Below are 72,089 nucleotides of genomic sequence, written 5' to 3'. Positions count from 1 at the left end.
ACTTTAATTTGAGGAGATGAAGCTGTCCCTGAGAGAACAATGCAGAACTTAAAATTTTAGCAGCTACAGTGGAATGATGCAGAAAGTGGTTTGGCCCATTATATTTATACTGACTTTGTGAAAGAGCCACTCTATGATGTCCATTGCCCATAACTCTTCAAAGGAGAATTCAATTTCTTAAAGGGAAAATATTCTAGGATTAGGATTACATTTACTTCTATCGCCCTTTTCAGGTAGTACATTTTAGTTCATAAACTTGCATATGTTATTTTTAATTTTAAAAAAAACTAAGCTTCCTTCCATTCTTATGCTGGTTTCTTTCAGTTTCTCTCTCCCGTTTGATGACAAATGGATCCCACACAGGGTAATGAAGTAAACACAAGATGTAAATCTTTTGATGGTTCCTTTATTGACAGAAGCTGACATCACACATGTCTGTCTGCAATCCACGAGCCCAGTGCCACAGCTGGCTCGGTTTACGTACCAAGCTGTTCAGACATGCAACTGAAAATGTGTTGCTGGAAAAGCGCAGCAGGTCAGGCAGCATCCAGGGAACAGGAGAATCGACGTTTCGGGCATAATCCCTTCTTCAGGAATGAGGAAAGTGTGTCCAGCAGGCTAAGATAAAAGGTAGGGAGGAGGGACTTGGGGGAGGGGCTTTGGAAATGCGATAGGTGGAAAGAGGTTAAGGTGAGGGTGATAGGCCAGAGTGGGGTGGGGGCGGAGAGGTCGGAAAGAAGATTGCAGGTTAGGAAGGTGGTACTGAGTTTGAGGTTGGGACTGAGACAAGGTGGGGGGAGGGCAAATGAGAAAACTGGAGAAATCGGAGTTCATCCCTTGACCTGGAGACAGTGAGGACAGCAGATGTTGCAAGCCACAGTCAATAGATGTGGAACTGGAAAAGCACAGCAGGCCAGGCATCATCCGAGAAGCACTGGATTGAAACGTTGACTCTCCTGCTCCTTGGATGCTGTCTGACCTGCTGTGCTTTTCCAGTTCCACATCTATTGACTTATTCTTTTCCATTGCCATTTTGAAACTAATAGAATTATGATCACTAGATCCAAAGTGCTCCCCCAGTTTTATTTCAGTCACCTGCCCTGCTTTATTGCCCAAAAGAAGGCCTAGTTTTGCTCTTTCTCTCATCGGAGCAACCACATACTGATTAAGAATATTTTCTTGAGCACATTTGACAAATTCTTCACTATACAAACCTTTAACACTATGGTAGCCCCAGTCAATGTTTGGAAAATTTAAATTTCCACTACTGCAGCCTTATTATGATGACATATATCTGAGATTTCACAATGTATTTGTTTCTCAATTCCCCTCCTACTAATGGGTGGGGTACTGTAGTACAATCCCATCAAAGTGATCTTTCCTTTCTTATTTATAATTTATTGATTATTAGTCAAGATTGATTGAGATTAATTATTTACACTGTCTTCCCTTTAGAAACTCAAACTTATTCTGCTTCCTACACTCTGAGTTGGTGGGCATTTTGTATTCACTGTGACTGACCAACTCAATATTTAGTGCCCATCCCTGTTGCCCAGAGGGCAGTTCAGAGTCACCCATGTTGCTGTGGGTCTGGAGTCACATGTAGGCCAGACCAGGTAAGGATGGCAGATTTCCCTCCTGTAAAGTGAACCAGATGGGCCCAACAACCAGCAACAGTCTCATGGTCATCAATGGATTGTTAATCCAGGCCTTTGTTGAATCCAAACACCACCAGCTGCCCCGGAGGGACTTGGACTCAGTTATCCAAAACATTATCTCTGTCTCTGAATTAATAGTCCAGTGAGAATACCACAAGGGCATTGCTTATTCATATTTGACTGTGGAATCCTCCAGGGCCCTGATCAATTTGGTTAGTCTGAAAAATGTAGAAGAGTCTCACGGCAAGTCCAGAGTGATCTTTCCTCTGGGAAAAACTTACAGCATTGTTTAATTAATTCCCAGGCACGGAGGGGTGATCCAAGGACTGGCAGCCTGGTCTTCTCAAAAGGGACATCGCGTCTGACCAACTTGACTGAATTTTCGAAGAGAGGTGACCAGGTGTTGCAGATGGGAGCAATGTTTTTGATCAGGTCCAGTCAGATTCAGCAAGGCTTTTGACAAGGTCCCCCCCATGGGAGGTTGTTACTGTGATCCAAGGAACTTTACCAGATTGGATCCAGAGTTGGCTGAGTGTTGGCCGATAGAGGTTGGCTGTCACAGAACAGTGGGAGTCATTCAAAGGAGAATTCGTGGGAATTTTAGACCCAACATGTTCCCTTTTGGGGGAAATGTAGGAGAGAAAAGCCCAGTGAACCTTGGATGCCGGGAATATGGGAAGGATAAGTAGGAAGAGAGAAATGTGTAACAGATACAAAGGGAACAAATCAATGGAGGCCCTTGTGGATACAGAGAGTGTCAGGAGATACTTGAGAAACAATCAAGATGAGAAAGGGAATGTAAAAACACAGGGAGGCAGGATTAGGGAGAATCCCAGGATATTTTGTAAGTCTGTGAAGGGGAAGAGGATAACTTGGGAGATGGTACGATCCACAACAAACCCACTGACTCTCACCGTTACCCGGGCGGAACATCCTCACACCCAGCTTCCTGTAGGGACTCCGTCCGGTTCTCCCGGTGTCTCTATCCCGATCTCCCGGTGTCTCCGTCTCCATCCCGTTCTCCCGGTGTCTCCGTCCCGATCTCCCGGTGTCTCTATCCCAATCTCCCGGTGTCTCTGTCTCCGTCCTGTTCTCCCGGTGTCTCTATCCCGTTCTCCCGGTGTCTCTATCCCGATCTCCCGGTGTCTCTATCCCCATCCCGTTCTCCCGGTGTCTCTATCCCGATCTCCCGGTGTCTCCGTCTCCATCCCGTTCTCCCAGTGTCTCCGTCTCCATCCCGTTCTCTCGGTGTCTCTATCCCCATCCCGTTCTCCCGGTGTCTCCATCCCGTTCTCCCGGTGTCTCTATCCCCATCTCGTTCTCCCGGTGTCTCCATCCCGATCTCCCGGTGTCTCCATCCCGTTCTCCCGGTGTCTCCGTCTCCATCCTGTTTTCCCGGTGTCTCCATCCCGTTCTCCCGGTGTCTCCGTCTCCATCCCGTTCTCCCGGTGCCTCCATCCCGTTCTCCCGGTGTCTCCGTCTCCATCCCGTTCTCCCGGTGTCTCTATCCCCATCCCGTTCTCCCGGTGTCTCCATCCCATTCTCCTGGTGTCTCTATCCCCATCCCGTTCTACCGGTGTCTCTATCCCGATCTCCCGGTGTCTCCATCCCGTTCTCCCGGTGTCTCCGTCTCCATCCCGTTCTCCTGGTGTCTCCATCCGGTTCTCCCGGTGTCTCCATCCCGTTCTCCCGGTGTCTCCGTCTCCATCCCGTTCTCCCGGTGTCTCCATCCCTTTCTCCCAGTGTCTCCGTCTCCATCCCGATCTCCCGGTGTCTCTATCCCCATCCCGTTCTCCCGGTGTCTCTATCCCGATCTCCCGGTGTCTCCATCCCGTTCTCCCGGTGTCTCCGTCTCCATCCCGTTCTCCCAGTGTCTCCATCCCGTTCTCCCCGTGTCTCCGTCTCCAACCCGTTCTCCCGGTGTCTCCATCCCGTTCTCCTGGTGTCTCCGTCTCCATCCCGATCTCCCGGTGTCTCCATCCCGTTCTCCCGGTGTCTCCGTCTCCATCCCGTTCTCCCAGTGTCTCCGTCTCCATCCCGTTCTCTCGGTGTCTCTATCCCCATCCCGTTCTCCCGGTGTCTCCATCCCGTTCTCCCGGTGTCTCTATCCCCATCTCGTTCTCCCGGTGTCTCTATCCCGATCTCCCGGTGTCTCCATCCCGTTCTCCCGGTGTCTCCGTCTCCATCCTGTTCTCCCGGTGTCTCCATCCCGTTCTCCCGGTGTCTCCGTCTCCATCCCGTTCTCCCGGTGTCTCCATCCCGTTCTCCCAGTGTCTCCGTCTCCATCCCGTTCTCCCGGTGTCTCCATCCTGTTCTCCCGGTGTCTCTATCCCCATCCCGTTCTCCTGGTGTCTCCATCCCATTCTCCCGGTGTCTCTATCCCCATCCCGTTCTCCCGGTGTCTCTATCCCGATCTCCCGGTGTCTCCATCCCGTTCTCCCGGTGTCTCCGTCTCCATCCCGTTCTCCTGGTGTCTCCATCCGGTTCTCCCGGTGTCTCCATCCCGTTCTCCCGGTGTCTCCGTCTCCATCCCGTTCTCCCGGTGTCTCCATCCCTTTCTCCCAGTGTCTCCGTCTCCATCCCGTTCTCTCGGTGTCTCTATCCCCATCCCGTTCTCCCAGTGTCTCCATCCTGTTCGCCCGGTGTCTCTGTCCCCATCCCGTTCTCCCGGTGTCTCTATCCCGATCTCCCGGTGTCTCCATCCCGTTCTCCCGGTGTCTCCGTCTCCATCCCGTTCTCCCGGTGTCTCTATCCGGTTCTCCCGGTGTCTCCATCCGGTTCTCCCAGTGTCTCCATCCCGTTCTCCCCGTGTCTCCGTCTCCATCCCGTTCTCCCGGTGTCTCCATCCCGTTCTCCCGGTGTCTCCGTCTCCATCCCGTTCTCCCGGTGTCTCCATCCCGTTCTCCCGGTGTCTCCATCCCGTTCTCCCGGTGTCTCCGTCTCCATCCCGTTCTCCCGGTGTCTCCATCCCGTTCTCCCGGTGTCTCTATCCCCATCCCGATCTCCCGGTGTCTCCATCCCGTTCTCCCGGTGTCTCCGTCTCCATCCCGTTCTCCCGGTGTCTCCATCCGGTTCTCCCGGTGTCTCTGCCTTAATCGTGTCTGCTCTCGAGATGCTGCCTCCCACAGTCAGGAATATCGAAACACGGTCTCCCCACAAACATGATTGAGAGGTCTCTTAGCCGAGTCTGACCCACCTTCCACACTTCCACCCTCTTCCTGCCCCCCTTCCCTCCTGCACCAACGATAGGTTCCCCTTGCTCTCACCTCCCACTCCCCCCCTCAGTATCCACCTCCACAGGATCATCAGCTGCCATTTCTGCCACCTCCTACCGCGGGGACCATTCCCTCTGGGACACTTGGCCATCTCTTCCTTCCCTCCCAGCAACCCTCACAGCCTCACAGTACCTTTCCCTGCAACTGCCAAAGGAGTATGAGCTGCCCATTTCTGTCCTCCCTCCTCAGTGTGCCAGGCACAGTTTTCAGATTGGCAGAGTGTCACCCGTTGACTGGCAGGATTGAGGTATGTAGCAGTCTGGATTCCTGTTCTAGCACCAACTGGTTAATTCAGGGACAAGGGCAAAGATCTCCCCTGAATCCAGCCTCAATGTCAGATTCCAGTTGTTCCCTTTAGTGTCAGCTCAGATCAGAAGACAGATCAATGACACTGGTTTTTACAGTGATGTGCAGCACTTTCATACATTATGTGTTATAATATTCACATACAGTGTTATAATAATCACATACAGTGTTATAATAACCACATACAGTGTTATAATAATCACATACCAGTGTTATAATAACCACATACAGTGATATAATAATCACATATAGTGTTATAATAACCACATACAGTGATATAATAACCACATTCAGTGATATAATAATCACATACAGTGATATAATAACCACATAGTGTTATAATAATCACATACAGTGATATAATAACCACATAGTGTTATAATAACCACATACAGTGATATAATAATCACATAGTGATATAATAACCACATACAGTGATAAAATAATCACATACAGTGTTATAATAACCACATACAGTGTTATAATAATCACATACAGTGATATAATAACCACATACAGTGTTATAATAATCACATACAGTGATATAATAACCACATACAGTGATATAATAATCACATACAGTGTTATAATAATCACATACAGTGATATAATAACCACATAGTGTTATAATAATCACATACAGTGATATAATAATCACGTACAGTGTTATAATAATCACATACAGTGTTATAATAACCACATACAGTGATATAATAATCACATACAGTGATATAATAACCACATACAGTGACATAATAACCACATACAGTGTTATAATAACCACATACAATGATATAATAATCACATACATACAGTGATATAATAACCACATACAGTGTTATAATAACCACATACAGTGATATAATAACCACATACAGTGATATAATAATCACATACAGTGATATAATAACCACATACAGTGTTATAATAACCACATACAGTGATATAATAATCACATACAGTGATATAATAACCACATACAGTGATATAATAATCACATACAGTGTTATAATAACCACATACAGTGATATAATAATCACAAAGTGTTATAAAACCAAATACAGTGATATAATAATCACATACAGTGATATAATAACCACATACAGTGTTATAATAACCACATACAGTGATATAATAATCACATACAGTGATATAATAACCACATACAGTGATATAATAACCACATACAGTGATATAATAATCACATACAGTGTTATAATAACCACATACAGTGATATAATAATCACATACCAGTGTTATAATAACCACATACATACAGTGATATAATAACCGCATACAGTGATATAATAATCACATACAGTGATATAATAACCACATACAGTGACATAATAACCACATACAGTGTTATAATAACCACATACAGTGATATAATAACCACATACAGTGTTATAATAATCACATACAGTGTTATAATAACCACATACAGTGATATAATAACCACATAGTGTTATAAAACCACATACAGTGATATAATAATCACATACAGTGTTATAATAATCACATACAGTGATATAATAACCACATACAGTGTTATAATAACCACATACAGTGATATAATAACCACATACAGTGATATAATAATCACATACAGTGTTATAATAACCACATACAGTGATATAATAATCACATACCAGTGTTATAATAACGACATACAGTGATATAATAACCACATACATACAGTGATATAATAACCACATACAGTGATATAATAATCACATACAGTGATATAATAACCACATACAGTGTTATAATAACCACATACAGTGATATAATAACCACATACAGTGTTATAATAATCACATACAGTGATATAATAACCACATACAGTGATATAATAATCACATACAGTGATATAATAACCACATACAGTGACATAATAACCACATACAGTGTTATAATAAGCACATACAGTGATATAATAACCACATATAGTGATATAATAATCACATACAGTGTTATAATATCCACATACAGTGATATAATAATCACATACAGTGTTATAATAATCACATACAGTGATATAATAACCACATACAGTGATATAATAATCACATACAGTGATATAATAACCACATATAGTGATATAATAATCACATACAGTGTTATAATATCCACATACAGTGATATAATAATCACATACAGTTTTATAATAATCACATACAGTGATATAATAACCACATATAGTGATATAATAATCACATACAGTGTTATAATATCCACATACAGTGGTATAATAACCACATACAGTGTTATAATAATCACATACAGTGATATAATAACCACATACAGTGATATAATAATCACATACCAATGTGGTCACTGCATTAGTCCCCTTACCCCATGCAGTTAATCCCATGAAACACCAAATCAATGACAGACATTCCTGTGGATTGCCCCAGGTTCCCATGATCTCATGATGTTTAACAGGCATTGTAATCGCTAGGCCTTGGGATCTTTCTATGCACCCTATTAACTTACATTCCAAAGTTACTGGTTGTATGGTTTCAGACCTGTCTGAGGCCTGCTTGAATTCTGTGGTCCCTTGTATTACTTTGCTATCCTGATCAAATTCTATTATTCCTCTTATATTTTCCACTGTCCCAATTATATACATAAAAAATATAAAAGACAGTTGGTTCTAACTGACTACTATATAAGATTTGGAATATTAACTTCTGTTATAAAGTTACTTACATATAAAATTGTTCTGGTACTTCTCCTGTTTACACTCTAGCTAATGAATTGCAACCAGTTTGTTTTACATGTGACACGTCAGGCATCCATTTCGTGATTTAAAAAAAACATTTCCCGAGACTAATTAACTTTAACATTGATGTCTGAATGTTTTCCCCTAATGCTTCCATTATACTTTGCTTACATATGTGTATGTAAACATACGTTGAAATCTATCTCCAAGATTATCTGAAGAATTGTTAACCAGTACCTATTCCTTAATATTGTGCATAACTAGCGAGTTTTGAGAAGATTTGTCACTCAGGTTGAGATTCTGGATGTACGATCTGGAGATGTCGGTGTTGGACTGGGGTGGACAAAGTTAAAAATCACACAACACCAGGTTAGAGTCCAACAGGTTTAATTGGAAGCACTAGCTTTCGGAGCGATGCTCCTTCATCAGGTGGTTGTGGAGGGCTCGATTGTAACACAGAATTTATAGCAAAAATTTACAGTGTGATGTAACTGAAATTATACATTGAAAAATTGATTGTCTGTTGAGTCTTTCATCTGTTCGAATACCATGACAGTTTCACTTCTTTCATGTGTAAATCACAAAACTTTTTTTAAAAGTTGCATTCTCGGGTTAGCTGTTAACAATGGTGATAGCTAGACAATATGTTGAAGGTGTTAGCCCCCTGTGTTCTCTGTCTATGCCACGATGTTTAGATTGATTCTAATCTAAAAAGTGAGATAACAGAGTTTTACATAAATTCATGCAGTTTTTGAGCAAAGTACAATGTAACTCTGCAAGTACAAATTCACCACACAAAATATATGTGTGCATGTGGGTCTTTGTTTCTGTCTGTGTGTGTGTGTCTGGGTTGGGGGTTGTGAATGTTAGAGAGAGTGTATATGTGTGTATAGTGAGCGTGGAGTATCTTAAGTCTGTGAGGGGGTGGTTGTGTGAGTGTAGGGGTGTATGTGCATGTCTGGGGTGGGGTGGTTGTGTGTGTCTGTGAGAGAGAGTGTATATGTGTGTGCATTAGTGTAGAGTGGTCTAAGTTTCTGAGAGGATGCCTGTGGGAGTGTGTAAGGGTGTGTGTCAGTATCTGTGTGCATGTTTGTGTGTACGTGTGTCCGTGTGTGTGTAGGAGTATCTGTGTGTGTGTACAGTGCAATGGTGGTCACCTGTAATGTGACATGAACCCAAGGTCCCGGTTGAGGCCCTCCCTATGGGTACTGAACTTAGCTATCAGCCTCTGCTCAGCCACTTTCCTCTGCCGCCTGTCCCGAAGTCTTCCTTGGAGGATGGTCACCCGAAGGTCCGAGGCTGAATGTCCTGGACCACTGAAGTGTTCCCCAGCTGGGAGGGAACCCTCCTGTCTGTTGATTGTTGTGCGGTGCCCATTCATCCGTTGTCGTAGCCTTTGCTCGGTTTCGCCAATGTACCATGCCTCCGGGCATCCTCGCCTGCAACGTATAAAATAGACAACGTTGGCTGAGTCACATGAGTACCTGCCATGTACAAGGTGGGAGGTATCCCCACCCGTAATGGTGGTATCCATGTCCACACTCTGACACGTCTTGCAGCGTCTACCGTGACAGGGTTGCATGGAGTTGTCTGGATGTAGGTTTGCTCGCTGATCTGGATGGTTTGGTTTCAGATGTTTCGTCACCACACTAGGTAACATCATCGGTGAGCCTCCAGATGAAGTACTGGTGGTATGTCCACTTTCTATTTATGCATTTGGGTTTCCTTGGGTTTGTGATGTCATTTCCTGCTCTTTTTCTCACCAACATCATTGACAAGGACAGTACCATCAAGCTAGTGGACCTATGCCTTACCCACTTCACCTTCAACAACAAAACCTACAGACAAACCAATGGACCACCCATGGGATCTCCGAAATCAGGGGTCTTAGCAGAGGCAGTAGTGCAGAGACTCAAACAAACAGCTCTGCCAACCACTCAACCCAAACTTTGGGTCCACTACGTGAATGATACCTTTGCCATCACTAAACAAAACAAATTAGAGGAAACCTTCATGACCATCAATAATACCCTCACTGGCATAAAATTCACTAAAGAGAAGGGAAAAAATAACAAACAGCCATTCCTAGATGTCACAAAGCGAACAACCAATAGGGAACTTCAAACCAGCGTCTACAGGAAACCAATACATACAGACCAAATACTGAACTACAGACGCAATCATCCCAACACCCACAAATGAAGCTGCATTATTTCAATGAGCCAACACACACTGCAGCACAGAGGAGCTACACAGAGCAGAGGAAAATCACCTATACCGTGTATTCAAAACAAAATGGGTACCCAATGAACACAGTCCGCAGATATCTCAGCAACAAACCCAAACACACAGACAGAACACATCCAGAAACCCTAGCCACTCTCTCTACATCAAAGACATCTCGGAAATGACTGCCAGACCACTCAGACCCCTTGGCATCATGGTAACCCACAAACCACCAACACACTAAAACAGCAGCTAATGAACTTGAAAGACCCCATACGGACAACGAGCAATACTAATGTCATTTACAAAATACCTTGCAAGAACTGTAACAGACACTACATTGGACAAACAGGCAGAAAATTAGCCACCAGGATACATGAACATCAACTCGCCACAAAAAGACATGACCCTCTCACACCAGTATCCTTACATACAGATAAGGAAGGACACCACTTTGACTGGGACAACACAGCCACCTTAGGACAAGCCTAACAGAGAACACATGAGAATTTCTAGAAGCATGACATTCCAATGGGAACTCTATCAGCAAACACATTGACTTGGATCCCATCTCCCACCTCCTGAGAAAAAGAACAGGAAATTATGTCACCACAGGAAATGACATCACTACAGGAAATGACATCACCCACCCAAGGAAACATAAACACATAAATAGAAAGCAGGCCAAACCACCAGTGCTTCATCCGGAGGCTCACTGATGATGTTACCTAGTGTGGTGACGAAACATCTGAAAACAAACTTTCCAGCTCAGCGATCAATTCATTCATTGTGAATAACTTCAAAGAAACAACCAATTACTACAAAATAACTTTAGAACTTGTTTTCACAGCTGCACAACGAGTTTGGCTGGCTGGTTCATGGCTTAAAAATGTGTTGCTGGTCATGGGCTGAGATTGACACCCCTTGTTGTAACTGGTGCTGTTTACCTAATGGGACAATATACTTTCCTTAATCAGGGTGGAATCAATCACTTGTTGTCATTTAATGAGCTTGTATCTATTCTTAGTCAAAGACTGTGGAAAAGCACAGCAAGTCTGGCAGCATCCAAGGAACAGGAGAATCAACAGTTCGGGCATAAGCCCTTCATCAGATTTCCTGATGAAGAGTTTTTCCAGCACTACACTCTCGCCTCTGATCTCTAGCATCTGCAGTGCTCATTCTGTCCCAATTGTGTCTATTCTTAGACATCCTGTTGTTGAACTGTCTAGGATGGCTATCTGTGACCAGCACTCCTCGAACATTCCAGAAGATTCCCCTGGCCTTGGGAACACCATTAGCCATTCGGCTGATGCAGCTACCACCCCCACGCTGATTGATGATGTCACTTCTGCCCCCATCATGGCCACTCCCACAGCCACTTCCGCCCCTCACATCATCGCCGATGCCACACGCTCCGTGACTTCCGCCACCCCTACTGCCGTGTCTGCCACCACTTCCGCCCCCACCAGCACCACTCACCTGCATTCTGCTGACACGCCCCCCACAGACCCCACTGTCACTATCCCCACCCCCCAGAACCCCGAGGGGAACACTACCCCTGCTCATGACTCTATCCCCATTACCCCCACCATCACACCCACTCCAGGTACTGGCTCCGACCCCACTCCCAGCTCTACACCCACACCAGATCCCAGCTCCCAGCCCTGCCGAGTTTTCACTATCCCCCCAGACCTCCCCCTCACTGAGGACGAACGATCAGTCCTCAGCAAAGGACTCACCTTCATCCCCCTCCGTCCACGCATCAATGAATTTAATACACGCCGTGACATCGAACACTTCTTCCGTCGCCTCCGCCTCCGAGCTTACTTTCACAATCAGGACTCCGGCCCACCTTCCGAGGACCCCTTCGCCCACCTCCAACACACTGCATCCACCTGGACACCCCGCGCTGGCCTATTACCTGCCCTTGACCTCTTCATTTCCAACTGCCGCCGGGACATTAACCGCCTCAACCTGTCGACCCCCCTCCCCCACTCCAACCTCTCACCCTCACAACGCGCAGTCCTCCAATCCCTCTGCTCCAATCCTGACCTCACCATCAAGCTAGCGGACAAAGGGGGCGCAGTGGGTAGTCTGGCGCACTGACCTCTACATCGCTGAAGCCAAACGCCAACTCGAGGACACCTCTTCCTACCGCCCCCTTGACCATGACCCCACCCCCCATCACCAAACCATCATCTCCCAGACCATACAGAACCTCATCACCTCAGGAGATCTCCCACCCACAGCTTCCAACCTCATAGTCCGGGAACCCCGCACTGCCCGGTTCTACCTCCTTCCCAAGATCCACAAGCCTGACCACCCTGGCCGACCCATTGTCTCAGCATGCTCCTGCCCCACTGAACACATCTCTACCTACCTCGACACTGTCCTATCCCCCCTAGTCCAGGAACTCCCCACAGACGTTCGAGACACCACCCACGCCCTCCACCTCCTCCAAGACTTCCGTTTCCCCGGCCCCCAACGCCTCATCTTCACCATGGATATCCAATCCCTCTACACCTCCATCCGCCATGACCAGGGCCTCCAAGCCCTCCGTTTTTTCCTCTCCAGACGTTCCCAACAGTACCCTTTCACCGACACTCTCATTCGTTTGGCCGAACTGGTCCTCACCCTTAACAATTTCTCCTTTGAATCCTCTCACTTCCTCCAGACCAAAGGGGTAGCCATGGGCACATGTATGGGCCCCAGCTATGCCTGTCTCTTTGTTGGCTACGTAGAGCAGTTGATCTTCCGTAATTACATCGGCACCACTCCCCACCTCTTCCTCCGCTACATTGATGACTGCATTGGCGCCACCTCGTGCTCCCGCGAGGAGGTTGAGCAATTCATCAACTTCACCAACACATTCCACCCTGACCTTAAATTTACCTGGACCATCTCTGACACCTCCCTCCCCTTCCTGGACCTCTCCATCTCCATCAGTGACGACCGACTTGACACTGACATTTTCTACAAACCCACCGACTCCCACAGCTACCTGGATTACACCTCTTCCCACCCTACCTCTTGCAAAAATGCCATCCCGTATTCCCAATTCCTCCGCCTCCGCCGTATCTGCTCCCAGGAGGACCAGTTCCACCATAGAACACACCAGATGGCCTCCTTCTTTAGAGACCGCAATTTCCCTTCCCACGTGGTTAAAGATGCCCTCCAACGCATCTCATCCACATCCCACACCTCCGCCCTCAGACCCAACCCCTCCAACCGCAACAAGGACAGAACGCCCCTGGTGCTCACCTTCCACCCTACCAACCTTCACATAAACCAAATCATTCGCCGACATTTCCGCCACCTCCAAACAGACCCCACCACCAGGGATATATTTCCCTCCCCACCCCTTTCCGCCTTCCGCAAAGACCGTTCCCTCCGTGACTTCCTGGTCAGGTCCACGCCCCCCTACGACCCACCCTCCCATCCTGGCACTTTCCCCTGCCACCGCAGGAACTGTAAAACCTGTGCCCACACCTCCTCCCTCACCTCCATCCAAAGCCCTAAAGGAGCCTTCCACATCCATCAAAGTTTTACCTGCACATCCACTAATATCATCTATTGTATCCGTTGCTCCCGATGCGATCTCCTCTACATTAGGGAGACTGGGCGCCTCCTAGCAGAGCGCTTTAGGGAACATCTCCGAGACACCCTCACCAATCAACCACATCGCCCTGTGGCTCAACATTTCAACTCCCCCTCCCACTCTGCCGAGGATATGGAGGTGCTGGGCCTCCTCCACCGCCGCTCCCTCACCACCAGACGCCTGGAGGAAGAACGCCTCATCTTCCGCCTCGGAACACTTCAACCCCAGGGCATCAACGTGGACTTCAACAGCTTCCTCATTTCCCCTTCCCCCACCTCATCCTAGTTTCTAACCTCCAGCAACTCGATCCCCTGACTTGTCCGGACTTGTCCGACCTGCCCAGCTCCTTTTCCACCTATCCACTCCACCCTCTCCTCCCTGACCTATCACCTTCATCTCCTTCCCCACTGACCTATTGTACTCTATGCCACTCTCTCCCCACCCCCACCCTCCTCTAGCTCATGGTGATAGCGAGACAATATGTTGAAGGTGTTGGCCCCCTGTGTTCTCTGTCTGTGCCACGATGTTTAGATTGATTCTAATCTAAAAAGTGAGATAACGGAGTTTTACATAAATTCATGCAGTTTTTGAGCAAAGTACAATGTAACTCTGCAAGTACAAATTCACCCCACAAAATATATGTGTGCATGTGGGTCTTTGTTTCTGTCTGTGTGTGTGTGTCTGGGTTGGGGGTTGTGAGTGTGAGAGAGAGTGTATATGTGTGTATAGTGAGCGTGGAGTGTCTTAAGTCTGTGAGGGGGTGGTTGTGTGAGTGTAGGGGTGTATGTGCATGTCTGGGGTGGGGTGGTTGTGTGTGTCTGTGAGAGAGAGTGTATATGTGTGTGCATGAGTGTAGAGTGGTCTAAGTTTCTGAGAGGATGCCTGTGGGAGTGTGTATGTCTGTAAGGGTGTGTGTCAGTATCTGTGTGCATGTCTGTGTGTATGTGTGTCCGTGTGTGTGTGTGTGTGTGTGTGTAGGAGTATCTGTGTGTGTGTAGTGCAATGGTGATCACCTGTAATGTGACATGAACCCAAGGTCCCGGTTGAGGCTCTCCCTATGGGTACCGAATTTAGCTATCAGCCTCTGCTCAGCCACTTTCCTCTGCTGCCTGTCCCGAAGTCTTCCTTGGAGGATGGTTACCCGAAGGTCCGAGGCTGAATGTCCTGGATCACTGAAGTGTTCCCCAACTGGGAGGGCATGCTCCTGTCTGTTGATTGTTGTGCGGTGCCCATTCATCCATTGTCGTAGCCTTTGCTCGGTTTCCCCAATGTACCATGCCTCTGGGCATCCTTGCCTGCATCATATAAGATAGACAACGTTGGCTGAGTCACATGAGTACCTGCCATGTACAAGGTGGGAGGTGTCCCCACCCGTAATGGTGGTATCCATGTCCACACTCTGACACGTCTTGCAGGGCCTACCGTGACAGGGTTGTATGGAGTTGTCTGGATGTAGGTTTGCTCGCTGAGCTGGATGGTTTGGTTTCAGATGTTTCATCACCACACTAGGTAACATCATCAGTGAGCCTCCAGATGAAGTACTGGTGGTATGGGGTCCACTTTCTATTTATGCATTTGGGTTTCATTGGGTTTGTGATGTCATTCCCTGCTCTTTTTCTCACCAACATCATTGACAAGGACAGTACCATCAAGCTAGTGGACCTATGCCTTACCCACTTCACCTTCAACAACAAAACCTACAGACAAACCAATGGACCACCCATGGGATCTCCGAAATCAGGGGTCTCAGCAGAGGCAGTAGTGCAGAGACTCAAACAAACAGCTCTACCAACCACTCAACCCAAACTTTGGGTCCACTACGTGGATGATACCTTTGCCATCACTAAACAAAACAAATTAGAGGAAACCTTCATGACCATCAATAATACCCTCACTGGCATAAAATTCACTAAAGAGGAGGGAAAAAATAACAAACTGCCATTCCTAGATGTCACAAAGCGAACAACCAATAGGGAACTTCAAACCAGCGTCTACAGGAAACCAACACATACTGACCAAATACTGAACTACAGCAATCATCCCAACACCCACCAATGAAGCTGCATTATTTCAATGAGCCAACACGCACTGCAGCACAGAGGAGCTACACAGAGCAGAGGAAAATCACCTATACCGTGTATTCAAAACAAAATATGTACCCAATGAGCACAGTCCGCCGATTTCTCAGCAAAAAACCCCAACAAGCAGACAAACACATCCAGAAGGTAAAAACAATGACTGCAGATGCTGGAAACCAGATTCTGGATCAGTGGTGCTGGAAGAGCACAGCAATTCAGGCAGCATCCGAGGACAGGCAAAATCGACGTTTCGGGCAAAAGCCCTTCATCAGGAATGATGAGGGCTTTTGCCCGAAACGTCGATTTTGCCTGTCCTCGGATGCTGCCTGAATTGCTGTGCTCTTCCAGCACCACGGATCCAGAAACACATCCAGAAACCCTAGCTCGTCTCCCCTACATCAAAGACATCTTGGAAATGACTGCCAGACTACTCAGACCCCTTGGCATCATGGTAACCCATAAACTCACCACCACACTAAAACAGCAGCTAATGAACTTGAAAGACCCCATACAGACAACGAGCAAAACTAATGTCATTTACAAAATAGTGTCCAAGAACTGTAACAAACACTACATTGGACAAACAGGCAGAAAACTAGCCACTAGGATACATGAACATCAACTCGCCACAAAAAGACATGACCCTCTCACACCAGTATCCTTACATACAGATAAGGAAGGACACCACTTTGACTGGGACAACACAGCCACCTTAGGACAAGCCTAACAGAGAACACATATGAATTCCTAGAAGCATGACATTCCAATGGGAACTCTATCAACAAACACATTGACTTGGATCCCATCTCCCACCTCCTGAGAAAAAGAACAGGAAATTATGTCACCACAGGAAATGACATCACTACAGGAAATGACATCACCCACCCAAGGAAACATAAACACATAAATAGAAAGCAGGCCATACCACCAGTGCTTCATCTGGAGGCTCACTGATGATGTTACCTAGTATGGTGACGAAACATCTGAAAACAAACTTTCCAGCTCAGCGATCAATTCATTCATTGTGAATAACTTCAAAGAAACAACCAATTACTACAAAATAACTTTAGAACTTGTTTTCACAGCTGCACAACGAGTTTGGCTGGCTGGTTCATGGCTTAAAAATGTGTTGCTGGTCATGGGCTGAGATTGACACCCCTTGTTGTAACTGGTGCTGTTTACCTAATGGGACAATATACTTTCCTTAATCAGGGTGGAATCAATCACTTGTTGTCATTTAATGAGCTTGTGTCTATTCTTAGTCAAAGAGTGTGGTGCTGGAAAAGCACAGCAAGTCTGGCAGCATCCAAGGAACAGGAGAATCAACAGTTCGGGCATAAGCCCTTCATCAGATTTCCTGATGAAGAGTTTTTCCAGCACTATACTCTCGCCTCTGATCTCTAGCATCTGCAGTGCTCATTCTGTCCCAATTGTGTCTATTCTTAGACATCCTGTTGGTGAACTGTCTAAGGTGGCTATCTGTGCAGGACCCTCCTTTGGCCTTGGAGTAACCCTGTTTAATGGTACGCTTATATTTCATTTAAATGCTGAAGCAGGTGTTTAATTCTGTTTATCCCTTGTTGAAAAATGTGTTGCTGGAAAAACAGCAGGTCAGGCAGCATCCAAGGAGCAGGAGAATCGACGTTTCGGGTATAAGCCCTTCTTCAGGAATGAGGAAAGTGTGTCCAGCAGGCTAAGATAAAAGGTAGGGAGGAGGGACTTGGGGGAGGGGCATTGGGAATGCGATAAGTGGAAGGAGGTGAGGGTGAGGGTGATAGGCCGGAGAGGGGGTGGGTACAGAGAGGTCGGGAAGAAGATTACAGGTCAAGAAGGCGGTGCTGAGTCTGAGGGTTGGGACTGAGATGAGGTGGGGGGAGGGGAAATGAGGAAACTGGAGAAATCTGCATTCATCCCTTGTGGTTGGAGGGTTCCTAGGCGGAAGATGAGGCGCTCTTCCTCCAGCCGTCGTGTTGCCATGGTCTGGCGATGGAGGAGGCCAAGGACCTGCATGACCTTGGCGGAGTGGGTTGGGGAGCTAAAGTGTTCAGCCACGGGGTGGTTGGGTTGGTTGGTGCGGGTGTCCCAGAGGTGTTCTCTGAAACGTTCCGCAAGGAGGCGGCCTGTCTCCCCAATGTATAGGAGGCCACATTGGGTGCAGCGGATGCAGTAAATGATGTGTGTGGAGGTGCAGGTGAATTTGTGACGGATATGGAAAGATCCCATTGGGGCCTTGGAGGGAAGTCAGGGGGGAGGTGTGGGCGCAAGTTTTGCATTTCTTGCGGTTGCAGGGGAAGGTGCCGGGAGTGGAGGTTGGGTTGGTGGGGGGTGTGGACCTGACAAGGGAGTCACAGAGGGAGTGGCCTTTTCGGAACGCTGATAGGGGAGGGGAGGGAAATATATCCTTGGTGGTGGGGTCTGTTTGGAGGTGGCAGAAATGATGAAGGATGATACGATGTATCTGAAGGTTGGTGGGTGGTAGGTGAGGACCAGTGGTGGGGTTCTGTCCTGGTGGCGGTTGGAGGGGCGGGGCTCAAGGGCGGAGGAGCGGGAAGTGGAGGAGATGCGGTGGAGAGCATCATCAACCACGTCTGAGGGGAAATTGCGGTCTTTGAAGAAGGAGGCCATCTGGGTTGTACGGTATTGGAATTGGTCCTCCTGGGAGCAGATGCGGCGAAGACGAAGGAATTGGAACATGGGATGGCGTTTTTACAGGGGGCAGGGTGGGAGGAGGTGTAATCTAGGTAGCTGTGGGAGTCAGTCGCCCGAGATAGAAATGCAGAGGTCTAGGAAGGAGAGGGAGGAGTCTGAGACAGTCCGGGTAAATTTGAGGTCGGGGTGGAAGGTGTTAGTAAAGTGGATGAACTGTTCAACCTCCTCGTGGGAGCATGAGGTAGCGCCGATACAGTCATCGATGTAGCAGAGGAAAAGGTGGGGGGGGTGGTGCCAGTGTAGCTGTGGAAGATGGACTGTTCCACATATCCTACGAAGAGGCAGGCATAGCTGGGGCCCATGCGGGTGCCCATGGCTACTCCTTTGGAGGAAGTGGGAGGATTGGAAGGAGAAGTTGTTAAGAGTGAGGACCAGTTCAGTCAGTCGAAGGAGGGTGTCAGTGGGAGGGTACTGGTTGGGTCGGTGGGGAAGGAAGAAGCGGAGGGCTTTGAATCCTTCGTGATGGCAGATGGAAGTGTATAGGGACTGGATGTCCATGGTGAAGTTAAGGCGTTGGGGGCCGGGGAAGCGAAAATCATGGAGGAGGTGGAGGGCGTGGGTGGTGTCCCGAACGTAGGTGGGGAGTTCTTGGACTAAGGGGGACAGGACCGTGTCGAGGTATGCGGAGATGAGGTCGGTGGGGCAGGAGCAGGCTGAGACAATGGGTCGGCCGGGGCAGTCAGGTTTGTGGATTTTGGGCAGGAGGTAGAAACGGGCAGTGCGGGATTGTGGGACTATGAGGTTGGAGGCGGTGGATGGGAGATCCCCTGAGGTGATGAGGTTATGGACAGTCTGGGAGATGATGGTTTGGTGGTGGGGGGTGGGGTCATGGTCAAGGGGGCAGTAGGAGGAGGTGCCCGCGAGCTGGCGTTTAGCCTCAGCGGTGTAAAGGTCGGTGCGCCAAACTGCTACTGCGCCTCCCTTGTCTGCCGGTTTGATAGTGAAGTTGGGGTTGGAACGGAGGAAGTGGAGGGCTGCACGTTCCGAGGGTGAGAGGTTGGAGTGGGTGAGAGGGGTGGAGAGGTTGAGGCAGTTAATGTCGCGGCGGCAGTTGGCTATGAAGGGATCGAGGGCAGGTAGGAGGCCAGCACGGGGTGTCCAGGTGGATGGGGTGTGTTGGAGGTGGGAGAAGGGGTCGTCAGAGGGTGGGCGGGAGTCCTGGTTGAAGAGGTAGGCACGGAGGCGAAGGCGGCGGAAGAAATGCTCGACGTCTCGCCATGTGCAATTCTGTTTGTCCCTTGTTGCTCATTTCGTGTCTTTCAAATATGGGCTGCACCAGCACAGATGAAGCCGCCCTTCCCACAATCTAGTCGACTGCACTCGCTGCTCACAATGTGGTCTCCCCTACACTGGGGGGAGCAAAGTGTAGACTGGGTGACCCCTTCACAGAACATCTACGTTCTGTCCACAAAACAGACCCTGAGCTTCCAGTTCCCTGTCACTGTAACTCCCCCCACCCTGTTCCCCGGCCAACATCTCTGTCTCAGGCTGGCTGCAGTGCTCCAGTGAAGCTCAGCACAAGCTGGAAGAACAGCACCTCACCTTCCACTCGGGGACCCTGCAGCCCTCCGCACTCAATATCAAGTTCGATATGTTTGGAGCTTGATCCTGTCCTTCCATTTTCTTACCCACCCCCAGACTCGGTCCTGTTGCTTTTTATCACAAGCACCCATTCTCTCGTTTTCTCAACTTTCATGATCATTTATTCAGCTTCTCTTCTGTCTTGGCCTACGCTCAATAATCCCCTCGACTGCCTACATCTTTTGTATTGTTCTCTCTCTCTCTCTCTCTCTATATATATCTCTCTCTCTGTCTCTCTCGCTCTGTCTCTGTCTCTCTCTGTCTCCCTTTCTTTGTCTCTGTCTGTCTCTCTCTGTCTCTCTCTGTCTCTCTCTCTCGCTCTCTCTGTCTATCTCTGTCTCTCTCTGTCTCTCTGTCTCCCTTTCTCTGTTTCTGTCTCTGTCTCTGTCTGTCTGCCTCTCTCTCTTTCTCTGTCTCTCTGTCTCTCTCTCTCTCTCTCTGTCTAGCTCTGTCTCTCTCTCTCTCTCTGTCTAGCTCTGTCTCTCTCTCTCTCTGTCTCTCTGGGTTCTGTCCCCATCTATCAATTGCCCTCTCCCATGTAACGCACCTCCCCCCACAACCTACCTCCACCCCCAACCTCACCTTCTGCATAATGACCTCTTTCCTGACTGCAATCTGCTCTGATGAAGAGTCACCAGACTGAAAACAGTGACTCTGCTTTCTCTCCACACAGATGCTGCCAGACACGCTGAGTTTCTCCAGCATTATTTTGTTTTTGTTTCCAGTTTCCAGCTATGGTTGTTTTTTGTTTTATTTGGAAGAATATTGCCCACTGGGCTCTGTGGTTAATATGGTCACTATGAAGGCAGATGGGACACTTGCCTTTACCTGTTGAGGCACAGACTGTAAGAGCAGGGTGGTGATGTTGGGGCTGGACAGGACATTGGTCAGGCCCCAGCTGGAGGACTGTGTGCAGTTCTGGTCCCCACACTACAGGAAGGATGGGATTGTACTGGAGGGGGTGCAGAGGAACTTCACCAGGATGGTCCCTGGGATGGAACATTTCAGTGATGAAGAGAGGTTGGATAAGTTAAGGCTGTTTTATTCAGAACCGAGAACGCTGAGAGGGGACCTTCAGAGGGGTAGAAGATTATGGGGGGCATGGAGAGGGTGGATGTAAAGTAGTTGTTCCCCTTAGTTGAAAGATCAATGACAAGATGCTTAATGTTCAGGTGAAGGGCAGACGTTTTAGAGGGGATTTAAAGAAAAGTCTTTTCCCCAAGAGGGTAGTAGAGATCTGGAACGCATTGCCTATGAGGGGGGCTTTGGTGGGAAACCTTTAAAAACTACTTGGATGTGTAACTGAAATGGATAACATTCAAGGCTATGGATCTAGTGCAGGAACATGGGATAAGAGTCGATTTCATCTAGCTTTGACAGTACAGACTCAGTGGGCTGAATGGCCCTCTGCTGTATTGTATGGTTCTATGGTGAAAGAGCTTCTTTGTGTCAGAAACCTGTATCCAGTGGGGTCCCACAGCAAAAAGGGTTGGGAGCCTTGCTGTTTGTTTTCCATATAAACTGCTTAGACTGGAATTTAAGGGGGTGGTCGATTGATGCCACTAAATCCATGGAACAGTATATAGTGAGAAGGATAGACTTAAACTGCAGGAGGGTATGGACAGCTGATCAGTCAGGCTGATCTGTGTCAAATGTAATTAAATCTGGATAAATGTGAGGCCTTGCAAGGTCAGTGAATACACAATCAACAGTAGGACCCTGGAAACACTGAGGATCAGAGGGTCTTTGGTGAACATATCCATCAGTCCCTTAAGGTATCAGGACAGGTCAATAAAGTAGCTAAACATGCATATTGGCTGCTTGCCTTAATCATTTGAGGCATAGAGTTTAAGAGCAGGGAGATGATGCTGGAACTGTGTAAACGTTGGTTAGGTCACAGTTAGAGTACAGTGTGCATTTTTGGAGTCCACATTGTAGGACCGATGTGATAGCGTTGGGGAGGGGGCAGAGGGAGATTTACCAGGACGTTGCCTGGGCTGGAGTGATGGACAGAGATTGGAGAGACTGGGGTTGTTTTCCTTAGATGACAGAGGATTGAGTGGGGTGTGAATGAGATGTATTAAATGGTGTGGGGCGTAGATAGTGTAGACAGGAAGGGATGTCTCTCTTGATGGAGGGATCAATGGGGGGTGGAATTTAAGGGAAAGGGCAGAGGGTTTAGAGGGATGTGAGGAAAATCTGTTTCCCCCAGAAGGTGGTGGGGTGGAGGCAGCAGATGGAAGAGGTATTTAGATGTGCGCCGGTGATGCAGAGACACGCCAGGCTGTGGGCCAAGAGCTGGCCAATGGGATTAGAACAGTGAGGTGGTTGCTTTTCACTGACATGGACTGGATGGGCCGAAGGGTCATTTTCTGTGCTGTAGACCTCTCTGCCTCCATGACACAGTGCCATGTCACCATCCCACCTACTAGGTGTGCCAGCAGCTTAATGACAAACACCCTGGGGGCGTCAGTCAAGCGGCCACATCTGAGTGTCAAAGGGGATAGGTGAAAAGATCAATATGGTGAGTCCAGGGTTTACCTCCACACTCAGTCAATGCATTGGGCGCTGTTAGCCAGGCACGCAGTGCGATCAGGATTCTGCTATTCCTGTGCTTGCTGGTTGGTATTGAACCATGGTCAGGTCTGTCCAGTGCAGGTGAGACAGGTATCTCAGTCACAGGGGAGACTGGGCTGTTCTCAGTCAGGCCTGTCCTCACACAACATTCCTGGGGATGGATCCCCAACCTCTGAGTGTTTGAGCAGTGATTGTCAAGGGGGCAGTGTGGTGAGAAATAGGAAACTCAGGTCAGGGGCTGGGATACATGATACTGTGATACTGAGGGGACAATGACTGTGCAGTTTGGTAAATCCAAAGGCAAAGGTGGGATCTGAATAAGCAGAAGAGGACAGAGGGCACTGGGAAGGTGGGGGGGGGTCAGAGCTTTTCACTAGCCATCACCACTCTAGCTTCAGTGAGTGACAGTGGATTGCAATCATGGGCAACATCGTGAGGTAGGGGCTGACAGGGTAAGGGGGTCGGGGGGAGCAAGGTGACCCCTGGGCCATTTGTGGCTGGAGGGCCCAGTCAGTCAGAAGGGCCCTGCCCAGAGACAGGCCTACCCGCAAATGTCCACAGGATCAGAGGTCATGGGCAAGTGGAATGGGTCAGGGGTCATGGGCAAGGTGGAGAGATCAGGGGTTGTGGGTAAGATGGAGGGGTCAGGAGTTGTGCGCAAGTTGGAAGGATCGGGGTTGGGGTCATGGGCAAGTTGGAGGGGTAAGGGGTTGTGGGCAAGTTGGAGGGGTCAGAGATCATGGGCAGGTTGGAGGGATCAGGATTGTGGGGAAGGTAGAAGGGTCAGAGGTCATGGGTGAAGTGGAAAGGTCAGGGCTTGTGGGCAAGGTGGAAGGATCAGGGTTCATGGGTAAGGTGGAGGGGTCGGGGGCAGGTGCACCAACCTGTCCCTGGAGAAAGCCAAATGTTCACATGGTACTGTAATGTTAGTGGATTCCTCCAACTTTGATCTTGTTCAGTCCACAAACCTGTCTCCTTCTCCTGTGGTTGTCTGTCCATTTGCATTGATGGTTATTCGTGGTCAACACCATGGAATCCCATCCTGCCTGCCGGGGAGCATGGCTCTAGTCTACTGCAGATCTCTGGGTGCCAGTCAGATTGGCATTTCTACCTCGACGAGCTGAGGAGATGAGGCAGTGGGGTGTCCACCAACAGCTGCCCCCAACTCTCATCTAGCTAACCCTCCCACCGAGGTGTTGGCATGGAGCTGGTGGAGGGTACAGGTGGCAGCATTTGCTGGCAATTCCTCAGAAGTTGAGAAAGGGGTTGATTTATTTCGGGAGCTGGCCCGTGTGGGGAGGTGGGCGGAGCCTGACTGAGAGCAGACAGACCATCGCTGGGCTCCCTGATATGGGCTTCACAAAGCCCGAGGTGAGCGCTGCCTCACCTTTCCAAAATCTTCTCCTGAGAGGACAAGGAAACTATTCCCCCCACAGCCCCACAAACCCGCACCTAGCCAGCCGGCCCTGTGATCAGATATTTTCCCATTCAATTAAGTAGAAGGAGTGATTGAGTGAGGTGGAAGAGCTGTAAGTGGTGGTACAAGAACTGGAGAAGTGGAGAGATGTCTCCTGTGAGTGAGCAAGTGCAGAGGCCACCGAAGGTCAGTTGTTGAGGGGGAATGAGACGAGGGAGAGCTATCGAGCGATGACGCTGCAGGGAAGAGTATGGGTTGTAGACCATTAACCTTTGTGATGTTGTGCTGTGGTGGCAGAGTTGATAAACTGATCAAGTTGGACACCCAGTTCCATTGCACATGGTCCCATTGGCGTGTGCCTTGTTTGGGTGTTCGGTTGTGGTCGGTGTGTGGTTAAGACGTGACCGAGGGATGCAGTTGATTTACCTGATTCAGTAGGAGGGAAACGTAAAGTCCAGTTGAGGTAAAAGAGTCTGGTCATAGTCTTAGGATAACAGCAAGCAGATTTAAAACAGGCATGATGTAGGGGGTAGTGTAATTTTTAAACGGTTAGCTGCATTTTAGTCTTTTCTACCTTATAGTAAACACAAGTGCCTTATAGTAAACACAAGCAGACACTCGAAACTGGTGCCGGACCTCCCCCATGTTTTTATGAATGAAACAATTGTAACAGCTTTCCTCGATAGCTGAGAGACCGCCCTTAACCACAGTTGTACAACATCATCCATATAAGGAAAGAACGGGGAACTCGAACACTGATTGGCCAAGTGAGTAACAGGCACCAGAACCCAAATAAGGAAAACAGTGGGGAACCCTAGCACTCATTGGTCAAGACAGCAGTAGGAGACCCCGCCCACATTTACGTGTATATAATGTGTGGAGATTATTATTAAGGGGTGTGTACCATTTTTTTCGCACCTGACTTTGCAAAGTTGAATGAAAAGTTTTGGACAGACTCCTCCGTGTCTTTGTTCCTGGGAAGGGAAATAAAAGTGCCGGAGATGGGGCTGGACAGCCGCATATCTCGCACAATTGGGGGCTCGTCCGGGATGAAATAATTATTGCCGGGGGGGAAAGTCTCTTCGGCTCACGGATCAAGCCTGATCACAACAAAGACGCGTCTAGTATATATTTATACTTCTCACTGATCAGCTTGGTCTGTTGGCCGTCGGCCAAGAGAGGATGTGACCCGGCTCATTTAAAAATAATTTTGAATCCTGGAAAAGGAACACACGGACGAGTGTTGGGACGACCGGTTAGTGACTATACACGGGGGTACACACATTTAAAAAGGCCAGACAACTCCGTGCACGGATCAAGGTAAGAGATTTTTTTTTGTTCTTCCTTGTTGGCCACGTGGTTTTGACGGTCATCTGTGAAAACGCTTTAGGCGTTTAAGACCAGGACCGAAGATAGACCATGGGAAATCAGACTTCTAGATTTACTAAGGAGAAGTCAGGGAAGACTGCAAATGGGAAAGAAATACCCCCCAATAGTCCATTAGGTCGGAAGTTAAGTCTATGGACGGACAGTAGTAGAACAAAGGACTTAAAGAAAGAGACCATGATAAAATATTGTTGTTTTATATGGACCAAGGAACCTATCCGCGCCCCCTCGGTAGTTTGGCCCGAGTATGGGTCTGATGAAGACTGGGTGTGTCAAATCCTAAATGTATATGTTAACAGAAAACAACCGTTTAACCCAGAAGAGAGCAAATACGCCGCCGCCTGGTTGGCGGGCGATAGCGAGAGTCCCACGCGTCTCTATCCTCTGATTCCCCAAACAGACCCGAGAAAGCCCCAGAAGTCTTGGGACATCCTCACCGACGGTTTGCCACCGTCTGCCCCGCCCCCGTATATACCACCCGCGCACGACCAGGCGCACGACCAGGCGCACGACCAGGCGTCCAGCGCGGACCTCTCTCCTGCGACGGATAAATCCGATTCCCAGCAGGCTACGACCAGTGAGGCAGGGACTGCTGGGGGGCGGGGGGCACAGGAGGGGGCGCAGAACCCACCCCAGGCACTAGGAAATCAGTCTGACTCGAGATGCGGAGAGTCCGAGAAGAGGAATTGAGAGCTGGGAGGAGTGACAATATTGAACAGCTGAACCCCTTACGAGAGGTGCCGTTTGGGAACAAACGGACCGGGTTCGTAGTAAAACCTTTAAATTCTGGGGATATCCGGCAACTCCGTAACGAACTACCCTGTCTACTGGACGACCCCATCAGTGTGGGAATACAACTGGATCAATTTCTGGGGCCCAGTATATACTCATGGGCTGAACTGCAGGCCATGATGAGAATACTATTTAATTACGATGAAATTGTTATGATCCGGAATAGTGCAATGGCCATTTGGGATAGGGAGCATCAGGACGGCCCTCAGCGTGGAGAGCAGAAGTACCCCTTAGAGGACCCCCGGTGGGATCATAACGACGCGGGGGGACGGGCCAATATGACAGATCTCAGAAGCCTTATAATCAGGGGGATCCAAACCTGCGTGCCCAAACATCGGAATTTAGCGAAAGCATTCGAAGTTGGACAGAAAAAGGATGAATCCCCGAGTGAGTTTTTAGACCGTTTGCGGGAGTCCATGCGAAAGTATTCAGGTTTAGACCCCGATGGGGAAATAGGCAAGGGCATGCTTAAGGTGCACTTTGTGACTAAGTCATGGCCTGACATTCAGAAGAAATTACAGAAAGTGGAGGATTGGGCTGAAAAAGATGTTGCAGAATTATTACGGGAAGCACAGAAGGTGTACGTTCAGAGGGATGTAATAAGGGAGAAACAGAAGACAAAAATGATGGTGGCAGCCGTACGGGAAGCTTGTAAGTCCACCGGAATGGGGGAAGAAGGTTATGGGGTGGAAAGAGGAATGTCGAAGAAAAGTTGGAGAGGGAGAGAAGCGAGACGGGGCAGAAGTGAGAGAGGAGGATTTTATGGATTTGAGCGGCCTCCAATGGCCGGATGTTACCATTGCGGGAAACTGGGACACTTCAAAAGGGATTGTCCCGAGTTTAAAAGGGAAAGAGAAGGGATGTATGAAATGGAGCGTGAACAAATGGATTAGGGAAGTCAGGGGAGGATCGGAACATGGGCCTACCAAGAACCGGTGGCACAGTGGTTAGCACTGCTGCCTCACAGCGCCTGAGACCCGGGTTCAATTCCCGCCTCAGGCGACTGACTGTGTGGAGTTTGCACGTTCTCCCCGTGTCTGCGTGGGTTTCCTCCGGGTGCTCCGGTTTCCTCCCACAGTCCAAAAAGATGTGCAGGGTCAGGTGAATTGGCCATGCTAAATTGCCCGTAGTGTTAGGTAAGGGGTAAATGTAGGGGTATGGGTGGGTTGCGCTTCGGCGGGTCGGTGTGGACTTGTTGGGCCGAAGGGCCTGTTTCCACACTGTAATGTAATCTAATCTAATCTAATCAAAAAAACCCCTGGTAAATTTACGGGTGGGCCCATTTAGACAAGATGTTACCTTCTTAGTTGACACAGGCGCCGGCAGGTCCTCAATCCCCCTCCACCCTAGGGGGGTTGGCTTCCAAGCTAAAACATTAAACATTTCAGGAGTTAAGGGTGGGGTTTTTAGTGCGAAAATATTCGAACCACAACCCTTGCGGCTGGAGGAGGAGGAGCTCCAGGTGGAACTCCTTCACCTCCCCCATCTTCCCTATGGGTTGTTGGGACGGGATTTGATAGTCCGTTTCGGATTACGAATAGAAGTGGGAGAAGAGGATGAATTAGCCGTTACTATGTCATACCTTAGTGAGTCCTGATTGACAGAGATAGACCCTAGGGTTTGGGTCGCCAAAGGAAACCGGGGGGGACTCGCAATTCGACCTGTGGAGGTAAAATTAAAGCCCCAGAGCCCCGACGTCAGAGTGCGCCAATACCCCATCTCTTGGGAAGGGAGGCAGGGTCTGAAGACAGTTATGGAAGACCTAATAAAAGATGGTTTGGTAGAGCCCTGTATGTCACGATACAATTCCCCCATCCTGCCGGTCCGGAAGTCGGACGGGAGCTACCGAATGGTCCAAGACCTAAGGGAAGTAAATAAAATTGTCCAAGTACGGCACCCTGTGGTACCGAACCCATACACTATTCTGGGGCGAATACCCCCCCGACCACGGCTGGTTTAGTGTTATAGACTTAAAGGATGCCTTCTGGGCGTGTCCCCTGGACAAGGACAGTAGGGATCTTTTTGCTTTTGAATGGGAGGATCCTGATACTGGTAGAAAACAGCAGTACAGGTGGACCGTGCTCCCCCAAGGATTCACTGATCCCCGACTCTGTTCGGGCAGATTCTGGAACAATTATTGGAGGGACTAACCTTGTCCCCGGCCCTTAAGCTTATACAATACGTGGACGATCTCCTTTTATCCGGACCCACGGAGGAGGACGTCCTACTTGGGACTAATGCCCTGTTAAATTACCTAGCTGAGAAGGGGTTAAGAGTGAGTCAGAAGAAGCTCCAATATGTCGAGAAAGAGGTTAAGTACCTGGGACACTTGATAAGCCAGGGACAGAAACGAATAAGTCCAGAAAGAGTGCGGGCAATAATCGAACTAGGCCTCCCAACGACCAAGAGGGAGTTGCGGAAGTTCTTGGGACTCTTAGGCTATTGTCGGTTATGGATAGATGACTATGCCCCCTTTACTAAAGGCTTGTACCTAAAACTCATTGAGGAGGCACCCAATAGAATAAAATGGGAGGAGGAGGAGAAAAAGTTAATTGGAATTCTAAAAGAAAAATTGATGACCGCACCTGTTTTAAGCTTGCCGGATTTTAGTAAGACATTTCGTCTCTTTGTGAACTCCAGAAAGGGAACCGCTCTTGGAGTATTGACCCAGGATTGGGGGGAGAAAGGAAGCCCGTGGCTTTCCTGTCAAAAATTCTGGATCCAGTCTCCCGAGGGTGGCCGGAGTGTGTCCAAGTGGTGGCAGCCACGGCAAAGCTGGTAGAGGAAAGCAGGAAGTTGACTTTCGGGGCCCCCTTGACAGTCACTACTCCCCACCAGGTTAGAGCCATCCTGAATCAGAAGGCCGGGAGGTGGCTGACTGACTCGAGAATTCTGAAATATGAAGCCATACTGTTAGACCGAGAAGACCTCCGAATAGAAGTCGGGGGCTGCCAGAACCCGGCGGACTTTCTTTGGAAAGGGGAAGGGGAGGAGGAACTGGAACACTGCTGTTCAGACATAATAGAGTACCAGAGTAAAGTGAGGGAAGATCTGAGGGACACCCCCTTACATGCAGGAAGGCGGTGGTACATTGACGGGTCCTCTCGAGTGATAGATGGGAAAAGACACAACGGTTATGCAGTCATTAGTGAGACTGGTTGGGAATTAGTGGAAAGTGGACGGCTACCGAATGCCTGGTCCGCACAAACGTGCGAATTGTACGCCTTGCACCGGGCTTTGAGGAATTTAAAGGGAATAGCCGGGACAATATACACTGACTCTAAGTATGCCTTTGGGGTAGTACACACCTTTGGGAAGATCTGGAAGGAAAGGGGAATGATAAATAGCAGAGGAAAGGAGTTGGTCCACGAGGAACTAGTAGCCATGATCTTGGAGGATTTGTTGCTGCCACAAGAGATTGCTGTAGTACATGTGAAAGGGCACCAGAAAGATGATAAAATAGAGACCCTGGGGAATCAATTGGCAGATGAACAGGCAAAATTGGCCGGGATGGGGAAAGAAGTAATAAACTGCCTGGTAAGGATTCCCCAGATATCCGCAATTACCGAAGTGCCCACGTTTACTGACAAAGAAGAAACTCTTCTTGTGTCTCTGGGGGGTACAAAGGATAGGGAAGGGAAGTGGACCTTACCCGATGGCCGCCAGCAACTAAATCGACCGTTGACGCGGGACATTATTGCCCGTCTACACCAAGGGGGTCACTGGGGCGTCCAGGCACTGTGTGATGCCTTCCTGCGCCGATATGCTCACCCTGGTCTGTACACGGTAGCCAAGCAGGTCACAGGAGATTGCATAACATGTCGAAAGATTAACAAAAGGGGGCTGCGGCAGCATGCAAGACAAGGGGGTAGGAGTCCGGCCTATAGGCCGTTTGAGTATGTCCAGGTAGATTACACTGAGCTCCCCCCCATAGGTCGCCTGAAGTATCTATTAGTAGTAGTAGATCACCTGACAGGATGGGTGGAAGCTTTCCCCACTGCCACGGCAACAGCAACTCAGGTTAGCAAAATTCTACTCGAACAAATCATCCCACGATTTGGGCTACCCCGCGCTATTGACTCTGACCAGGGGAGTCACTTCACCTCGACCGTCCTCCAGAATATGGTGCAAGCAATGGGGATTGACTGGGATTTGCACACCCCCTGGCATCCCCCCTCCTCGGGCAAGGTCGAAAGAATGAACCAGACCATCAAAAAGCAGCTAACCAAACTCACTAGTGAAATCGGCCTGCCTTGGACCAAATGCCTACCCCTTGCCCTATTGCAAATTCGCACCCAGCCAAGGCGGGATTTGGGCGTCTCACCTTTCGAAATGCTGTTTGGCCTCCCGTTCCATGGGCCGAAGGGGGAACCTCCTGTATTCGTGTCTCGGGATATGTTTGTGCAAAAATATGTGGTGGCTCTGGGGTCTGCTCTATCTCGTTTACGCCAACAGGGACTTTTGGCACAGACGCCGCCCCTCGAGTTTGCGGTGCACACCATCAAGCCGGGTCAGTGGGTCCTGATTAAAAGCTGGAAGCAACGTACCCTCGAACCAACTTGGGACGGTCCCTTCCTGGTACTTTTGACGACCGAAACGGCTGTCCGTACGGCCGAAAAGGGCTGGACACATTACACTCGAGTCAAGGGACCAGTGCCACAACTGACGGAGGATGAACGAACCTCTCTGACAAAGGCAGCTAAGGAACAGAGACCCTGAGAACAAACTAATCGGACTTTGGCGAGTCTAAAGGAACTGTGCCCTTTGGCTAAAGGTGTCGCGACAAAATGCGGTCAATCATATTGTTAACTTGCTTTGCCATTATCCTTGGGCTGGGTCATAGTGTGCGTGTTACCCAATTTGGCCTCCGAAAAAAACAAGTAGAGGACCGTCAGTGGTTCTCCATCTCCGTGCTTGCCAACAAGCCAACACAGACATTTAGCTTAGACCTATGTGGGTTGGTGCCCTGCAGGACTAAAAGTGAACTGAATCAAACTAAACGGAACCTAGAGAGAGAAAGGGGATTCCAGGGTCAGGCGTTAGTATTACAATTGCATGGTAGGGAAGGCATACATAGGCCTCCAGCCCCCGGGGTCCAGGCTATGGTGTCAGTTGTCCGTGATCCCATCACCCCTGGACAGGATTGTGGGCAGAATCAGTGCAATCCGCTCTATCTGACCATAAAGAACTTGGGAAACAACGGGGCGAGCCTTAATGGAACGATACTGGGTATTAGAGTTGGGGGCCAGGCAGGACAGGAGGGGGTGCAGCTGTGCTGCACGTATATCACGGTCATTGAAGCTGAGTCTGGGGGCTCATCCGCCACCGATGAGCAGGGAAAGATTAGAATAATTGAGGTGACGGATTTGGAAAAGACCTTTGAAATAGAAACGGGATATGGGGAGGCGAATGCCTGGATGGAATGGGTCAAATATACTGTGAGGAGCATGAAAAAGAGTGATTGCTACGCATGCACGGGTGCCCGCCCTAACCCTCAGGTGGTCCCATTCCCGCTGGGATGGGAGAAACACCCACGAGCCTTGGACTGCATGATAAGGCTGTACCAGGACCGAGAGGCCTGGAACGACTCCACTTGTCGACCCTTGAGTTTGAAGTTTCCCCCCGTCAAGTCTGAGGGGGCGCCCCGCCCGCCATCATTCTCGGGGGTAACGGGTACGCACCAGGCCTGCGTCTCTCGGACGGACTACAGTGGGACAACGATGTGGGGACATTTGACAAGTGCAGCGGATCAATTCGGCTGGTCAATGAAACTACTGGGGGCGGGAATTACTCCCACATTCATGTGCCTAGGGCAGACCTCTGGTGGTACTGTGGTGGGAGGGTTCTGCGACAGACCCTGCCCCGAAAATGGACGGGCACTTGTGCAATCGTTCAATTGGCCATCCCATTCACCCTGGCATTCGAAAAACAAGAGCAACCCCGTTCCAGTGGAAGAACTGAGAGAGCTTTGGAGACCTCTTTCGATGATAACATATATTTAGATGCCATAGGGGTCCCCAGGGGTGTTCCTGACGAGTACAAGGCTAGGAACCAGATAGCGGCGGGTTTTGAGTCGTCACTGTTCTGGTGGGTGACTATCAATAAGAACGTGGATTGGATTAATTATATTTACTACAATCAGCAGAGGTTCATTAATTATACCCGGGACGCAGTGAAAGGAATAGCAGAACAACTGGACGCCACTAGTCGGATGACGTGGGAAAATAGGTTGGCCTTAGACATGATGTTGGCAGAGAAGGGGGGTGTTTGTGTCATGATAGGCACTCAGTGCTGCACTTTCATCCCCAACAACACAGCCCCTGATGGGTCCATCACCCGCGCCCTGGATGGACTCACCACATTGGCGGACGAACTGGCCGAAAACTCGGGTATCGACTCTGGCCTCACGGACTGGTTGGAAGCTTGGTTTGGTAAATGGACGGGGGTGGTCGTTCCCTTTCTTGTCTCATGTATAGTGGTGGCAGGGGTACTCACTGCCCTTGGGTGTTGTGTTATTCCCTGCGTCTGGGGATTAACTCAACGACTGATCGAAACCGCCCTTACTAAGAGGGATGTTCCCTATGGGCAGGTTGAACGAATGAATCTCGAGATGGAACAACGTGAATCCCTCTTGGGCGGGGGCAGTATTAGAGACGGGCAGTTTGATGAACAAGCTCGGGAGTTATTAAACGCCCTGGAGAAGAAACTTACGGTTTAAAAATTACAGGTCGTAAGAAAAGACACGGGGGATTTGTAGGGGGTAGTGTAATTTTTAAACGGTTAGCTGCATTTTAGTCTTTTCTACCTTATAGTAAACACAAGTGCCTTATAGTAAACACAAGCAGACACTCGAAACCGGTGCCGGACCTCCCCCATGTTTTTATGAATGAAACAATTGTAACAGCTTTCCTCGATAGCTGAGAGACCGCCCTTAACCACAGTTGTACAACATCATCCATATAAGGAAAGAACGGGGAACTCGAACACTGATTGGCCAAGTGAGTAACAGGCACCAGAACCCAAATAAGGAAAACAGTGGGGAACCCTAGCACTCATTGGTCAAGACAGCAGTAGGAGACCCAGCCCACATCTCCGTGTATATAATGTGTGGAGATTATTATTAAGGGGTGTGTACCATTTTTCGCACCCGACTTTGCAAAGTTGAATGAAAAGTTTTGGACAGACTCCTCCGTGTCTTTGTTCCTGGGAAGGGAAATAAAAGTGCCGGAGATGGGGCTGGACAGCCGCATATCTCGCACAATGATGAGAAAGAATTTTCCTCAATGTGTTGTAAATCTGTGGAATTCACTGTGCCAGAATGTGGTGGATGCTGGGACATTGACTAAAATCAAAGAGGTGCCAGACAGATATTTAATGAGTAACAGGTGAAAGGATGATGGAGAGTGAGCAGGAAAGTGGAGTTGAGGCCTTGATGAGATCAGCCCTGATCATATTGAAAGGATGAGCCAGCTGGACGGGCTGAAGGGTCCACTGCTGCTCTGAGCTCTTTATGTTCTGATGTTGTGTTTGTGTGTTTCGCCAGTCTCTGCACACAGCTGGTCCAGATCTGAGTGAAATGGCAGTGTTTCCCCTTGTGAAGCAGATAAAAGACATGAGGACACCTTGTGATCTAGAACGAGAAAATGATCTTTATTTCACCTCCAATTTCACTATCAGTTTGAAATGTCGCAGAATAGAAGCAAACACCAGTAAAAGGACAGGACAAATCTGATTGTAGATTCCAGAAACATTTAAAAAATTGAATCAATTAAAGAATTTACCAACCCACTCCCTCCACCCACCCGCATTTAAAAACAAAATCCACATTTTCCATCATTCCCTTCAGGTCCTCTCCCCTGTTTGATCTTTGATCAGTCACTAAACCGGCTGGACAGAGTAAGAAATGGTCAGAGATTGTCACAAAGGCAATGGAACTATTGTGTTGGTCTGAATCACACAGTTTCTCTCCTTCCAGAGTCATGGGTCATGGGTTACGGGTCATCGTCCGTGCTACTGGGCAACATACTACATGGGCTCGTCATTCTCCTCTGCAGGATGGGTGTCCAGGAAACTCTCACACTCACAGTCATGGCCAAGGGAAGGGGATACAGACTGAGAACCAGCCTATTTACTGATGTTTCCACCATACCTTGCATCAGCAGCAAATCCTGGCAGGAGACTGGAAATGAGACAGTGTTTCTCAGGTAAAGGAGCACATTAAATCACAGGACTTCATCATCTCACAGTGAGGGAGGGTCAGTGTGACATCATCTCACAGTGAGGGAGGGTCAGTGTGACATCATCTCACAGTGAGGGAGGGTCAGTGTGACATCATCTCACAGTGAGGGAGGGTTAGTGTGACATCATCTCACAGTGAGGGAGGGTCAGTGTGACACCATCTCACAGTGAGGGAGGGTCAGTGTGACATCATCTCACAGTGAGGGAGGGTCAGTGTGACATCATCTCACAGTGAGGGAGGGTTAGTGTGACATCATCTCACAGTGAGGGAGGGTCAGTGTGACATCATCTCACAGTGAGGGAGGGTCAGTGTGACACCATCTCACAGTGAGGGAGGGTCAGTGTGACATCATCTCACAGTGAGAGAGGGTCGGTGTGACATCATCTCACAGTGAGGGAGGGTCAGTGTGACATCATCTCACAGTGAGGGAGGGTCGGTGTGACATCATCTCACAGTGAGGGAGGGTCAGTGTGACATCATCTCACAGTGAGGGAGGGTCAGTGTGACATCATCTCACAGCAAGGGAGGGTCAGTGTGACATCATCTCACAGTGAGGGAGGGTCAGTGTGACATCATCTCACAGTGAGGGAGGGTCAGTGTGACACCATTTCACAGTGAGGGGGGGTCAGTGTGACATTATCTCACAGTGAGGGAGGGTCAGTGTGACATCATCTCACAGTGAGGGGGGGTCAGTGTGACACCATCTCACAGTGAGGGGGGGGGGGTCAACGTGACACCATCTCACAGTGAGGGAGGGTCAGTGAGACACCATCTCACAGTGAGGGGGGGGTCAACGTGACATCATCTCACAGCGAGGGAGGGTCAGTGTGACATCATCTCACAGTGAGGGAGGGTCAGAGTGACACCATCTCACAGTGAGGGAGGGTCAGTGTGACACCATCTCACAGTGAGGGAGGGTCAGTGTGACATCTCACAGTGACGGAGGGTCAGTGTGACACCATCTCACAGTGAGGGAGGGTCAGTGTGACATCATCTCACAGTGAGGGAGGGTCAGTGTGACATCTCACAGTGAGGGAGGGGTCAGAGTGACATCATCTCACAGTGAGGGAGGGTCAGTGTGACACCATCTCACAGTGAGGGAGGGTCAGTGTGGCACCATCTCACAGTGAGGGAGGGTCAGTGTGACATCATCTCACAGTGAGGGGGGGTCAGTGTGACATCATCTCACAGTGAGGGAGGGTCAGTGTGACACCATCTCACAGCGAGGGAGGGTCAGTGTGACATCATCTCACAGTGAGGGAGGGTCAGTGTGACATCATCTCACAGTGAGGCGGGGTCAGTGTGACACCATCTAACAGAGAGGGAGGGTCAGTGTGACATCATCTCACAGTGAGGGAGGGTCAGTGTGACATCATCTCACAGTGAGGGAGGGTCAGTGTGACATCATCTCACTGTGAGGGAGGGTCAGTGTGACACCATCTCACAGTGAGGGAGGGTCAGAGTGACACCATCTCACAGTGAGGGAGGGTCAGTGTGACACCATCTCAGAGTGAGGGAGGGTCAGTGTGACATCATCTCACAGTGAGGGAGGGTCAGTGTGACATCATCTCACAGTGAGGGAGGGTCAGTGTGACATCATCTCAGTGAGGGAGGGTCAGTGTGACATCATCTCACAGTGAGGGAGGGTCACTGTGACACCATCTCACAGCGAGGGAGGGTCAGTCTGACACCATCTCACAGTGAGGGAGGGTCAGAGTGACACCATCTCACAGCGAGGGAGGGTCAGTCTGACACCATCTCACAGTGAGGGAGGGTCAGAGTGACACCATCTCACAGTGAGGGAGGGTCAGTGTGACATTTCACAGTGAGGGAGGGTCAGTGTGACATCATCTCACAGTGAGGGAGGGTCACTGTGACACCATCTCACAGCGAGGGAGGGTCAGTGTGACACCATCTCACAGTGAGGGAGGGTCAGTGTGACATCATCACAGTGAGGGAGGGTCAGTGTGACACCATCATCACATTGAGGGAGGGTCAGTGTGACACCATCTCACAGTGAGGGAGGGTCAGTGTGACATCATCTCACAGTGAGGGAGGGTCAGTGTGACACCATCTCACAGTGAGGGAGGGGTCAGTGTGACACCATCTCACAGTGAGGGAGGGTCAGTGTGACACCATCTCACAGTGAGGGGGGGTCAGTGTGACACCATCTCACAGTGAGGGAGGGTCAGTGTGACATCATCTCACAGTGAGGGAGGGTCAGTGTGACACCATCTCACAGTGAGGGAGGGTCAGTGTGACATCATCACAGTGAGGGAGGGTCAGTGTGACACCATCATCACATTGAGGGAGGGTCAGTGTGACACCATCTCACAGTGAGGGAGGGTCAGTGTGACATCATCTCACAGTGAGGGAGGGTCAGTGTGACACCATCTCACAGTGAGGGAGGGGTCAGTGTGACACCATCTCACAGTGAGGGAGGTTCAGTGTGACACCATCTCACAGTGAGGGAGGGTCAGTGTGACACCATCTCACAGTGAGGGAGGATCAGTGAGACATCATCTCACAGTGAGGGAGGGTCAGTGTGACACCATCTCACAGTGAGAGAGGGTCAGTGTGACATCATCTCACAGTGAGGGAGGGTCAGTGTGACACCATCTCACAGTGAGGCGGGGTCAGTGTGACACCATCTCACAGTGAGGGAGGGTCAGTGTGACACCATCTCACAGTGACGGAGGGTCAGTGTGACACCATCTCACAGTGAGGGGGGGTCAGTGTGACACCATCTCACAGTGAGGGAGGGTCAGTGTAACACCATCTCACAGTGAGGGAGGGTCTAGGTGACACCATCTCACAGTGAGGGGGGGGTCAGTCTGACACCATCTCACAGTGAGGGAGGGTCAGTGAGACACCATCTCACAGTGAGGGGGGGGGTCAGTGTGACACCATCTCACAGTGAGGGGGGGGGTCAGTGTGACATCATCACAGTGAGGGAGGGTCAGTGTGTTGTCTCACATTAAACGTTTCTCTGGGAAAGGGTGATCACTGTAAACTGAAGATAGTAATGAATTGCAGGAGTGACGTGCTCGAGACCAACAGTACAAATTTGAATTTTGAAACAATTCCATCCACATTGTTACGAGGAGGGAGCTGGTGAGGTGTGTAGTCAGTTCATACCAAGATAAGATGAATTATCTTCACTCGGAGAGTCGTGACGCTTCGATTCCTCTCTAATGGGGTTTGTGATGTGCCCTCATTGAGCTGATTTCAGAAGGAGGATTCAGTTAGAATCTTAGTGTCTCAGTGAATCTGGGGATTTTGGTGCAAGCAGGAAAGTGTCATTGAGGCAGTAGATCAGCAATCAGCACATTTCTTTGTTTGATTTCCTTATTTCAGCAAATCAGGGAGTTTTTTAATAGCTTCTGCTCCATTCTTGGTAAACACCTCTTGATTCTGAGTGACTTTTTCACGTGCTGCCTGTTTTGCTGCTTCACATTTTCTCTGAATCTCCTTAAACGTGTCGTCTGAGCCCTGTCCACCCAGCAATGAGCTCAGCTCACCCAGTGGTTGTTGAAGGTGATCCTGATAAATCTGCACGTAGGTTTCAGACAGGGCCTTCACGCTGTCCGAGATACTGACTGCCTGGGACACCTGGATCTGATTGCTGGCTAAAATCTCTGGAGCACGCTGTGAGACTGCTTCACCCCCAGCACCAAACTTTGTAAATGTGCTCAGGAAACTTTCAGTTAACTTGGGGACAAATTGAATGAATGTGATCATGTCTGCCCAGTTGGATTGTATCTTCCCGAGTACCTTCAGTCCTCCAACCATCAGCTGGAGATTGGTCTTGACAGACTCCTCCTGGGTCTGAGTGTCCTGTATCTCTGTCGATAGTTGCTCACTCTTGTCATCCAAACGTTTCATCTCTTCATAACAGGCTTTGTACTTGTTTTGTGAGTTCTCCAGCTCAGCTTGGACTTGCTTGATCTTCAGTTCTGCTTGTTCTCGAACCTCGCTGAGGAACTTCCTAATTTCCAAGTTGGATTCTGAGGCATCTTTATTTTTGAGATCAGCAATCAGCGTTATGAGGAACATTAACCCTTTCCCCAGCATCACTCCAAGCTGCAATGGGCTGCTCAGATTGCTCAACAAATCCATAATTCCTGGGATCATCTCAATCATCTTCTTCAGTCCTTGCTCACAAAACTCATCAACGTGAGCACTGGAGCTCACATCATTGTATTGATTGAGGTATTCCTCATGCCTTTGGGAAACCTCACTCCATTTATTATCCAAATCAACCTTCTCTTTCTCTATTGCCTCCTTCCTTTCTCTGGCTTTTTCCAGGAGTTCCCTCATTTTTTCCATTTGATCCTGGCTGGCAATCTGGGAAGCTTCACACATTTCCCACAGCTCATTGTAAAGACTACTCAGCTCGGAGAGTTTCTGTTCCACTGAAGTTGCGTTTTCCTTGCACTGATTTACACAGGCCTGAACTCTGGCCTGCTGCTTGGTGGAGGGTTCTGCTTGAAGACTCCCCTTCAGTTGGTTACACGTCCTCTGGATGTTACGCAGGTTATTGCTGGTCGCATCAAGTGAGTTTATGGTTTCATTGCAAATCTTCATCAGGCAGCTCTTGAATGACTCTGGCTTTGGAAACAAGGATTTCTTGTCTGGACTGCTTCGCTTCAGTTCAACATCGTTTATTTTTCTGACCTGTCGCACAAGGTCACTTAAAACGGTGACGGATGCAATCGTTGGTAACAGGAAATTCTCCACATTAACGTGGGACTGCACCATCAGGCCAAAGCAGTTAGAAATTTGCTTTTCAGCTGGGAGTTGGGATTGTCTGCCTGACATCGCTGATATTGCCTGCGGTGAGGAAGGGCACAATGAGGAGCAAACACATGTCACTGGTTATCCTCTTCCTGTCGTGATAGGATTGACATTGTGACCAAGATTACACACAAAGGCCAGATTTTTACCTTAACGTCCTGACACTTAATCTATTAATAGAATCGTACAACACAGAGACCCTTCTGCCCATTGCATCGGTGTTCCCCCTGGGGAGCTGAGCAGCTTGTGGTCATGAGCAATGCTGGCAGAAACATTCAGAGCCAGGCCAGGGTGGGGGTGGGGTGGGGTGGGGGAAGAGGGGAGTCGGGGATTGGGGAGTTGCGGGTCAGTGGCCGAGGGGTGGGCAGTGAGTCTGTCTGGAGTTAAAAGCCTGGGGAAAGCTAGTTTCTGTTCACTTATCACTTGCTGGAAGCAGCGGCCTTGAACCTTGGTTCCTCAGAGACTTTGTAGTTCACACAGCAGTCACTCTGTGCCTCCCGTGAAGAACTGTCACATACCTGGAGAAAGGAGACTGAGAAACAAAACATTCGTGCAAGGAATCGATCCTCAGAGTGAACCCTGTGGTCTGGAGCCAATAGGCTACTCTCTCAGCTTTTCCTCCTTCATCAATGACACCATTTTATTTTGGGCTGTTTGTGCCTCTCTCTTTGTGTGTGTGTGTGTGTGTGTGCGTGTCTTGTGTGTCTCTGTGTGAGTGTATATGTGGGTGTGTGGGTGTGAGTGTGAGTGTGTGTGTGGGTGGGTGTGAGTGTGTGAGGGTGTGTGTGTGTGAGTGTGTGTGTGGGTGTGAGAGTGTGTGTGTGTATGCGTGTGTGTGTGTGTGTCTGTGTGTGTGTGTTCTGTGTGTATGTGTGTGTGTGTGTGTGTATGTGTGTGAGTGGGTGTGTGTGTCTGTGTGGGTGTGAGTGGGTGTGGGTGTGTGTGAGACAGTGTGTGTGTCTCTGTGTGAGAGTGTGTGTGTCTCTGTATGTGTGTCTCTGTGTGAGTGGGTGTGTCTCTGTGTGAGTGTGTGTGTGTAAGAGTGTGTGTGTCTCTGTGTGAGAGTGTGTGTGTCTCTGTGTGTGTGTCTCTGTGTGAGTGTGTGTGTCTCTGTGTGAGTGTGTGTGTGTGTCACTGCGTGTGTGTGTCTCTGTGTGAGTGTGTGTGTGTGTGTGTGTCTGTGTGTGTATGTGTCTCTCTGTGTGAGTGTGTGTGTGTGTCTCTGTGTGTGTGTATATGTGGGTGTGTGGGTGTGAGTGTGAGTGTGTGTGTGTGGGTGGCTGTGAGTGTGTGAATGTGTGTGTGTAAGTGTGAGGGTGTGAGTGTGTCTGTGTGTGTGGGTGTGAGAGTGTATGTGTGTGTGTGAGAGAGTGTGTGTGTGTGTGTATGTGTGTGTGTGTCTGTGTGTGTGTTCTGTGTGTATGTGTGAGTGTGTGTGTAGGTGTGTGTGTATGTGTGAGTGGGTGTGTGGGTGTGAGTGTGTGTTGGTGTGTGTGAGGGTGTGTGTGTGTGAGAGTGTGTGTGTGTGAGGGTGTGTGTGTGAGAGTGTGTGTGTCTCTGTGAGTGTGTGTGTGTGTCACTGCGTGTGTGTGTCTCTGTGAGTGTGTGTGTGTCACTGCGTGTGTGTGTCTCCGTGTGAGTGTTTGTGTCTCTGTGTGAGTGTGTGTGAGTGTGTGTGTGAGCGTATGTGTGTCTCTGAGAGTGTGTGTGTCTCTGTGTGTGTATGTGTGTGTGTGTGAGTGTGTGTGTGTGTGAGTGTGTGTGTGAGTATGTGTGTGAGCGTATGTGTGTCTCTGAGAGTGTGTGTGTGAGTGTGTGTGTGTGAGTGTGTGTGTGTGTGAGTGTGTGTGGGGCTGGGTGTCTACAGTGGTTGGAGTTTTAATTCACGGAGTTACACACTGAGAATCCATAGTTGGTTACCTGTGGTTAGAATCTATTCACATGTAATCAGTAGCAAACCTGGTCCATGGTTTCTGTTTAACTGGAAAGAGTGAATTGGGGGATTTGATAGTTTGATAGTGCTCTAACTTTGTGCACAGTCCCAGGAATAGCAGAGTTCAATTTCCACTGTCCAGTCTCAGTGAGGTGTGACATGGCATTACCTCTGAAGATGTGCTGCCCATATCGTGCCAGTCCCCTGGTCAATCCACATTGCATTGCAAACTTTCCCGAACCAATATTTACCCAATTCTGTTTACAAATCTCACTGCCCTTTTCAGGCAGAATGTTCCAGATCACAACAGATCCCTGGGTAAGCTTTCCCCCACAGGGTCATGTCTGCTTCATTTACCTTCAATCTATATTGATACGGCACTGACCCTGCAGCCAATGGAAACCCTTTTACCTTATTTACACCATCAAAGGCAACCCAGACTGAACACCTCGATTCAATCTCCGATAACAGCCTCTGCTCGAATCACACTCTCTATATTCACTCAGGCTGTAGGTGTCACTGACTGGGCCAGTATTTACTGCCCATCCCTAGTTGCCCTGAGACAGGATTGTAGTGATCTGCCTCCATAAACTGCAACAGGCCACATGCTGTAGGTTAACCCACAATGCATTTGGGGGATTTGGTGATTAGAACCCGGGCCAGGTGGATCTTATTGGCTCTGAGATCTCTGATTGGTGCAGTTACCCTGTGTCAATCAGGGAGCCCTGGCTGACAGATAGAACCAGGAGTTGTCTGCCCCTGGGCCTGGCCAAACTGGCCATTAACAGGTCCAGGCAGCGGGCCGTGGAGACGGTAATTAGGGCCGACTGCCTGCCCCTCTTCCGCGGTTAGAGCCCGGGTGTCCTTGGAGAAGGAGCACGCGGTGTCGACCAACACCCTGGAGAGGTGGGCGCCGCAGGGAGTGGAGTGCATTATTTCTCCCTCCAACTCTATTTTGATTTAATCCCTGCCCTCCCCTTCACTGTTTGATCACACAGCATTGCCCTTTGTGGAAGGCACTGCTTGTCACTGGCCACTCGGGTGCTTTCCTATCTTCCTGGTGGTGGAAATTGAATAAAGATTCGTACACCTTGTGTCTCCCACTGTGTCTCACACCTGCACACACACACAGCCGGGGTGCTGGGGGAAATAATAAGCACTACCGCGGTTAGGCGGGAGTGTGGGGGTTAAATAAAGGAACAAAAAAAAAGAACCAGGAGTTGGAGCCAGAAGGGGCATGTGGCTGAGAGCTGGAAGGGACATGGGGTGGGCCGAGAGACGGGAGGGGCATGGGGGTGGGCTATCTTAGAGTGTCCGGAAGGTGGGAGGGGCGGGAGGCTTACTGGGTTGCTGGGGGTTTCTATATTTTATGCACTGTTTCTTTATCTAATTGAACTGTCTTTTCCGTTTCTGTTACTGTTTTGTGATGACCAAAAGTGGGATTTGAGGTTTGTCCTCATTTCCCTGAAAACGGGTTGAACGGTAAGCTTAGGGGCCTGGCTTTGAGGGTGTGTAAATTGCTGTTTCTCTGTAAACAGCTGTTAATGGTAACTGTTTATCAACTATATTGATTAATTAAATTTTAAACAATTAAAAAAAAGAAACCGAAGTTGGGTCGCTGTTGTGGCTCAGTGGTAGTGTCCCTATGGAGAGAATGAGGACTGCAGATGCTGAGATCAGAGCTTAAAAATGTGTTGCTGGAAAAGCGCAGCAGGTCAGGCAGCATCCAGGGAACAGGAGAATCGACGTTTCGGGCATAAGCCCTTCTTCAGGAGGGTGTGCCAAGCAGGTTAAGATAAAAAGTAGGGGGGAGGAACTTGGGGGAGGGGTGTTGGGAATATGATAAGTGGAAGGAGGTGAGGGTGAGGGTGATAGGCCAGAGAGGGGGTGGGGGCGGAGAGGTTGGGAAGAAGATTGCAGGTCAAGAAGGCGGTGCTGAGTCTGAGGGTTGGGACTGAGAAAAGGTGGGGGGAGGGGAAGTGAGGAAGCTGGAGAAATCCGCATTCATCCCTTGTGGCTGGAGGGTTCTTAGGCGGAAGATGAGGCGCTCTTCCTCCAGGCGTTGTGTTGCTATGGTCTGGTGATGGAGGAGTCCAAGGACCTGCATGTCCTTGGCAGAGTAAGAGGGGGAGTTAAAGTGTTCAGCCACGGGGCGGTTGGGTTGGTTGGTGCGGGTGTCCCAGAGGTGTTCTTTGAAATGTTCCGCAAGTAGGTGGCCTGTCTCCCCAATGTATAGTGTCCCTATCCCTGGACTAAGAGGCCTGGCTTCAAGTCCCACCTGTTCCCGGAACAGGTCAATTAAAAAAATACTGGATAAACAGAAGACTCAATGGTCACATGGTGGTTTCCTGGCTACTGTGTCACATACTCATACACACACACAGAGACACATACTCACACACACACACTGCCCCCCCAATACACACACACCCACACACACACACTGCCCCCAGTACACACACACTCACACACAGCCCCCCAATACACACACACACACACACACACTGCCCCCCAATACACATACACGCACAATGCTCCCCAATACACACACACACTCAGCCCTCCAATACACACACACACATACTGCCCCCCCAATAGACACACACTGCCCCCCAATACACACACACACACTGGCACCCAATACACACACACACTCAGCCCCCCAATACACACACACACACTGCCCCCCCCAATAGACACACACACACTGCCCCCAGTACACACACACTCACACCCACACACACACACAGCTCCCCAATACACACACACACTCACAGACACACTCACATACACACTGCCCACCCCAATAGGCACACACACACTCTCATACACACTCACTCACACACACCCATCCAGAGACACATACTCACACACTACCCCCAATACACACACACATACACACACACCCACAGACACACTCACACATACACACACTGCCCTCCAATAGACACACACACACACATACTCACACACACACACACACACACTGCCCCCAATACACACACAAAGACACACACTCACACACAAAGACACATACACACACACTGCCACCCCAATACACACACACACACACTGCCCCCAATACACACAGAGACACACACTCACACATACAGAGACACATACACACACACACTGCCACCCCAATACACACACACACTCACAGACACACTCACACACACACTGCCCCCCCAATAGACACACACACACTCTCATACACACTCACTCACACACACACCCAGAGACACATACTCACACACTGCCCCCAATACACACACACATACACATACTCGCACACACACTGCCCCCCAATACACACACAGAGACACACACACACAGAGACACATACTCACACACACACACACTGCCCGCCCAATACACACACACAGACACACACTCACACACTCACACTGCCAACCCAATACACACACACACATACACTCAGACACACTCACACACACACACTGCCCCCCAATAGACACACACTCACTCTCATACACACTCACGCACACACACAGACACATACTCAAATACACACACCCACAGACACATACTCACACACACATAGCCCCCTAATACACACACACACACAGCCCCCCAATACTCATTCACACAGCCCACCAATACACACACACACACAGCCCCCCAATATACACACACACATACACATCCCCCCAATAAACACACACAAACAGCCCCAATACACACACACAGACCCCCAATACACACACAGCTCCCCAATACACACACACAGCCCCCCAATATACACACACAGACCCCCAATACACACACAGACCCCAAACACACACACACACATCCCCCCAATACACACATACAGCCGCCCAATACACACACACACAGCATCCCAATACACATACACACAAACACATCTTCCCAATACACACACAGCCGCCCAATACACACACACACGCACACACACACAGCCCCCAATACATACACACACATACAGCCCCCCAATGCACACACACATACTGGCCAATACACACACACACACTGCCCCAATACACACACACACTCTCACACACACACACAGCCGCCCAATACACGCACACACACACACAGCCCCCAATACATACACACACATACAGCCCCCCAATGCACACACACATACTGGCCAATACACACACACACACTGTCCCCAATACACACACACACTCACACGCACACACACACACTGCCCCCAATAGACACACACACTCTCATACACACTCACACACACACACCCACAGACACATACACACACACACAGACACATACTCACACACACACTGCCCCCCAATACACACACACATACACATACTCACACATACAGACACACACTGCCCCCAATGCATACACACACACAAACAGAGACACATATTCACACACACACTACCACCCCAATACATACACACACACGCACACACACTGCCCGCCCAATACACACACACAGACACACACTCACACACTCACACTGCCAACCCAATACACACACACACATACACTCAGACACACTCACACACACACACTGCCCCCCAATAGACACACACTCACTCTCATACACACTCACGCACACACACAGACACATACTCAAATACACACACCCACAGACACATACTCACACACACATAGCCCCCTAATACACACACACACACAGCCCCCCAATACTCATTCACACAGCCCACCAATACACACACACACACAGCCCCCCAATATACACACACACATACACATCCCCCCAATAAACACACACAAACAGCCCCAATACACACACACAGACCCCCAATACACACACAGCTCCCCAATACACACACACAGCCCCCCAATATACACACACAGACCCCCAATACACACACAGACCCCAAACACACACACACACATCCCCCCAATACACACATACAGCCGCCCAATACACACACACACAGCATCCCAATACACATACACACAAACACATCTTCCCAATACACACACAGCCGCCCAATACACACACACACGCACACACACACACAGCCCCCAATACATACACACACATACAGCCCCCCAATGCACACACACATACTGGCCAATACACACACACACACTGCCCCAATACACACACACACTCTCACACACACACACAGCCGCCCAATACACGCACACACACACACAGCCCCCAATACATACACACACATACAGCCCCCCAATGCACACACACATACTGGCCAATACACACACACACACTGTCCCCAATACACACACACACTCACACGCACACACACACACTGCCCCCAATAGACACACACACTCTCATACACACTCACACACACACACCCACAGACACATACACACACACACAGACACATACTCACACACACACTGCCCCCCAATACACACACACATACACATACTCACACATACAGACACACACTGCCCCCAATGCATACACACACACAAACAGAGACACATATTCACACACACACTACCACCCCAATACATACACACACACGCACACACACACACTGCCCCCAATACACACACACTCACACACGCAGAGACACATACTCACACACACTGCCACCCCAATACACACAGACACACTCACACACACACATACTGCCCTCCCAATAGACACACACACTCTCATACACACTCTCACACACACAGACACATACTCACACACACACTGCCCCCCAATACACACACACATACACATACTCACACACACACACTGTCCCCCAATACACACACACAGAGACACACAAACAGAGACACATACTCACACACACACACACAGCCAACCCAATACACACACACTCACAGACACACTCACACACACACACACTGCCCCCAATAGACACACGCTCACTCTCATACACACTCACACACACACACATACTCATACATACACACCCACAGACACATACCCACACCCACACTGCTCCCAATACACACTCACACACACTGCCCCCCAATACACACACACACTGCCCCAATACACACACAGACGCAGACACACTCACACACACACACACACACTGCCCAATAGACACACACACGCACTCTCACACACACACTCACACACACACACCCACAGACACATACTCACACACACTGCCCCCAATACACAAACACACACACACTGCCCCCCAGTACACACACAGAGACACATACTCACACATACACAGACAAATACTCACAGACACACACACTGCCCCCCAATACACACACACACTGCCCCCCAATGCACACACACACACCCCAATACACACACACACAGACTCACAGACACACACACACTGCCCCCAATAGACACACACACTCTCATACACACTCACACTCACACCCACAGATACATACACACACACTGCCCCCAATACATACACATACACACACTCACACACACAGTGCCCCCCATACACAGACACTCACACGCATGCACATAAACACACCCACCAGCCCCTAACACATACACTCACACACACACTGCCCCCCATACACACCACCCCAACACACACTCACATACACACAGCCCCCCAATACATAGCCCACCAATACACAGACACACAGCCCCCCAACACACTCACACACAGCCCCCCAATATACACACACACAGAGCCCCCAACACACACAGCCCCCCAATATACACACACACACAGAGCCCCCAACACACACACACAGCCCCCCAATACACACACACAGCATCCCAATACACACACACAGCCCCCAATGCACACACACACAGCCCCTAACACACACACAGACACCAATACACACACACAGCCGCCCAATACACACACACACAAATACTCACACACAGCCCCCAATACACACACACACAGCCACCCAATACATGCACACATACACACAGCTCACCAATACACACACACAGCCGACCAATACACACACACACACAAACACAAACACAAACACACACACACACACACACACACACACAGCCCCCCAATACACACACACATACAGCCCTCCAATACACACACACACTGCCCCCCAATACACACACACACACACAGGGACACACACTCACACACACAGAGACACATACTCACACACACAAACTGTCCCCCCAATAGACGCACACACATTCTCATACACACTCACACACACACACACCCATAGACACATACTCACACACACACTGCCCCCAATACACACACACACACTTCCCCAATATACACACACAGACACACTCACTGCCCCCCCAATATACACACACATGCACTCTCTCACACACACACACCCACGGAGACATACTCACACACACACTGCCCCCCAATACACGCACATACACATACTCACACACACACTGCCCCCAATACACACACAGACACACACTCACACACAGAGACACATACTCACACACACACACACTGCCCTCAATACACACACACAGAGACACATACTCACACACACACACACACACACACACACACACTGCCCTCAATACACACACACAGAGACACATACTCACACACACACACACACACACACACACTGCCCCCAATACACACACACTCACAGACACACGCACACACACTGGCCCCAATAGACACACACACACTCTCATACACACTCACACACACACACACTCACCGACAGACACATACTCACACACACACACAGCCCCCCAACACACATAGCCCCCAATACACACACACAGACCCCCCAATACACACACACATAGCCCCCCAATACACACACTCAGCCGCCCAATACACACACACACCCACAGACACATACTCACACACACACTGCCCCCAATACACACACACACAGTCCCCCATACACACACACACAGACACACTCACTGCCCCCCAATAGACACACACACGCACTCTCACACATAGTCACACACATACACACACACCCACACACACACCCACAGACACATACTCACACACACACTACCCCCCAATACACGCACATACACATAATCACACACACACACAGTGCCCCCAATACACACACAGGCACACACTCACACACACAGTGACACAAACTCACACACACTGCCCCCCAATACACAAACGCACACACACTGCCCCCTAATTCACACACACACTCACAGACACACTCACACACACACACTGGCCCCCAATAGACACACACATACTCTCATACACACTCACACACACACAGACACATACTCACACACACACAGACCCCCAATACACACACACATGCTGCCCCAATACACACACACACACAGCCGCCCAATACACACACACAGCCCCCAATACACACACACCAGTCCCCCAATACACACACACACATAGCCCACCAATACACACACACAGACTCCAATACACACACACACACAGCCCCCCAATACACACACACAGCCCCCCAATACACACACACAGCCCCCCAATACACACATACGCACACACACAGCCATCCAATACACACACACACAAACACAGCCCCCCAATACACACACACAGCCCCCAATACATACACACAGACCCCAATACACACACACACTGCCCCCAATATACAGACACACACATACACACACACAGCCCCTCAATAGACACACACACACTGCCCCCAATACACACACACACAGCCCCTAACACACACACACTGCCCCCAATACACACACACACACTGCCCCCAATACACACACAGAGCCCCACAATACACACACACACAGCAGCCCAATACACACACACACAGACACACACTCTCACACACAGAGACATATAGTCACACACACACACTGCCCCCCCAATACACACACGCAGAGACACACTCACTGCCCCCCAATAGACACACACATGCACTCTCACACACACTCACACACACACCCACAGACACATACTCACACACACACTGCCCCCAATACACACAGACACATGCTCACACGCAGACACATACTCACACACACATACACACACACACACTGCCCCCAATACACACACACAGACACATACTCACACACACACACACTGCCACCCCAATACACACACACACACTGCCCCAATACACGCACACACACACTGCCCCAATACACACACACAGAGACACACACTCTCACACACACAGACACATACTCACACATACACATACTGCCACCCCAATACACACACACTGCCCCCAATATACACACACACACACACACACAAACTGCCCCCAATACACACACACAGACACATACTCACACACACACACACAACCCCCAATACACACACACATACACACAGCCCCCTAATAAACACACACACAGCTGCCCAATACACACACACACAGTCCCCCAGTACACACACACACAGGGCCCGAATACACACACACAGCCGCCCAATGCACACACACACACACAGACCCCAATACACACACACACAAACACAGGCCCCCAATACACACACACACACACTGCCCAATACACGCCTACGCACACACACACAGCCGCCAATACACGCACACACAGAAACACAGCCCCCAATGCACACACACACAGCTCCCCAATACATACACACACAACCCACCAATACACACACACAGTCCCCAATATACACACACCCACCCACACACACAACCCCCCAATACACACACACAGCCCCCAATACACACACACACACCCACACACACAGCCCCCCAATACACACACAGAGTCCCCAATACACACATGCGCACACACACACAGCCACCCAATACACACACACAAACACAGCCCCCAATACACACACACACAGCCCCCAATACATACACACACAGACCCTAATACACACAGACCCCAATACGCACACACAACCACACACAGCCCCCCAATACACACACACACTGCCCCAATACACACACACAGACTCACTCACACACACACACACTGCCCCCCAACACAGACACACTCACACACACACACTGCCCCCAATACATACACACACACACACACTGCCCCAATAGACACACACACACTGTCCCCAATACACACACACACTCACACGCACACACACACACTGCCCCCAATAGACACACACACTCTCATACACACTCACACACACACACCCACAGACACATACACACACACACACACAGACACATACACTGCCCCCCAATACACACACATACACTCACAATGCCCCCAATACACACACAGAGACACACACTCACACACACAGAGACACATACTCACACACACACACACACACTGCCACCCCAATACACACACACAGACCCTAATACACACACACAGAGACACACACTCACACACTGCCCCCAATGCACGCACAGAGACACACACTCACACACACAGAGACACATACACACACACACACACTGCCACCCCAATACACACACACACTCACAGACACACACACACACTGCCCCCAATACACACACATACACATACTCACACACTCACAATGCCCCCAATACACACACAGAGACACACACTCACACACACAGAGACACATACACACACACACACTGCCACCCCAATACACACACACAGCCCCTAATACACACACACAGAGACACACACTCACACACACAGAGACACATACTCACACACACACTGCCACCCCAATACACACACACTCTCATACACACTCACACACACACCCACAGACACATACTCACACACACACACCTACAGACACATACTCACACACACACAGCCCCCAATACACACACACACACACCAATGCACACACACAGCTCCCCAATACACACACAGATACACAGACACACACATAGACACTGCCCCCAATAGACACACACACGCACTCTCACACACACTCACACACACACACTCACATACACACCCACACACAGACCCACAGACACATACTCACACACACACTGCCATCCCAATACACACGCATACACATACTCACACACACACACTGCCCCCAATATACACACAGAGACACACACTCACACACAGAGACACACACACACTGCCACCCCAATACACACTCACACACACACACTGCCCGCCAATACACACACTGCCCCCAATATACACACACACACTCACACACACACTCACATACACACACACTGCCCCCCAAAAGACACACACACACACTCTCATACACACTCACGCACACACTTACACACACATCCACAGACACATACTTACACACAGACACATACTCACACACACACTGCACTACCCCAACACACACACACACATACACACACTCACACACACACTGTTCCCCCCCCCACACACACACACTCAGACGCATACACACAAATACACACACACACCAGCCCCTAACACATACACTCACACACACTGCCCCCCATACACACACACTCACACAGACACACACACCATCCCAACACACACTCACATACACACAGCCCCCCAATACATGCACACACACATACCCAGCTCCCCAATACTCACACACACACACACTGTCCCCCCATACACACACACACTCACACAGACACACACACCACCCCAACACACACTCACATACACACAGCCCCCCAATACACACACACACACAGCCCCCCAATACCCACACACACACTGCCCCCCATACACACACTCACACAGACACACACACCACCCCAACACACACTCACATACACACTTCACACACAGACACACACACACAGCCCCGCACACACTACTCCCTACACTCACATACTCATACACATTCACACACCCCCACCCCACACTCTCTCTCTCACTCACGCACACACCACCCACAACCCCCCCCCACACACACACCACCCCCCCCCCCACACACACACATACACACTCACACCCACTCACAAAGACATACACAATACACACACATGCAGTAACCCACACACACGCACACACATACATACACACTCACTCACATAGGGGCTGGCTTGGAGTTGTTAGTAAGAGCCAATGTACTGTGTACATCAGGACATCGGTGTCTGTGTGGTTATTTCCATAGCAACGAGAGTGAGATGCTGACATGTAATGCTCCCCTGTCTGGTACCAGGGTAATATTGGCTCTCCCATGACCCAGCAGAGAGCAATGCCTGATAGTGTATGCTCCCTGGATGCCGCATGTAGCCATGTTTGGATAGAGAAGGAAGGCTTGCCGGTCACCTTTAACACGAGAAAGTTCCAACATTACCTTTACGGACATGTCATCGCAACGGACCACAGGGTTACTTAAAGCAGATAATGCTGTGCCATTACTTAGGCCGTTACTCTCAGCACATACAATTACAAGTTGGAACACCATGCAAGAAGCCAAGTGGCTAATGAAGGTGCTGTGAGTCCCCTCCCACTGGCAGATACACCACCAGTGGTGCCATCACTGAAAGAATGTGTTCTGGGTTCAATCTTTCTGGATATCTTTCTGCTCACACTGGACAATATCAGACTTTGGACACAGGAAGAGCCCATCCTCACGAAACGAAAACAGCTGGTGGCGATGAGGGGGTGCAAAAGGGCCATCACACCCAGAAGTGAAACCCTTTCTGGACCCAACCAGTATAGGGCGGTGTGGGGGGCAGGCAAGAATGAGTGCTCCGAATGAAGGTCACTGCCAGATACTGGCTGAACTCCACCAGGGTCACCCAGGGGGTCTCCAAAATGAAGATGGCAGTGAGAGGTTATGTCTGGAGGCCAGGACTCAATACAGACAAAGGCGTGTTGAGCATTTCCTGAAATTGAATGGCATTTGGCATGTTCAGACAGCTCCACGCCATCGTCCAATGGTCTAGTGGAAAGAGCAGTCCAAACTTTGAAGGCAGGCTTAGAGAGACACTCTCCAGTTACATAGAAAGCAGAACATTGAACATAGAACAGTACAGCACAATACAGGCCCTTCAGCCCACAATGTTGTGCCGACTTTTTATCCTACTCTAAGATCACCCTAACCGACACACCCCTCAATTTACTGCCGTCCATGTGCTTGTCCATCAATCGCTTACATTTCCATAATGTCTCTGACTCTACTCCCACCGCTGGCAGTGCATTCCTCACACCCACCACTCCCTGTGTAAAGAACCTACCTCTGATATCTCCCCTCTACCTTCCTACAAACACCTTAAAAATTATGCCCCCTCATGACAGCCATTTCCACCCTGGGAAAAACTCTCTGGCTACCCACTCTATCTCTGCCTCTCACCATCTTGTACACCTCTATCAAGTCACCTCTCATCCTTCTCCGCCCCAATGAAAAAAGCCCTAACTCCCTCAACCTTTCTTCATAAGACATGCCCTCCAGGCCAGCAGCATCCTGGTAAATCTCCTCTGCACCCTCTCTAGATCGTCTTTATCCTTCCTATAATGAGGCAACCAGAACTGAATACAATATTCCAATGTGGTCTAACCAGGGGCTGTATAGAGCTGCAGCATGACCTCACGGCTCTTAAACTCAATCTCCTGTTAATGAAAGCTAATACACCATACACCTTCTCCTGATGAAGGGCATTTGCCCGAAATATCAATTCTCCTGCTCCTCAGATGCTGCCTGATCTGCTGTGCTTTTCCAGCATCACACTCTCAACAATAGACCATACACCTTCTTAACAGCACTATCAGCTTGGGTGGCAGCTTTGAGGGATCGATGGACACAGATCCCAAGATCCCTCTGTTCCTCCACACTGCCAAGGATACTGCCTTTAACCCTATAACCTGCATTCAAATTCAACCTTCCAAAGTGAATCACTTTATACTTTTCCAGGTGAACTCCACCTGCCACTTCTCAGCCCAGCTCGGCATCCCGTCAATGTCCCATTGCAACCTACGACAGCCCTCCACACTATCCACAACTCCACCAACCCATCGTGTCATTGGCAAACACACTTACTCACCCTTCCACTTCCTCATCCAAGTCATTTATAAAAATCACAAAGAGCAGAGGTCCCAGGACCGAGCCACTGGTCACCGAGCTCCAGGCTGAATACTTTCCATCTACCACCACCCTTTGTCTTCCATAGGCCAGCCAGCTCTGAAAGTGGATACTGCAGATGCTGGAGATTACAGTCAAGATTAAAGTAGTGCTGGAAAAGCACAGCAGGTCAAGCAGCATCCGAGGAGCAGGAAAGTCGATGTTTCAGACAAAAGTCTGACAAAAGTCAGGAATTCTGTATCTATTTCCCTGTATCCCATGCCTCTTTACTTTTTGAATGAGCCGACCATGGGGAATCTTATCAAATGCCTTGTTAAAATACATGTACACCATATCCACTGCTTTATCTTCATCAATGTGATTTGTTATATCCTCAAAGAATTATTTAATGTTTGTGAGGCATGACCTGCCCCTCACAAAGCCATGCTGACTATCTCTAATCAAACTATGCTATGCCAAATGATCATATATTCTGTCTCTCAGAATCCTCTCCAATAATTTACCCACCACAGACATGTGACTGACTGCCTGGTCTGTGATTCCCAGGATTATCCCTATTCCCTTTCTTGAACAAAGGAATACCATTTGCCACCCTCCAATCACTGGCACTACTCCAGTGGACAGTGAGGATGCAAAGTCCATCACCAAAGGTGCAGCAACTTCTTCCCTCACTTCCTGTAGTAACCTCGGGTATATCCTGTCTGTCCCAGGGGCTACCAAACTGTCCAGCAGGACCACCCCTCGCACAAATATAGGGATAGTTCTGGCATTAAAACTCATATTCCCAGACCCTGTGGGGGAGGGTGGGGGAGGGTTGGGGAGGGTGGCGGAGGGTGGGGGAGGGTGCAGGAGGGTGGGGGAGGGTTGGGGAGGGTGGCGGAGGGTGGGGAAGGGTTGGGAAGCGTGGCAGAGGGTGGGGGAGGGTGGCAGAAGATGGCGGAGGGTGCAGTAGGGTGGGGGGAGGGTGGCAGAGGGTGAGGGAGGGTGTGGGAGGGTGGCGGAGGGTGCAGAAGGGTGGGGGAGGGTGGCGGAGGGTGAGGGAGGGTGGCAGAGGTGGGGGAGGGTGCGGGAGGGTGGCGAAGGGTGGGGGAGGGTGCAGGAGAGTGGGGGAGGGTGTGGGAGGGTGCAGGAGGGTGGGAGAGGGTGGCAGAGGGTGAAATGTTGCGAGGAACACCATAGCCGGCCACGTGTCATATCTGAGTGAAAGAACGAGAGTTTTCTTCAGGGGACAGGGCGTGGTGCTGGAATCACAGTAATGGCCCTGTTTGGTTCATCATCAGGTTCATCATGAGATCAGGTCTGGTGATGTACAAAGTGCAGATAAGTGAGAGGGTCCTGAACAAACATGAGGATCATCTGAAAGCCTTTACCACACAAACGGGACAGGAACAAAACACCCCTCAGAACAGCCAGCAAGGCCTGTCAGAAACTGTAGGCTCTCCCTCTCCATCTAGCATCGAGAAACCTCAGAGTCCAAGATGGAGGCCATCACCATCAGACGGAGAGAAGGAAACTCTCCTGAGACTCTCTCAATGCAACAGCAGGCCATGGTTGCCTGTGTCAGAGTCAGGCTAAACCCACCCTGGGGTGAAAATGTCCCAGAAGAAGCTACAAGAGGAATACCTGGAGTTGGGGTGTGGCTCGGAGGGATGTAGAGATTGGAGCCAGGCCAATGGATTCTCATTGACTATGATATCCTTGATGGGGACTGTTAACCTGTCCAATCAGGGAGCCCTGGCTGACTGACAGAAACAGAAGTCTCAGAGAGTCTTCTCATTCGGGGATTGGCTCTGAGCTGGTTGGTCAGAGAAAATATATCGTGCACATGTAAATAAATAAAGGATGCCTTCAGTACAGGATATCAGCCTCTGCACAGTGATTTCAGGAGGGAATTCCAGGATTCTGACCTAGTGGCAGTGAAGGAACAACAATATATTTCCAAGTCCGGACGGGGAATGGTTTGGAGGGGATCGTGGAGGGACCACTGTTCCCATGTATTTGCTGCCCTGGGTCTTCTTGATGGAAGTGGCTGTGGGTTTGGAAGGTTCTGTCTGAGGAGCCTTGCCATCCTGGGCTCCATGTACACTTCTCACTTCTGCAGAAAGGCAGGCAACATCATCAAAGTCCCATCCCCCCCCCCTTCCCCCCCCCAACCAATCACAGGATACACTCCTGTCCAACCTTCTTCTGTCAGACAGAAGGTCCAGGCTCAGAAACAGCTTCCTCCTGCCGGTTTCAGACTGATGAACGGACTCTCTAATGTTGGTCTTGTGTTGTGCACCCCCTGTGCTGCATTACCTTGTGTTCCTCGCTCTGCCTAAGCACCCTGTGCAGAAAATGTGTTGCTGGAAAAGCGCAGCAGGTCAGGCAGCATCCAAGGAGCAGGAGAATCGACATTTTGGGCATGAGCCCTTCTTCAGGAATCTGCGCTTGTCCAGCAACACATTTTCAGCTCTGATCTCCAGCATCTGCAGTCCTCACTTTCCCCTCTAAGCACCCTGTGACCTATTCATCCTTGCGTGGTATCATCTGCCTGTACTGCTCGCACAACAAAACTTTTCACTGTAACAAGGTACGTGTGACAACAATAAATCAAATCAAAGTTGGCGAATTTCTGCCGTGCATCTTGTCGATAGTACTCACTGCAGCTACTGAGCATTGGTGGGTGAGGGGGGGGGAGGGGCTGTTTGTGGGTGCGGCCATTCACTTGGCTGCTTTGTCTCATTGACTCATCGATAGGAAAGAAATTGACATGGAATGAGAAGGGCTAAAATGGGTCATTAAAAGTCATTTGCAAGCAGAATTACATTCATAAAAACAAAAGGGTAACTCTGGAAAGAGCTGGCCCACTCAAGGACAAAGGAGGGAATCTCTGTGTGGAGCCAGAAGAGGGAGGTGAGGTCCCAAACAAATACTGCATGTCAGTATTCCCAAAAGAGGAGTTGGTGGAGGATGAGCTCAGGGAAGGGAATGTCGAATTGCTGAGCCAAGTTGCTATTAAAAAGGAAGAGGTGTTCAAAATTATGAACAATTCTGGGTAAAGAAGAAAGTTCTGTTTCCACTAGTTGGTCTGTCAGAAACTAAGAATCACAATGTCAAGATTATCAACAAAAGATGATTCTCGATAGGACCAAGAGCAACAGGGTAATTGTTACGAGGTCTTTAACTTTCCAAAGTTAAAGACCCCATGACTGGGGGTCTGGGTTTACTATAGTTTGAGTACTGGATGTAGGTTTGCTCATTAAGCTGGAAGGTTTGTTTTCATGAAAATGAACCTTCCAGCTTAGTGAGCAAACCTACATCCAGAACCTCAACCTGAGCTACATTTCTTCTCAAAACTCACTAATGGTTCAAGTAGTTTGGACAGGTCAGTTTTTGTTCAATGTGTGCAGGACGGTTTCCTGACACAGTATGTAGCCAGGCCAATAAGGGGCGAGGCCACATTAGATTTGGTACTGGGGAATGAACCCGGCCAGGTATTAGACTTGGAGGTAGGTGAGCACTTTGGCACTTTGGTGACCACAATTCAGTTATGCTTACTTTAGCGATGGAATGGGATAGGCATATACCACAGCACGAGGGTTATTGCTGAGGGAAAGGCAATTATGAGGTGATTAGGCAAGATTTAGAATGCATAGGATAGGGAAGGAAACTATAGGGGATGGGCACAATTGAAATATGGAGCTTATTCAAGGAATAGCTACTGCAGATCCTTGACAAGTATGTACCTGTCAGGAAGGAAGGATGTTGTCAAGTGCGGGAACTGTGGTTTACGAAGGAAGTTGAATCTCTTGTCAAGAGGAAGAAGAGGCTTATGTTAGGGTGAAATGTGAAGACTCACATCGGGCACTTGAGAGTTACAAGTTGCCCAGGAAAGACCTAAAGAGTGAGCTAAGAAGAGCCAGGAGGGAGCCATGAGAAGTCATTGGCAGATAGGATCAAGGAAAACCCTAAGGTCTTCTCAAGGTATATCAGGAATAAATGAATGACTAGAGTAAGATTAGGACCAATCAAGGACAATAGTGGGAAGTTGTGTGTGGAGTCTGAGGAGATAAGTGAAGTGCTAAATGAATACTTTTCATCAGTATTCACACTGGAAAAAGACAATGCTGTCGAGGAGAATACTGAGATACAGGCTACTAGACTGGACGGGATTGAGGTTCATAAGGAGGAGGTGTGAGCAATTCTGGAATGTGTGAAAATAGATAAGTCCCATGGGCCAGATGGGATTTATCCTCGGATTCTCTGGGAAGCCAGGGAGGAGATTGCTGAGCCTTTGGCTTTGATCTTTATGTCATCATTGACTATGGGAATAGTGCCAGTAGACTGGAGGATAGCAAATGCTGTTCCCTTGTTCAAGAAGGGGAGAAGAGATAACCCTGGTAATTATAGACCAGTGAGGCTTACTTTGGTTGTGGGTAAAGTGTTGGAAAAGGTTATAAGAGACAGGATTTATGATCATAGAGACAGGAATAAGGTGATTAGGGATAGTCAGCACGGTTTTGTGAAGGGTAGGTCGTGCCTCACAAACCTTACTGAGTTCTTTGAGATGGTGACCGAACAGAAGGATGGGGGTAAAGCAGTTGATGTGGTGTACACAGATTTCACTAAAACAGTTGATAAGGTTCCCCACGGTAGGCTCTTGCAGAAAATACGGAGACATGGGATTGAGGGTGATTTGGTGGTTTGGCTCAGAAATTGGCTAGCTGAAAGCAAACAGAGGGTGGTGGTTGATGGGAAATGTTTATCCTGGGGTTCAGTTACAAGTGGGGTACCACAAGGATCTGTTTTGGAGCCACTGCTGTTTGTCATTTTTATAAATGACCTGGTTGAGAGCATAGAAGGATGGGTTAGTAAATTTGCGGATGACACTGAGGTTGGTAGAGTTGTGGATAGTGACGAAGGATGTTGCAGGTTACAGAGAGATATAAATAAGCTGCAAAGCTGTGCTGAGAGATAAAGACTGGGGACAATATTTCATCCTGACTAACACTCAACACTGGAGCCCTAGGGGTGCGTATTCAGCCCCCTACTGTACTCACTGTATACCCATGTCTGCGTCGCCAAATACCAGACTAATGCCATTTACAAGTTCGCTGGTGGCACCACTGTAATCAGTCGAATCTCAGACGGCGATGAAACAGACTATAGAAAGGGGGATGGAAGACCTGGAAAAATGGTGCACCAAGAACAACCTAGCTCTCAATGACCGCAAAACCAAAGAACTCATTATTGACTTTCGGCGGGATGTTACCCATGCCCCAACTACACATTAACAGCACACAGGTGGAATGAGTGGAGAGTGTCAAGCTCCTGGGAGTGGTCATCCACAACAAGCTTTCTTGGACTCTTCATGTGGACGCACTGGTTGCAAAGGCCCAGCAACGTCTCTTCTTCCTCAGGCAGCTGAGGGAATTTGGCATGATGGCAAATACCCTTACCAACTTTTATAGGTGCATCATAGAGAGCATTCTGTCTGGATGTGTCACTACCTGGTATGGTAACTGTACCATTCAAGATTGGAGATGGTTACAGAGAGTGGTGAACTCGGCCCAGACAATCACAAAGGCCAACCTCCCATCTATAGAATCCACCTACCAGGCCCAGTGTCAAGGAAAGACCGCCAGCATTCTCAAAGATCCATCCCACCCTGGCAATGTTTTTCTACAACCTCTACCATCGGGGAGAAGGTACAGAAGCCTGAACACATGCACCAGCCGGTTTCACAACAGTTTCTACCCTCCTGTTGTTAGAATACTGAATGGACTCACAGACTCTTAACATTCACCTATACCTGTGTTTTTGTTTTTGCCGCTGTTTCCCTATTATTTACTATCTATGCGACTTAACTCTGTGAATTGCCTGTATTACTCACAAGACAAAGCTTTCACTGTGCCTCACTACACTAAATTCAATTCAATTCAATTCACTTTGGAATGAGTAACAGGAATGCAGATACTGGGCTAATGGTAAGATTCTTGATAGTACAGATGAGCAGAGAGATCTCGGTGTCCATGTACATAGATTCCTGAAAGTTGCCACCCAGTTTGATAATGTTAAGAAGGCGTACGGTGTGTTAGCTTTTATTGGGAGAGGGATTGGGTTTCAGTGCCATGAGGTCATGCTACAGCTGTACAAAACTCTGGTGTGGACGCACTTGGAGTATTGTGTACAGTTCTGGTCACCACATTATAGGAAGGACATGGAAGCTTTGGAAAGGGTATAGAGGAGATTTACCATTATGCTGCCTGGTATGGAGGGGTGGTCTTATGAGGAAAAGCTGAGGGACTTGAGGCAGTTTTCATAAAAAGAAAAAAGTTGATGGTGACTTAATTGAGACTTATAAGATGATCAGAGGATTAGGGTGGACATTGAAAGCCTTTTTCCTCAGATTGTGATGGCTAGCATGAGGGGACATAGCTTTAAATTGAGGGATGATAGATTTAGGACAGATGTCAGAGGTAGTTCCTTTACTCTGAGAGTGGTAGGGGTATGGAACGCACTGCCTGCAACGGTAGTATTCTCGCAACCTTAAGGGCATTTAAATGGTCATTGGATAGGCATATGGATGAAAATGGAATAGTGTAGGTTAGATGGGCTTCAGATTGGTTCCACAGGTTGGTGCGACATCGAGGGCCAAAGGACCTGTACTGCGCTGTAATGTTCTATGTTCTCAAAGAACTAGGAGTGAGATGAGGAAGAATTTCTTGGAGAATTGTTAGGATTTGGGATGCATTATCTGGGAATGTTGAAGGTGGATTCCACAGGAGGTTTCAAAAGAGAGCTGGAGATATATTTGAAAGTGAAGTTAGAGGGTTGTAGAGATCAGGCTGGAGAGGGGAAAGAGCTAGGTTGCTCTTTCAGGAGCTCGTACAGGATCGAATGGCCCCCTGTACTGTAAATTCTATGATATTCTAGAGGTCAGGAACCTGTGTTTCTTTCGTGAATACAGCTGCCCCCAAGCTTACCTGTTTCCAGTTGATGTTGAACGATGATCTGAGGATAGTCTGCAGTCTCTCAGTCTGTCAGAGTCGAAGGGTTTGGATCTGGCTCCGTGCTGTGCTGACCTTTATATGTGTCTTAGGGAGGTCCCGTGTTACTGAGAGGAACGTGGGAGGTGGGAACATGTTATCGGTCACCTCTCAGTGTTTCTGTTCTGTTCTGGGATGTGGGCTTTGCCAAACAAGGTCAACGTTTATTGCTCAAGCATCATCCTGTATCAATCAATCACTGCACCTTATTTCTTCAGAAACATGCCATTGAAATTGCTGACAAGTCTGAGCAATATGTTCCCCAGGTTTTGGATCAGAATCCAAACACATCAATCTCTTTGTGTCTGACAATCTTACAGTGTCCTGTTCTTTCAACTTCTGAAAACATTCTGGTGCCAGTTGCTGGAAGTAATCTGATGAAGTAGGCTGTGTGTGAAATATTGGAGAGTTTAATGGATTTGGGATGCACAGAACTAACACAGCTCAGAAGGTGGCCATTCAGTCCATCACATCTGTGATGGCACTTCAAGTGAACAATTCACCGAGGACCATCCTCTCCTTCCTTCTTGCAAACTTGCACATTCCTCAGAGACAGATTATAAGAAAGAGATTGAGCCCTCAGTACATGGTGTAAAGATAACAATCTCTCATCAACATCAGCAAAACAAAGGAGTCAGTTGTTTATTTGATTTGATTTATTATTGTCATGCGTACCTAGATACAGTGAAAGGTTTTGTTTTGCACGCAGTACAGGCTGGTCATACCTTACAAAGTGCTTTAGGATAATAAAACATAGCAAGGAATGTAATGTTACGCCTAAGAGCATGTGCACAGGGACCCAAATCAACATTAAATTAAAAATTTGAGAGGTCCAGTCAGCAATCTAATGACAGTGAGGAAGAGGCTGTCCTTGAACCTGTTGGTACATATGTTTCAGTTTTTGTATCTTCTGCCTGATGGAAGAGGTTGGAAGAGATTATAACTGGGATGGCAGGGGTCTTTGATGATGTTGGCTGCCTTTCCGAGGCAGTGAGAAGTGTAGCCAGGGTCAATGGATGGGCGGCTGGTTTGTGTGATGGACTGGCCTGTCTTCACAAGTCTCTGTAGTTTCCTGCCAACATAATCAAACACCCCTCCCACAGAAGTGATACTCTTCCATTGGGCAGAAGATTCAAAAGTTTAGATACACATACAAATAGATTCAAAATCAGCTTATCCCCTGCTGTTATCAGACCTTTGATTTGGAGGAGCTGGTGTTGGACTGGGGTGGGCAAAGTTCAAAATCACACAAAACCAGGTTATAGTCCAACAGGTTTAATTGGAAACACTAGCTTTCAGAGCGCTGCTCCTTCATCAGGTAACTGGTAGGACACAATCATAGGCCACAGCATTTTTTGTAAAAGATCAAAGTTTCAATAAACTGATGTGATATATGGAACAATCCGAGATGGCTGTTAAGTCTTTAATCACTTGGAATGGAGATGCAGGTTTCGATTGATTAACATGTAAATCCCAGAATTCCTTTCAAGTCACTACCCTGTGATAACCTAAGGTTTTATCAGTATAAAAATAATGATGGCCTCTCAGCTCAGACAATGCTTTAAAGGTGTGAGGTTAGAGTCTGTCTGTATCCCAACCTTGAGGCAGACTGGTTCTCTTTCCAAAGTGGGAATTAACAAAATGTCACGTGGACTGATTGCCAACAGATCATATGGTTTTTGAACAAAGTAGAATGTATCTGCAAATATGCAAATGCAAATTCACCTCATAGATGTGTGTGTGTGTGTGTGTGAGAGAGAGAGAGAGAGACTGTAGAGTGTGTGGGGGAGAGAGAGTAAATGTATGTATGTCTGTGTGGGAGAGAGATGGAGAGAGTGTTTGACTGGGTGCATGTTTATGTTTGTTTGTGTTCTTTGATTAGATTTCCTACAATGTGGAAGCAGGCCCTTCAGCTCAACAAGTCCACACCGACCCTCTGAAGAGCAATCCACCCAGACCCATTCCCCTACACCTAGCACTATGGGCAATTTAGCATGGCCAATTCACCTGACCTGCACATCTTTGGACTGTGGGAGGAAGCCAGAGCACCCGGAGGAAACCCACGCAGACACAGGGAGAATGTGCAAACTCCACGCAGACAGTTGTCTGAGGGGGGAATTGAATCTGGGTCCCTGGTGCTGTGAGGCAGCAGTGCTAACCACTGAGCCACCGTGACACCCTTGATAGAGTATAGAACATAGAACATAGAACATAGAAGAATACAGCGCAGTACAGGCCCTTTGGCCCTCGATGTTGCGCCGATCCAAGCCCACCTAACCTACACTAGCCCACTATCCTCCATATGCCTATCCAATGCCCACTTAAATGCCCATGAAGAGGGAGAGTCCACCACTGCTCCTGGCAGGGCATTCCATGAACTCACGACTCGCTGAGTAAAGAACCTTTCCCTAACATCTGTCCTATACCTACCACCCCTTAATTTAAAACTATGCCCCCTCATAATAGCTGACTCCATACATGGAAAATGTGCATGAGTGTAGCGGAGTGTGTATGTGTGCACGCATGTTATGTGCGTACTTGCATGTGTGAGTGTTTGTGTATGTGCACATGTGTATGTGAGAGTGTACAGTGTGGCAGGGTCACCTGTAGTGCGATATGACCCAAAATTCCAGTTGAGGCCGTCCCCATGGGTACTGAAATTGGCTATCAGCCTCTGTTTGGTGACTCTGCGTTCCGTATCCCGAAGTCTGCCTTGGAGGATGGTCACCCGAAAATCCCAGGCTGAATGCCCTTGACTGCTGAAGTGCTCTCTGACTGGGAGGGAACATCTCTGCCTGGCGATTGTTGTGCAATGCCCATTCATCCGTTGTCAAAGCATCGCCTTGTTCAGACTTCTCAAGCATTAATTCTGCTCTCTCTCTCTCTGCACCTTTTCTACACCCACATGGTCTTTCTCCATAGTGACACTTCACGCATTGAATCAGAGCCTGTACTATTATATACACCATTGCTACAGAATCACATTTCACAGCCTTTCACAGTGACACACCAGGTGGGTACATATGAAACTTTAAAATGGGATCCTGCCAGTCTGACAGTGAGCATTTGGCATCCCACAATCGTGCCTTACACGTTCAGATCCAGGGTTTTTTTCTCTCATTTCAAACAAATCCTGATTTCTTTATTATAAGAGATTTCCTCTGAATTGACCCTAACACTCAACTAAACAGTCCTTCCAAGAAGGTATCAGCTGTTAAAGTACAAGTTTGATGACATATTGAGGCTTATATTCTATCGGACATGTTTGACATATTTTACAGAACTGCTCTACATCTTTCAGAAGTCCTGGCCCATGTAACATACCTGTTTATCAATGAATGTAATCCCAGTTTACTCAGTCCCTCCTCATAAGCCAATCCCCTCCACTCCGGAACCAACCGAGTGAACCTCCTTTGCACCCCCTCCTTTCTCAGGTCAGAACAAATCTGCACACAGTACTCCAGGTGTGGCCACACCAGCACCTTGTACAGCTGCAGCATAACCTCTCTGCTTTTAAACTCAATCCCCTTAGCAATGAAGGACAATATTTGTCCTCTCTTTTACCCGCTGCACCTGCAAGCCAATGTTTTGTGATTGTTGCACAAGGACACCCAGGTCCCTCTGCACAGCAGCGTGCTGCAGTTTATCACCATTTAAATAGGACTCCATTTTGCTGTGATTCCAAACAAAATGGATGACCTCACACTGTATTCCATCTGCCACACTGCAGCCCACTCACTTAACCTATCAATTTCCCTCTGCAGACTTTCAGTGTCAGCTGTACACTTTGCTCTATCACATATTCTAGTTGACATAACTACACAGCGGCTGGGATCCCATCACCAAGTCAGTCTTCATTTACATGAGCAGAGTAACCTGGGTGTGGCCAGCCAGCCCAGAGTCAGTCCATCAAGTGAGAACATTCTGTAACTGCTGTTGAAATTGGTTAAACAATGACAGTTGTGAGGAGGGATGATATACGAAACAGGTTAACAAATGAGGCTTTATGGGTTGCACTTAGAAATCAACAAAACAGGCAGTTACATTATTAGCCCTGTACTACACTTCAACACTTCAATTCTACACTACTACAATTCAACACTTCAACTCCCCTTCCCACTCCACCAAGGACATGCAGGTCCTTGGACTCCTCCATCGCCAGACCATAGCATCACGACGGCTGGAGGAACTGCGCCTCATCTTCCGCCTAAGAACCCTCCAACCACAAGGGATGAACTCAGATTTCTCCAGTTTCCTCATTTCCCCTCCCCCTACCTTGTCTCAGTCCCAACCCTCGAACTCAGCACCACCTTCCTAACCTGCAATCTTCTTCCTGACCTCTCCGCCCCCACCCCCACTCCGGCCTATCACCCTCACCTTAACCTCCTTCCACCTATCGTATTCCCAACGCCCCTCCCCCAAATCCCTCCTCCCTACCTTTTATCTTAGCCTGCTGCGCACACTTTCCTCATTCCTGAAGAAGTGCTCATACCCGAAACGTCGATTCTCCTGCTCCTTGGATGCTGTCTGACCTGCTGCGCTTTTCCAGCAACACATTTTCAGCTACAGACCCTCAAACAGTGAGCGGGAGATAGAAGAAGATGTGTATGTATGTTTGGAGAATTATTTTAAATGATACATGGCAAGCCTAACGAGAGGAGATTCTGGATTTAGTTTCAGGAAATGATGATGGGCAAGTGGGTGAAGACAGTGGGTGACCAGATCGGGGATAGAGACACAATTCAGTTAGATTTAGTTTTATTGTGTAGAAGTACAGAGGGAAGTCAGGAGGAAAAGTTTTAAACTGAGGGAAGGTACGTTTTACAAAATGGAGAAGTGATTTGGCTGAGATGGACTGGACAGGGCTGTTGAAGGATAAATCAGTGATAAACCAGTAGGAGGGGCTAAAAAATGAGGTCCTCAAACAGGCAGACATGTCCCTTCCAAAAATAAGAATGGTACTGCCACATCTAGACCCTCACGGTCTTCTAGAAAAACACAGGGGAAGGTTAAACAGAAAAAGAAAGCTTATGATAGTCGCAGAAACCTCAACACTGCAGATCGAGAAGGACACTGTCATCGAGAAGGACAAGGGCAGCAGGTAATTGAGAACACCACCCCCTGCAAGTTCCCCTCCAAGCCACTCATCTCCTTGGCTTGGAAATACATCATTATTCCTTCATTGGGTCAAAATCCTGGAATTCTCTCCCTAAGGGCATTGTGGGTCAACCCACAGCAAGTGGACTGCAGCGATTCAAGAAGTCAGCTCACCCCCACCTTCTCAAGGGCCAACTAGGGACGAGCTATCAATGCTGGCCCAGCCAGCGATGCCCAAATCCCACAAATGAATAAAATAAAGGAAGCCTAGTGGAGTATAGAGAGTACAGGGATCAAATAAAAAAAGGAAATCAAAGAGAAGGCATGGAATAATATTAGCAAGCAAGATAAAGGAAAATCAAAGATGGTTTACTAGTAAGGTTCCCCATGGGAGACTGGTTAGCAAGGTTAGATCTCATGGAATACAGAGGGAACTAGTCATTTGGACACAGAACTGGCTCAAAGGTAGAAGACAGAGGGTGATGGTGGAGGGTTGTTTTTCAGACTGGAGGCCTGTGACCAGTGGAGTGCCACAAGGATCGGTGCTGGGTCCTCTACTTTTTGTCATTTACATAAATTATTTGAATGTGAGCATAAGAGGTACAGTTAGTAAGTTTGCAGATGACACCAAAATTGGAGATGTAGTGGACAGCGAAGAGGGTTACCTCAGATTGCAACAGGATCTGGACCAGATGGGCCAATGGGCTGAGAAGTGGCAGATGGAGTTTAATTCAGATAAATGTGAGGTGCTGCATTTTGGGAAAGCAAATCTTAGCAGGACTTATACACTTAATGGTAAGGTCCTGGGGAGTGTTGCTGAACAAAGAGACCTTGGAGTGCAGATTCATAGCTCCTTGACAGTGGAGTCGCAGGTAGATAGGATAGTGAAGAAGGTGTTTGGTATGCTTTCCTTTATTGGTCAGAGTATTGAGTACAGGAGTTGGGAGGTCATGTTGTGGCTGTACAGGACATTGGTTAGGCCACTGTTGGAATATTGCGTGCAATTCTGGTCTCTTTCCTATCAGAAAGATGTTGAAACTTGAAAGGGTTCAGAAAAGATTTCCAAGGATGTTGCCAGGGTTGGAGGATCTGAGCTACAGGGAGAGGCTGAACAGGCTGGAGCTGTTTTCCCTGGAGTGTCGGAGGCTGAGAGGGTGACCTGATAGAGGTTTACAAAATCATGAGGGGCATGGATAGGATAAATAGACAAAGTCTTTTCCCTGGGGTGGGGGGAGTCCAGAACTAGAGGGCATCGGTTTAGGGTGAGAGGGGAAAGATATAAAAGAGACCTAAGGGGCAACTGTTTCACGCAGAGGATGGTACGTGTATGGAATGAGCTACCAGAGGATGTGGTGGAGGCTGGTACAATTACAACATTTAAGAGGCATTTGGATGGGTATATGAATAGGAAGGGTTTGGAGGGATATAGGCCGGGTGCTGGCAGGTGGGACTAGATTGGGTTGGGATATCTGGTTGGTATGGACGGGTTGGACCAAAAGGTCTGTTTCCATGCTGTACATCTCTATGACTCTATGACTCTATATAAAGGATAGTTAAGGAAAAAAAGGACCTATCAGAGTTGATTTGTAGATGCCGGGGTTGGACTGGGGTGTACAAAGTTAAAAATCACAGAACCCCAGGTTATAGTCCAACAGGTTTAATTGGAAGCACTAGCTTTCGGAGCGCCGCTCCTTCATCAGGTGGTTGTGGAGAATAAGATTGTAAGACACAGAATTTATAGCATAAGTTTACAGTGTGATGTAACTGACATTATATATTGAAAAAGACCTGGATTGTTTGTTAAGTCTCTCATCTTTTAGAATGACCATGTTGGTTTCAGTGCTTTCATGTGTAAATCACAAAACATTTTTAAAAAGTTACATTCTCAAGTGAACTTTAACAATTGGTGTCATGTCGGCCAAGATAATGTATTGAAGGTGTGAGCTTCCCTGTGTGAGACTGTCTGTGCCACAATGGTCAGACTGATTCTCATCTGACACACGGTGGCACGCAGGGCGGCACGGTGGCACAGTGGTTAGCACTGCTGCCTCACAGCACCAGAGACCTGGGTTCAATTCCCGCCTCAGGCGACTGACTGTGTGGAGTTTGCACATTCTCCCCATGTCTGCGTGGGTTTCCTCCGGGTGCTCCGGTTTCCTCCCACAGTCCAAAGATATGCAGGTCAGGTGAATTGGCCATGCTAAACTGCCCGTAGTGTTAGGTAAGGGGTAAATGTAGGGGTATGGGTGGGTTGCGCTTCGGCGGGGCGGTGTGGACTTGTTGGGCCGAAGGGCCTGTTTCCACACTGTAAAGTAAAGTAATCTAATCTAATCTAATCTAAAAAGCAGGTTTACAGTGTTTTACATGGATTCATGCAGCTTTTGAGGAAAGGAAAATGTAATTCTGCAAATACAAATACACCCCACAAACTTATATGTGTGTGTGTGTGTGTCTGTGTGTGTGTGTCTCTGTGTGTGTGTGTCTGTGTGTGTGTCTGTGTGTGTGTGTCTGTGTCTGTGTCTCTGTGTGTGTCTGTGTGTGTGTGTGTGTGTGTGTGTGTGTGTGTGTGTTTAAACAGAGTACAAAGGAAATGCCAAATACTTACAGGCCAGTCAGTGGTGGGCAAAATGTTAGAATCAGTCCTGAGAGGTTGAACAAACTGTCACTTTGAAAGGCACAGACTGGTCAGGGAGAGTGAGTGTGGCTTTGGTAAGGGAAGGACGTGTCTCACAAATCTGATTGTTCTTAAAGGGAGCGACAAGGAGGATGGATGAGCTTGGAGCAGGGGATGTTCTCTCTGTGGATGCTGTGGACAAGGTCCCTCATGGCACACAGGTTATACAAGTAAAAACCAATGGGATACAGAGTAATGTGTTGGATTGGCTCAGTAACAGGAAACAAAAGGTATGGGTGATGGATGTCCTTGTGAATGGAAGTGGATCAGTGTTGGGACCCCTGCTGTTCGATTTATACATGAACAATTCAGACTTGAACGGGCAGGGCACAATTGAGAAATCTGCAGGTGACACAACAGTTGGCCGTGTAATGGATGGTGTAGAGAATAGCTGTCAGCTCCAAACTGATTTCGATGGGTTGGAGAAGTGGGCAGGAAGGTGGCTGATGGAGCTTACCTCTGATCAGTGTGAGGGAATGCATGTCGGGAGGTTAAACAATAAAATGAACTACACAATAGAACAGAAACATAGTGAGAGCAGGAAATCTTGGTGCACAAGTGCACAGGTCCCGAAAGGTAGCAGGGCAGGTGATAAAGTTGTAAAGAAGGAATATAGACTGGCCCCTTTCATTGGCAGAGTATAGAATACAAAAGTAGGGATATAATGGTGAAATTGTATAAGACACTGGTGAGGCCAGACTGGAGAACTATGTACAAAACTGGTCACCACATGACAGGAAGGATGGAATTGCTCTGGAGAAAGTGCAGAGATTTAGGACAATGTTGCTAGGCCTGGGGAATTGTAGTTATAGGGAGAGAGATTGGAGAGGTTCGGACAGGTTCCCATGAAACAGAGAAGGCTGAGGGGTGACATGTTAAAGGTTGACAACATTGTGAGGGACAGAGACAGAATATACAAGAGGGGCCTGTTTCCCTTGACAGAGAATTCACAAACCAGGCCTCACCGATTCTAGTGAAGGGGAAGAATGATAAGAGCAGACATGTTCAAAAATGATTTTCGGCACAGGTTGATGGGTGACTGGACTTCATTACAGAGATGGTGGTGGGGACAGTAAAAAAAAAAAAAGGCCGGAATCCAAAGTGGACAGACAGGAGGCTGGAGGAACACAGCAAGGCAGGCAGCATCAGGAGGGAGGGGAACACAGCAAGGCAGGCAGTATCAGGAGGGAGGGGAACACAGCAAGGCAGGCAGCATCAGGAGGGAGGGGAACACAGCAAGGCAGGTAGCATCAGGAGGGAGGGGAACACAGCAAGGCAGGCAGCATCAGGAGGGAGGGGAACACAGCAAGGCAGGCAGCATCAGGAGGGAGAGGAACACAGCAAGGCAGGCAGTATCAGGAGGGAGAGGGACACAGCAAGGCAGGCAGTATCAGGAGGGAGAGGGACACAGCAAGGCAGGCAGCATCAGGAGGGAGGGGAACACAGCAAGGCAGGCAGCATCAGGAGGGAGGGGAACACAGCAAGGCAGGCAGCATCAGGAGGGAGAGGGAACACAGCAAGGCAGGCAGTATCAGGAGGGAGAGGGAACACAGCAAGGCAGGCAGCATCAGGAGGGAGAGGGACACAGCAAGGCAGGCAGCATCAGGAGGGAGAGGAACACAGCAAGGCAGGCAGCATCAGGAGGGAGACGGACACAGCAAGGCAGGCAGCATCAGGAGGGAGGGGGAACACAGGAAGGCAGGCAGCATCAGGAGGGAGGGGGACACAGCAAGGCAGGCAGCATCAGGAGGGAGAGGGAACACAGCAAGGCAGGCAGCATCAGGAGGGAGGGGGAACACAGCAAGGCAGGCAGCATCAGGAGGGAGGGGGAACACAGCAAGGCAGGCAGCATCAGGAGGGAGAGGGACACAGCAAGGCAGGCAGCATCAGGAGGGAGAGGGACACGGCAAGGCAGGCAGCATCAGGAGGGGAGGGAACACAGCAAGGCAGGCAGCATCAGGAGGGAGGGGGAACACAGCAAGGCAGGCAGCATCAGGAGGGAGAGGGAACACAGGAAGGCAGGCACCATCAGGAGGGAGAGGGAACACAGCAAGGCAGGCAGCATCAGGAGGAAGGGGGAACACAGCAAGGCAGGCAGCATCAGGAGAGAGAGGGACACAGCAAGGCAGGCAGCATCAGGAGGGAGAGGGAACACAGCAAGGCAGGAAGCATCAGGAATCAGAGGAACACA

General features: G+C 48.9%; 2 protein-coding genes across 2 annotated transcripts; one reads left to right on the top strand and one right to left on the bottom strand.

The window, feature by feature from the left end:
• Positions 1–25,271: 25,271 nt before the first annotated feature.
• On the top strand, positions 25,272–34,063 carry LOC148148889 (uncharacterized). The gene is given in 4 exon segments (XM_087990988.1): positions 25,272–25,473; positions 30,787–32,028; positions 32,031–33,004; positions 33,875–34,063. Coding segments are annotated over 3 exon segments (2,073 nt in total). The 5' UTR covers positions 25,272–25,473; positions 30,787–31,118.
• A 3,484-nt stretch (positions 34,064–37,547) lies between these two features.
• Positions 37,548–62,191, bottom strand: LOC148148888 (uncharacterized). The gene is made up of 2 exons (XM_087990958.1): positions 62,065–62,191; positions 37,548–39,403 (listed from the first exon to the last, which is right to left on the bottom strand). Exon 2 carries the CDS (start codon positions 39,389–39,391, stop codon positions 37,919–37,921), a length of 1,473 nt encoding a protein of 490 aa, XP_087847084.1. The 5' UTR covers positions 39,392–39,403; positions 62,065–62,191; the 3' UTR covers positions 37,548–37,918.
• Between the last annotated feature and the right edge of the window lie 9,898 nt (positions 62,192–72,089).

The sequence above is a fragment of the Chiloscyllium plagiosum genome, unplaced genomic scaffold, assembly GCF_037043375.1.
Source record: "Chiloscyllium plagiosum isolate Xiang-an unplaced genomic scaffold, Cpla_swu_hap1 HiC_scaffold_10, whole genome shotgun sequence".
Classification (NCBI taxonomy): Eukaryota; Metazoa; Chordata; class Chondrichthyes; order Orectolobiformes; family Hemiscylliidae; genus Chiloscyllium; species Chiloscyllium plagiosum.
Note: the sequence above shows the minus strand (reverse complement) of the source record. Positions and strands in the feature narration are given on the sequence as shown.

Coding starts and splice junctions, on each gene's coding strand:
- LOC148148888 (XM_087990958.1), bottom strand. CDS start 39,391: ATGTCAGGCAGACAATCCCAACTCCCAGCTGAAAAGCAAATTTCTAAC.